Source organism: Typopeltis vanoorti, chromosome 11, assembly GCF_054136105.1.
Source record: "Typopeltis vanoorti isolate ZY-2024b chromosome 11, IOZ_Tvanoo_1.0, whole genome shotgun sequence".
NCBI classification, from domain to species: Eukaryota; Metazoa; Arthropoda; class Arachnida; order Uropygi; family Thelyphonidae; genus Typopeltis; species Typopeltis vanoorti.
Window position 1 is genome coordinate 26,175,679 of NC_143559.1, and position 72,089 is coordinate 26,247,767.

Here is a 72,089-nt window from a genome sequence, read left to right on the forward strand (position 1 = left end):
ATTAAGTATTTCCAGGACAGGGCAACTCTTAAAAAAAAAAAAAAAAAAAAAAAAAAGGAAGCTAATGACTTCATGTCACTTAATGCAAAGTGCCATGTCCAAAGTCCATCTGCCATGGAACTAACACTCAAGACTTCCCTGCAAAAAAAAAGCATTTTTTGTAAAGTTAGCAGCTAGCTGTGTGCAAGTCACCTGCCCCTAACCTTGGAATACTGCTCTGTTCCAGATGAACACCTAAGAATTCTTACCATTCAGAAGAAAGGAAGCTGGTTAAGCAACCCCCCCCCCCTACACTCCACGCAAACCTGCTGGAATCCATCTCAGTTCTGTGGAACAGCCTTCTACCAGTGATCACATGAGAAGCAACTGCAGTGATGCTGCCAGATTTAGATAAAAAAAAAAAATCTAAATTATCTACACTATTACCTTATACATTCTCAGAATAATGCATGTATCACAATTTTCCATTCATAAGAGTGCCATTAATCCCAATTCTGCACACCTTTAAAGCAACTATAAAAAAAATAGCTTAACCCACATGAAAACACTCGGCTTTTTTCCTTGTGTGCCTAATATATGTGAACTTAAATGTTTATTCAAAAGGTATTCTCATATGAATACAACAGTTGTATAAATTCAAATTCTTGCTACTATTACCAAGAAAGCACATCAATATTTAAGATTAACTACATTTTATTACTCAGTACCAAAATTTCACATTTATATATGTATATATACATAACTCTGGCTATTAAAATAACATTAATACATGCAAATATTGAAGTATGGGATTATGAATTAGTGACTGTATATCCCCTTCACTATCAACTAAACTGAGGGTGGGGGGGGGGGGGGTTTCATAACAAATGACAAGATACGTTATCAAAAGAAATTAGGTGGGTTAAAATGACAGCATATGGTGGAACAATTTTCACTCATTCTACATGTGCTAATTTAAACAGAATAAGATTCCAATCAAAATAGTTCATTAATCATACTTTTTGTTATCAGCAATAGTAAATGTTTATATCTCCCATTCACACAGCAATAAGTATACTGATATTCTTTTCAGACATTTTCCCTACAGAAATATTTAAGAGGGGAAAGACATGTAGTCAATTTTTATCTTAATAAGCTGAGCAAATATATCTGCTGCAGAGGAATGTAATACAATTTAAAGCAACATAATGTTTACAGCACTTATGTACACACACACACACACCTTTCAGAAGTGATCTACTTAAATCATGAAAATAAGCTAAATGCACACAGAGAAGGTAACAGGCATTATCAATCCAAGATAAAACAGTGAGGACTATTTGGTGAAATGAATGGTTATGATAGTTTTTTTTTATTTTTATTATATTAATCTTGGTCATCTACTTTTTCAAAACTACTTTCTTCCTTTTCAGGTGATTTTGAAGGTGATTTAGACTTCCTAGGCGAGTTTTCAGGTGTTGCACTACGACTCTTGCTGCGAGACTTCACAGGGCTCCGAGAGGCAGACCTAGAACGAGACGACTTGGAACGCGATTCAGACCGAGAACGTGATCTGGACCTACTAGGTGTTTTGCTGCGACTACGGCTCCGGCTCCTACTGCGACTTCGAGATCTGGAATTGCTTCTGGAATGAGACCTTGAGGGCGACCTGAAAAATAAAGTTACGTGCTGATTCATTGCATATCATGCCAATCATTTAATTTCTAAAGAATGACAGAAAAAAATAGGAATTTAGCAACTGGAAAATGATGTTTAATCAACTTTAAAACAGTTAATCAAATATGATATTAATGGTAGTGCTCACTTTGCCAGATGGCTAGGTTTGCAGCAAGAGAGACGATCACAAACAGCTATATGTGTGTTTATACATAGTTCAACTTAAACCCTCCTCAACTAAATAAATTTACTATACTCCTTTTCAGGTTATCTTGGAACTATTGGAATAAACTACATTTCTGGCTTCCTTACCATTCGTACTATAGGCTTACACTGCTGTTGAGCTTACATTGTTCCTTAAAGTTTTTACACTATTGCATTATGTGGTACTTCGTACATAATTATTTTACTACTTCCTTACTTGCTGATGCTAGAATTATGTTTCCATTAAATAGTTACAGGGAACTTATTTTTGGAAAATGCAATTATCTATCATGTGGTCTCCAATAACTGCTGCCGTAGTAACAGCGAACTAACTGCCACCGCCGGAAGCAGTATGGCCTGTAGTATATTTGTTTACTTCCATCAGTTTTCCAAGGACTATGACGACAACCTCCAACTACTACCGATACTTGTTTATGAAAGAAGTCAGCCACAAAATAATCAAATATAACAATCTTATATATTACATATTTGACATACCTGCGCCGACGTGATTTGTCTTCTATAAGCTTTATCCTCCTACCATTCAGTTCTGTATTATCCAGCTTTTCAATAGCATTTTTCATATCTGTATAAGAAGCCAATTCCACAATCCTGAAATAAAGTTTCTTTAAATTATTTAAGTTTCATAACAATTGAATTAAACAAAATTTCTTCAATGTAAAATTAAAATTTCCCAAATATAATATTCCAGTTTGCGAGTTACATAAACACCTTCACAGAAGGCAATTCAATGACCAAGCAACAGGTAATGCGATGAAAATTATTTAAGCCTTCCACCAGGAGATGAAATCCATCTCCTGGTGGAAGGAGATGGATTTCATCATTCACTCACTTAAGTGTTACAAGATAAGATTGATATTTGAAGAGGGAGTTGGGCACTGCAGAATCCCTTCTACTTTCTTGCAAATGTAGCTTGCTAAATCTTTTCAGTTAATGTTGATATGGGTATACTCAGTGGGGTGGGGAGCATACCCCCACTCCCAATCACAGAATATATCCAACATCATATGCATTTTGCCTATCTGCATGAACTCTGCTTTAGCAAGATAACTCAGTGCAAATCCTAAATGCTATTCACCAGGATTTGTTATGCAATTCATCTCTTTTGAATTAAGGCCACTTTCTAACTGTTTTTAATCTTCACCCCCCCATTTCTTTTTATGTCCAGGTAATTTCACGGGTGCTACTCCAAACTGGCAACCAACACCACTGATTTCCTATAATCATGTAACTGCTTCACACCAAGAAATCTGTTTTCTCCATGAAACAGCCCTAGCACTTCTAAGGGGAAAAAAAATCTACTGTGTAATCACCCCCCCACAGAACCATAGGTTTTGCAACATCTTGCATTAAGGACCAATAATAATACACAGCAATATCATACATATATTCATTGAGACATTAAAAAAAAAAAAAAAAATCAAGTCCCTCTGTGGCTTATTCGACTTTGATAATGACCTTTGGCTGGAAGGACTGACATCGAAACCCATTTAAGGATGCAAAGAATCTTTACTGGGGTTTTTCAAATGAAGGTGTTATTGGTCTCATAAAGTGGAAGGGTCTTTTCTCCTGTAAACTGGTTTTTCACCTGGCTAAACAACAAAGCCAGAACACATGCAATTGCAAGACAGAATATTAATCAGGCTTCAAAGAAGCTAAGTTATTTAGCTGTTAGAGGCCTTTGAACACAATACATAAGGAGAAAAGGAAATGAGAAGCTACATTTTCTCAAGTAAATTTGGTAAATAAAGTGCATGAAAGTGTTAGCAAAGCAAACATTAAAATATACTTGGAGAACAGAATCCACCGTGTTTGAAATAAATCTTCAAAGAAGAGCCATAACCAAGTTCATGACGTACACAACACCACTGCTCACTTCTTTAAATCAACCATACTATCCTTTTCTGAACAGCATTAAGAATTGTTATGGAGGTCTTAGGTGCACCATTCCATACATAATAGTATTCCAATGTTGGTCAGATTTGGGCTGTTCAGCAAAGTATCATCTTAACTGGAAAAGAATGCTTTTTTTTTTTTTTTGAAAGCTGCTGATATAGAAGTAATATTTCCAAGAAGAGAGAGATATGGTCTTGATCATTCAGCTCAGCATTATCAGAATCAACGTTGATGTAGAAACTCTAGTCTGAATTATGAAACTTTAGTATCTAGTTTGGATATTTCTTCCTTCAAAATGGCACTGAATGTCACAAGTATAGAATAGTTGCAAGAATAAGTGTGATTACAGCAAATGGTGAAGCTAGTATATCAATTATATGCATTACATAATCCATTGTGCATATTTTATAGAATGAAAAATTGAGTTTAAGGAAAAGTAAGGAGTAAGATGCTTTTATACTCACAACAAACTCACCTGAGTGCAGGTAGGGTTAGACAAAGGTTACACCCAGAATCTTTATTAAGAGATTGGAATGTTTCACTATCATTTGATCATAAGTTTCGTACATTTTGCACCTTTCAAAATGTGCTGCGACAATTTCAGAGGCTAGGTAGACAGAGAAGCTAGAAATTTGATGAAGTCAATGCAGCTTGGCTAGTTTCCCTGTTGAACGACTTCAGTATACTTCTTAAGAAACTAGCTTAGATGAGAAGTGAGAAATTAAATCTGAAAGGGGTGGTCAACAATGAGATCAAAAGCTAAGGAAAATGAAATCCAGACGTAGCTGTGTATATTAAAAATTTCAATGGTTAGTTTCTTATTAGGATTCGAGAAGATATATAAACAAGATCAATAATGTGCCTAAATCAGAAAGATAGAAACACTTTTTATCAGGTATTACTTACTATGTTTGAAAATTCCAGTTGAGAGGTGTACTTTTGAAGGCTGAAAGCCAAGCCTGTTAGGAAAAAATGTGTCCTCCCCACTATAGCTATCATTATAACAAAACTAGAGGTAAAATGCATATTAAAAGAAATCTACTACAGGAACCCATTATTGTGATTACTATATTTGTTATAGGCAGGTTATACTGTAGTATAGTTCTGGTGTGATCTGCTTTTGGTAACTGCACAGCAGATGAATTTTGACCAATTTATCTGCAAACTGTGGTCTTAGTAATGCATCCTAAGAATGCTGGTCCTCATGACACACTTGAAGTAGAAATTATTGATAATTGACTAAGGAAGGTCTTCAGATCAACTGTTTTATAGCAATGCCAGTTTTGTTGCATGCTAGAAGAAATGAAAATTTAAACAAAAAGAATTTGTTTTTACTTATAGTTACCAATGTACTACAAAGAACCCATGCATGCATTTTCTCCTACTTTCCTCCTATCTGATGGTTGTGCCTATAGGCAGGTTATACTAGTTGAGGAATGGGGAGATATCCAACAGATCCATCAAAAAGATACAGTGGTGAATTTTTAAGTTTCAGCAATACTAAGAATGATGGAAGATTGAGGTGGAGATTGCAAAGGAACAATTTGGCTTCATGCATGGTAGATCAATAACAGATGCTATCTTTGGGTTACGGCAGATGATGGAAAAGTTTCGAGAGAAACAACAGGAGCTACATCTGGCATTTATTGATCTGGGGAAAGCATACGATAGAGTGCCAAGGCAATAAGTCTGGAGGTGTCTGAGGGAGAAGAAGGTTCCAGAGAAATATGTCAGGTTGGTGCAGGAGATGTACAGAAATGTGAAGACAAAGTTTTCAAGTAACAGTTGGCTTGCATCAAGGGTCAGCATTAAGTCTGTTTCTGTTTAATATTGTGACGGAGGAGGTGAGAGAAGATGCGCCTTGGACAATGTTGTATGCAGATGACATCTTGCTGTGTGCAGATTCAAGAGAAGAAGCAGGAACTAAACTGGAAAGATGAAGAAAAGTACTGGAAGAGAGAGGTGAGACTGAGCAGAAGTAAGACAGAGTATGTGTTGCACAGTGGGTGGCAGCCAGGAAACAGATCTGGAGCTGGAAGGAAATGTCATCAGGAAGGTGAGGGACTTTAGATACTTAAGTTCAACAGCGGAAGAAGATGGAGGAGCTGAGAAGGAAGCGGGATGCAGAATACAAATGGGTTGGAGGAACTGGCTGGAGTGTTATGCGATAAGCGGGTGCAGATCAATCTGGAAGGCAAAATCTATTAGAAACTGTGGCCCTGTGGAAAAATAACATCAGCAGGATGGAAGCAGCAGAGATGAGAATGCTTAGGTGGATGTGTGGTGTGACCAGAAAGGATAGTCTGAGAAGCGAAGATACAGGAGGCAAGGTTGAGATGGTTTGGTCATGTGATGAGGAGGGAGGACGAATATGTGGGAAGAAAGGTTATGCAGATGGATGTGCAAGGAAGGAGGAAGCATGGATGGCCAAAGAAGAGATGGAGGGAGCGTAGAAGAGGACTTGAGGATGAAGAACTTGGATGTGGTGACAGCCCAAGACAGGAGGATGTGGAGGAGACTCATCACCAACAGTGACCCCACTTAAGTGGGAGAAGCTGCAGAAGAAGAAGAAGCAATACTAAGAATGGAATAGTCTGAATGTAATTTTATCTGATGAAATGATATTAAGCCTCATTTGATAGGTAATTTCATATTAGCAAAACCAATTTACATCACTAAAAAGCCTGCAATGAGATTTTTTTAAATAAAAAAATTCAATCATTTAATAATAAAACTAGAAATTATATAATTTCTAATTATACTAACCCCTCATTATGACGTTGTTTATGAGCATCAGCATATGTCACCTCTCCCGCTTGCCTTATGTAATCTTTTAAGTCCTTTAAGAATAATGATAAATATATATTAAGAATGGTTCCAACTAACATGAAGTAGATTTAAACATTTCAAAAAAATTTTTAATTTAAAATAACAACCTACATATTTGTGCATTTGAATAATAGCCAAAGAACGGCCTAAAGATTTGCACATTTCTACCCAAGAACAAATCGAATGCTAATGAATAAAAAATATTTCCATTAAGTAGCATTAATAGAATTAGCATATAAATATAACGTATATACTTTTTAAAATCACTTGCCAAGAAGTATGAAATGCCACAATGCAGAACTTCTAGGCATATATATAATACCACACTTTTTCTTTAAATAATTGCTCACCAAGAAGTATGAAGTGCCATATGGCAGAACTTCAAGACATTAATTTATGAAACAATATTACTTGAACAAGGGCTACAAAATTTCATTAAAAATACTGATAACTAATTAGATACTTGTTAGGCAGCAATATTTCACCTAAATAATCTTATTTTAAGCCCTGATATTTTATCATGCATGTTTAACATGCAAATACCTAAAAACAGTGTAATTTTGGAGAACTATATGCAAACTAAATCGTTAATGATACCTAAAGTATTTACCTTGCCATGTTTAACCACTTCCCCCCAACGAAAGAGGGTTCACTGTCCATATGGGGACCACACATCGCAATAATGGGAGAAGAGCCAGGGATGATGTTACCTAGAACCAGCACCCAGGTGACAGGGATGGCCCTGTGTCCAAGCCTTGGATGCAATACTCGTCCTGCTTAAGGGCGTCCAGTGGGCATCCGAATCAGTCACCACTCAAACAGATCAGATCCCCTAGCTTCATAAAAGATGTAGAGCCCCGATACATCTACGACTCATGTGTGCAAGCACCCTCAAATGAATGGGAAGTTGTTTCGATCGCCATGACACGTGGCACTCCATTGAGTAGGCGACAGTGGATTAGCCAACCCATCGACAACCTCAACGAATCTCATAACGTTTAAGGGACATCAGGCTGTGTTTAGGAACTTGCGAGAGAAAATTTATATCAGTTGAAAGAATAACGTGGCAAGACGTCAGTTCAAATACAATTTGCCACAAGTCAAATACCTAAATCTTTAAAGCCGTTCAAAATAGATTTACCTATGAACTAAATACTTTAAATATTGAAAATTCTGCAAATTGATATACTATATAATATTATATTTTTGTGACTTTATAATACACATTACAAAATTCTAAATGCTTAAGTTAAGCACACTGATGCCAGACTGCATGCCTTAAAATTTTTTTTTTTTGTTTTAAATAATGAAATGTCATTTTACAGCTAATTAAGGGTTAATGGACTTCAGGATAACCAATTATAATCTCAGGTCAACAAAGATAAATCAATACTTATTTGACAAAAAAATAAATTGCTTGGTATTACTGGAGGATTGCACACGCACCGTGTTTCAGGGGAGGGGGTCAGAAAGCAAAAGCTAACCAAGTAAACCTCCAAATTTCAAGACAGGTGAAATGTTTCTGCAAGTTTGCCTACTTCTGATATGCTACCAATAGATAGAAGGCAAATGGCATTATAGCTTGTTACAAAATCCAAAGCTACACCTATTTCTACACAGAAGGTATCTTTTTCTGTATGTTCAGTTTCAGTAAATTTATAACAGTATCAATGCACATTCAAGACACTGTTCATTAATATACCTTGTGGAACAGAAAAGAACTTTTAAGAGCTTGTTAGGAAAACTTTGATATCTTGATGGCCATGGATTTAATTAAAGTAATTATATATATATACACTTGTTTCTTTTTCGTATACTGTTATTATAAGTCTATAAAAAAAGAAGTGAAATAATGGGATTTGAAATCATCCAACTATCTGGCTTGTCAAGTTACCAAAATTTTACCATTTGAACTGCATAAAGCTAACATGTAATACATAATCTGAAATTTGTTTCAAGACTAAAAACAAGTAATAAGAGTAATTTGAAAAGGGCACAACTATATATACATCAATAACACATTTTCAAGCAATATTTAGAATGCTGAATAAAAGCAGTAGATGAGAACTTCTCCAACTGTATATAATGAACACATTTCTGCTTGCTTGATTAAATATGAGGAGCCCAAGTACTGAAAAACTGTCAAGATAAGGCAACATAATATTAGGTATAAATGTTACTATACCTTCTATTCTGATTACTAATTTGCTTTTGAAAATTTTCTAATCCACAACTTTTCAAAAACTTTTTGTAGTGTACATAGTGTCAATAAATGTTGGAAATTAAACATCACTTGTATTTTTGTTGGACTTAAAATAATTTACTTTTATACCCTTAAATTTTAATTTATTTTGCAACATTTCTTGCCCAGGGTCTTCCTCCAAGACACTAGTTTTTACTTAAGTTAAAATGTGGCTAATGAAATGTGCTAACCAAGTAATGTTGCCAACACGAGAATACAAGTTATGCTAACTTGCAAATATTTCTGCCAATTTTTTCTATACTCTCTCTCACACACGCACAAAAGGATGCAAATCCTGTAATACATCACTACCATGGACGAAATAAGAAATCAATCAATGATTTATTTCTTGAAGAGAATGGAGATCATTCCCATGCAAGAAAGGTTGCAAAATCCCAGGACATACCACTAATGCTGCTATGAAAAAAATCTACTGATGTATTTCTTGAATAGATTAGACCTACCAATGAAAATATCCAAATATGTGAAAAACTAATATACACAATAGTGTTTAAAAAAAGTTCAATTGTTTCAAAAATGCCTTTCCTTTTATGAACCAGGAAGGAGACTTAAGTTTTAGGAATAACCTTACTGTTTAACATAAAGCAGTCTTGATATATGGACCACACTGTTAATTTTTGTTTATAATACCTGCTTGCCTGTAAATATTCCAAAACAATGCTTAACCTTTCCTAAGCAATCTGTAGTTTTTGAAATACTAAATTCAGAGCACTTTGCACTGTACTATAATATAATATAATGAATGGTAAACAGAAAACAAGATAGATAATGGTGTTAGAAATAGAGTAGATAATTTAATTTAACACAATATGGAGCATATACCAAGACTTCACTTTATTTAATAATTCAATTTTCCTAGATTATGCAATTTTTAAATTTAATTCTTCCAAGGCTTAATGAACAAGAAAATTATTACTGAAACTGAATTTACAGGCAAAGATTTTAGATTATTTGCGAGGGGAAAAAACTTAACATCGTTTAAAACATATAGCTTCTTCGACATGAGATGTTCTGCTGTATTGCAGAACTGCTTAGCTTTTCAAAATGAGTCAAATGCAACAGTGCAAAAGAATTTGCTATTTACTAAAATATATTCAATACCCAGACTCCTACAAAAATAAATAAAAGTAAAGATTTTTAGTTAATTCAGAAATGGAACACAATACTGATGACAACTGGGTATTATTTCCCAAACTATTCATGGCTGCTACTGAATTTTTTTTTTTTACTTTCAAAGCATGCTGATGGCATTGTTAACTAGTAACTGAAAATATATATCATAACATTACTAATAACTATACCATATTTTACCAGTCAAAAGATGCAATTCATAATATTAACACATTGAACAGATATCCACACAATGCTCTGATAGCTAATTTCAACAGAACTGCTAACACACTCATGATTTACCACTGTTTCATCTACATAACACTAAATATTTAATTCAATGATCAACATGTACTTATCCAAAAAACATCAACTTTCTAAAAAAAAAAAAAAAAAAATGATAATCATTAAGAAAAACACCTGCAGTTAGCATTTGTCAAACAAGATTAAAATAAGTGGTTTTTTTTTTTTCAAATAACTGTTTGCAGTTTCTCTAAATTGTATTTTTTTAAAGCAGTTTACATATACAAAAGGTTAAGAACGTGATTACATTAAATATGAAGATTAAACATAAGCACCAGATATTCCACACTTAAAACAATATTAGTGATTAAAAGCGTAAAACACTTCAAGGGGTTTCATATAACTGAATCAGAGGAATTAATTACATTTGAGGATGATTTTCAGACATGGATGTTTAAAACTACTTTAAATGAAGTATCCTTCCAGAGGACTATGTTGAAACCATGTGCAATCGTGACTATTCAGATGTACTGATTCACTCAATTTTATCACAGAGTGGCCAGTTTTTTCCTCAATGCGACAATTACACAAACCTTCTTTCAAAGAAACCTGAAGCTCTATCATGCCATCCTAATTTAAATCCGAATGCTAAAGTGCTATAATATGAGATATTCTCATCCTAAATAACTTGCTTTTATCCAAGTGTTGTATTATGCTTTGGTTGAAACAATGAGAACTTATTTTGTAGTATAAAATAAGTGTTGTTTATATTCAATACATTTTCTTATATCTACTATGTTTTATGCATTCTTAACCTCTGGTGGATAGTAATTCTGAAAGTTATCAAGCATGTTGACTTGAGTACACAGAAAAAAATCATTCTTCCTATACATTGTTCTGTCCTGGATCTCTAAATATGCAAATTTGTTAATATAGTGTTTCTCCCCCTCATGATCCCTTTACTGGTCATTTTGCATACAATCTTCATTATAATGAAATTGTTCCTCAGAAGCTTAAATTCTCCTGCTCCAAGCATGTTTCCTTCAAGCCAAAGCTTCCCCAAGCATGCAATTTGTAATAATAAGATTCTCCAGAAAAACACAACAGTAACTATTCAAGTGCTACAAAGCTCTGCATCATCATCTGAATCTCAACTGGAATGACTTTTACTATTTAACCTTTCACGAGATTGTAAACAGTGCCTGATGTAACATCTAGACTGTTCTGCCAGAATAGCATATTACATAAGTTCATACTCTGTCATGTCACCCACCTTATTGAATATACACATATATTCATATGTGAAATATAAGTAGAGTATGAACAGAAGCCATGCCCCAAAATACTGCAAATAAAAATTTTCAAATGCAGAAGCTGAGAGATTAATTTCTAGAGAAATAAGAACTGAATAGCTGTTCCAGTTGAAATGTATCATTTTAATGCAGGCCAACAGACAGTATTAATAAAATCACTAATATTTTCCAATTAGTATGTGTGTGTGTATGTATGTATACATATATGAGGGTTGTTTGAAAGGTTTGGTAAATCTCCAATAGACGGCAACACAATTTGTTTGTTCATACCGATGTCAGCAGATATCTTTTTCAAGGACTCCCTAGCAAAAGTTTAGCCACGTGCGATGCATAGTTCTTGTTTGGCAAACATTTAAAATGACCGTGTTCGCATTGTTCCTAAAAATGGAGAAAAACGAGTTTTGTGCAGTGATAAAACACTTATTTGAAGTGGACTGCCATGCAGATCCAAGTTAGATGCAGTTCATGAGGACACTGCACCAGCATTAAAGGTATTTATTTTTGGATAAATAAATTTAAATGCGATCGTAAGTCTATAAAATATGAAGTGCGCTCCGAAAACCTGACTGAGATCACTACGAAGGAAATGATTGACAAAATCCATGGTATCTCTATGGAAGACCGCAGAGTGAAAGTGCGTGAGATTGTAGGAATCTCAACTGAATGGGTGTATAATATCACACACGAAAAAGCTGTGTGCGTGATGGGTGCCACCCATCGCGCGCACACAGCTTTGTTGACTGTCGATCAAAAACGCATGCAAAAAAAAAAAAAAAAAAAGACATTTCAACACTATGTTTGACGATATTTAAATCATAATTCGCAGAATTTTTGTGTCAATCCATGACTGTAGACAAAACTTGGATCCACCACTACACACCTGAGTCTAAGCAGCAGTCAAAACAGTGGACAATGCCCGGTGAAAAAGCGAAGACTGTCAGCTGGGAAGGTGATGGCCACTATTTTTTTGGGATTCCCAAGGAATTATAATACTTTGGAAACGGCCAAGACAATAACAGGAGTCTATTAAGTGTCATTGTTGGAGCATTTAAAAGAACTGAAAAAAAAAAACCCCAGATTGTCACACAAAAATGTGCTCTTTCATCAAGGCAATGACACCATCCCACACATCGGCCATTGCAATGGCAAAATTGCACGAAGTGAGGTTTGAATTGGTTCCACATCCACCGTATTCTCCAGACTTAGACCTGCGTTACTTCTTGTTCCAAACTTAAAAATTTGGCTTGGTGGGAAAAAATTTTCTTCAAACAAGGATGCCATGACTATTTTGCACAATTGGACAAATCCTACTTATTAGACGGGATGAAAAAATTGGAAACTCGCTAGACCCTATATTGAGAAAAAGGAGATTTTTTCAAAAAACACATTTTTACCAAAATTTTCAAACAACCCTCTTACACAAGACCAAAATCTAGGTGAACTGATGCAGAAGTGTTCTAGAAGGCTAAACATACACATCCCAAAATACAGATTATATGTCCGATAACTCAGAATCAAGATGCAAAGCATCTCATAAACGAGGATTCGTTGGCAACAATTTTAACCCACATTAAGTATTAGTAACAATGAGGCTTATTCTAATTAGCTTTGAACTAATACTTTAGTTTCTTAAATCACAACATAAGAATGCAAATAATCCTACAACTTATTGATCCGAACAAGCAAATGCACCCTGACAAGATAGCAGAAATATCACTGGATTATACATTAAACCTTTTCTTTTCCACAATACTTGTCATAGCAACATCAGCTGAAATAACTAAAATATCAAAATCAATATACTTTTTTCTGTTTGTATGTGAGAAAGGGAAGTTAAACCAGAATAGTAACTGAATGCCTCAGTGACTTTTTTTTTAAAAATAAATAAAGCAACTACAAGCCATTACACAAAATATATGCTTAAGAAGAAATGAAGGAACTTTTACAGCAACCTAAAAGCATATAGCTTATGCTAAAGTTAATTCAGATGTTCTATAAATGCAACAAAGTGAAAATTTGAGAGCTCATACTACCTTTCATTTATGGTGACAAATGAATTCCATTGTATCTTGCTTCAATGTGTGAGCACACAGAAATGAGAGGATGTGCTATTTAGACAATTAGTGATAGTCACTATTACAATGTCAGAAGCATGTAAGTAAAATATGACTATTAAGCAAGTCACAAGACTTGACCAAGATAATATATAAACAAAATATAAATCTGTTTTCAAATTCAACCTGTTTTGTATACATTTAAAATTATGTTACACCCATTGTTGCATAAGCATTACACAACAGATTTTGGAATTTAATTTAAAAAAATAATATAAATTAAGGCAATAAATTTGCTGTATTTCCTAACAAGACACTTATCAAAGGCATTCCTTCAAATCAACCTAAACAGTATGTCCCAAGGTATGACTATTTCCATTTGTATAAATACAGTCAAGTCCCAACTGAAGCCCTAAAGGTACAATATCCTAAAGAAAATTCACTATAGCAAACTATTTTTGTGGCTCCTCTGAGTTTGCTGAAGTGAAACTTGACCATACTCGCAAGATAGAGATAAGAAAAACCGAGTCTTCTATCATAAATGACAACTGGGAAGTATTATTGCCTCAAACCAAACATATCCTTGAAATATAGGGAATGTTACAAAGCATTTTATGAAATGCTAGTTAGGCATGCAGAAGAGGATGTCAAACAAGTTGCACCAAAATGTCCAAGACTATTCAAAGCATAAGAAATGAAATTTTTTCAAAAAGCACTGCTATTGGTAGTCCTAGATAGACATACCAATTTTTTTTTACCAATCAACTAAAGTTGTAACTTGTCATGGACAAATGGATGAGTGCATTTTTCAAGCCTTGTATATAACCACTATACTAAGAGGGATTTTGTACATCAACATCACCAGCTTTTATTCCTTTAATATATCCAAAAAATCACAATAAAGCTATTTGCTTTCTGATTCTAGGTCATTGGGCCAATATAAAAACAACCAATCAAAGCATAAACAATATTTTTGTAAATTTTGCATAAATTCAATATTTGTACCATTGAATTCCATTCAAGGAATATTCTTTTCTAAAATCTGAGTATCTTATTGCGTTAGGAAATATACAAAATAATTTATCTGTACTAAAAATACCTTCTACTTGATCATAATAAATTCCAGCTTGAAACTTAAACACTCTTAACAGTATAAGTTTTTAATAGAGTCCACTCTATAACCTTGTGCTAGCATTCATTACTGTCACATAAGCTAAACAGAGCATTTTGGAATTCTGTTCAATTTCTACAAAAATAAAAAATACAATTTTCTCATGTCATGATTAGAGAACTGGAGTTTTAATTCTGTGCACATTTTACAATGCTTTTTCTGACAAATTTCTGAAACAACATTGAACTTGTGAAAAAAGTACTACACACAATACATTAGAACAAATTTAAGTTTTTTTTTTTTTTTTACTAGCCAATGGAAAAAATCTTCACATGCTTATGGTAGTGTCAGTCTGTGTTCAAGAATTTCATAATACAAAAATTCTTTAAATTAAGGCGATTGCAAAAGTATCAATTTTCTCATAGTGACAACTAATCTCTAAGTCTTGTCTGACAATCTGAATGTGCTGCATGATATAGCTATCTCACTTGTCTTCCAATAAACTATATCTTGTGGTCAGCTATATCCTGGGTTGAATAAATCATACTTCCTTCTGATGAAGAAATCAATTTCAAATTGATCTCTTTGTAAGTTTGTATGTTAAGATATTTCAAGGCTGTTAAAAATATGAAACACTTCTCTACATATAGAACAGCCAACATTCAGAGATTACGGATCCACATATTTTCATCAACTTTCATCAGAGAATGGATTTTCATCATGAAAAGCTCAATGTCATTTCTTCACAAATGCTACAATGTTTTAAAGGTTCAGTAAAGATTTCATTGCTATCTATGTGTTAAGGCTTAATGAAGGGAAAACAGCATTGAGAATCCTATTACAATGATCATTCTGTAAAGATTACTTGCAAAAACAACTTTTATAAATATATACGAAACTTTTACAATATATTTTTATTATTAATATGAATCCTATATGTGAGATGCGAACCTGACAGTATTTGGGATGATGAGACTTGTTTTTCAATCTTCCAAAATGCAAGATGAAATGCACAGAATTGTATACGAAGTAATTGTTCAAGAGAGAAGAAACATCAGGAGGGAAAGCAAATTATGCTTCTCAAAACCTAAAACAAAGTTGTATAAATATTTCCCCTTGATCAAAAATTTGGTATTACATGCAGAGATAGTGGAATATTGAATCTTCTTTGCAAGAAACACAACAGATGCATTAACTGTCACTATCAGGAGGAGCTATGGTATGCCAATGAGCAATTAAGACAGTGATATTTAATATCCCCCAAGAATGAATCAGGACTGGACAAAAGTAAGACAGCAGAGAATGCTGCTGTTAGTAAAATTATTTTTAAGATTTGAAGAGACGAACATGTGCACGAAATAAAGGATAGAAGATAGTCACAAATGCAGTGCCTACACCAGTTGAAATGTTGTAGACATAAGTCATCCATACAGCTGCAATGAGTTTTCTGATACAGGGGACAAAAACCAATGACACAAGCTTGCGCAGATTCAGAATGAATTACATGTGCCCTAAAAACAAAGGGCAATAATAATAATAATAAAAAAAACAACAAAATTTCAAGAATTAACCCTTTCTTAAAATACTGAAATTAAACACTTGGAAGAGACATTCTGGAAACATTTCAAAATACTTGCAGTATTTTGAAATGTTTTAAAACTCAAGAGAGAGAAGCTAGTTCACCAAACCCATTCTATTATAAAGGAGATGAGATAAATTTGCCAATGAGCCAGTTCACGAATTCTTAAAGAAATGACTAAAAAACCAAAATGGGTCCTTTATCCTAGTTTGTGCTCTATAGCTCAATATGGTTTGAAACTTCCACCAGCACATACCTACAATTATCTCCCGCCATACTTTTTTAAATATAATTCCCAGCCACAAGTTGGTATTGTTACAGTAGTACAATGGATGGATTAAACACCTAGAAACTTTATAAAGATCTCACAAACTTATTTCAAAGCACTGCTGCAATCATCAAAACAAGCAAGATGGTAATCTCATACCAGGTAACAAAATTCACCTACCACTGAGAGATATTCAAACATCAAGCCTAAAGCAGAACTCATACCTACCCACAGCCTGATTGACCAAGTCAAAAATTCTTCCCTTTCAAATTTCCTGTTATGCTCCTCAATTCTGCTCAAAAGAAATAACAGCATTTCCCCCTTCTCAATATTACGGTACAACAAAGCAAAAGCCAAGGCAAGAAAGCATTGCAAAATATAGTATGCACTCTTAGCTTTACTCAAAATTAAAACTAGTTTCAGGTTATCTGATAATTACCATCTGGAACAAAGTGATAAAATAAATTTTCCAATGCTATTAAATCTCTTGAAGCATCCAGATTTTTTTTAAAACCTTTATCAAGCTGTTAGGTCCCTAGTAAGTTTTCATGTACTGATGAGAGCATTTGTTTAAAAATGATAATGATGATACCAGAAATGTGTTCTATTTAGTAAATAGTAAATTCCATACATTACAAGAAAAATGAGTTTTTGCAAGTAAAACACAGGGACAAAGAACAAAAAGGAAAGTCCATCAGCACTCTATTAAGTTAGTACCGAAAGCTACCAAAAAATACACATGACATAAATGGACACCAATCGGTGATACAGTAGTAATCTCACTGAAGGTATTACATAAATTAGTTTGTATTATTTGTTAAATGGATAAGCAAAACTTACTTGGCACTATTGCTTTTTAAAAAATATATTTTTTTTATTTGGTGCACTTGAGCTGAAAAAGAAGATAAATACCCATCCTTGGTTATGACTTCGCATCACAGCAGACACCCATCTCGAAAAAGAACTTTACTTCGAATTCTTCACGACTGATTTATTACATCACAGCAGTATTCTGATTCAGACGGTCATTGCTGTTCAAGCCTATTATGATGCTGAAAGAATGGTTTCTTAAACTATGCCTCTCTTTTGCTCTTACATATTTTGATCCAGCTCTTTCAAAGCACTAACTCATCAGAATCATATCTTTTCACTCATGTCCAGTATGCTATTTCTGGAAATTTTTACAAGTGCAACTTTTGTTCTGCTGCAAGTTGAATCAAGTGAATAGTGCAGGAAGAGCTCTGATATGGTTTCAATATCTTTGCTATTCACAATACAACTGAAAGCATTAATTTTTAAAGTTATTTCAAGTACTCTATATCAATGATTAACAAAAAATTAACAGCCATATTTTAAATGATATAACTTCTTAAGTCAATATTTTTAAGTTTACAATTAGACTAGTACTAGTTATATCCAGTATAACAAATCAGTCTTTATAACTAACATATTATCAGTCCAATATTCCTAAATGAAATAAGATCAGCTATTTAATAAAGCAATGTGGACATGACAAATAACATTTACCAGTTTATTATTATTATGATTTACTGAAATCTGATTAGACAATTTAACATTCCTTTTAAAATGGAAGAAAAGCAGATTTCAAGTTGCTCTTTCATGCTCTATGGTGATATATGGTCTCAATATATCATCGAAAACCAGACATTATACCTTTTCTTGAATTCATACTACCTGTAATCATCACCTCCAATCACATGCTTCAAGTTATCTACCCTTGCTTGACTGCATTAATTCTCAACTTCCAGACACCCTCTCATCATCATCCTTCTGGTATGACTCAAAATTTTGTAAGTCGCAATCACATGTCTCCTGTTTGCTAGTATCTGCAGCCCACAAAATTCCAATCTCATCTTATCTACATTCTGCAATTTTGATACAACTTACTTGCATCCACCCCTAAATTGTATCTGCACCACCTCAGAAACTAAGGGCCAGTTCTGTGCACAATAATCCAGATAAGGCATTAAAACCTCATAAAGAGACAAAATGACTTTCTTATGTGCCAATGTTCATTTCAACACTGTAATTATTTGCTGATGTGTACTGCCAATTTTTACTATGACTTATGAATGTCAACTTAAATCAACTAAGTTCAAGCCTGATCTTTTTTTTTTCTAACACAATCCTAACAATAATTGCCATCAGATATCACAAATTGCATGCATTTGCCAACATCGAAATGAGTCATTTTCAAAAGTACAATTTCAGCCCATTCAAGTGTTGCATGTCGACACCCTTTACATCATCAGCAAACAGTTGTATCTATTTCTCCTGTCAAATTCCTCCTAATATGCAGATTGAATACCAATGACTGATCCTGGAGGCACATCACTGATTACCTTTTTTTTGACACCTGAATTCATTCATACTTTCAACACTTCCCACTTCTAAAGGCAAGCCATACCACTATGAATGAAAAATAATTTAACTCTTTCAACCTCTCCCTACCTTTCATAAAATGAAAAATTCCACCTATTATTATCCCACATTTCCAATATAAATCAATCCGTCATTATTATCCAAGCTAATAGTTTATAATCCAATTCCATCTACGTAAGTAACAGCCTTGACTACTACACATTGTCAAAAGCCTTAACACAAACTCAACCATTACATCGTAAAATGTGAGGTTACTCAAACATGATCTTCCCTTAGTAAATTCATGCAGTTCACTGCAAAGTATAAAATTCTCTATTAATCTATTTCCATATGCAAACTCTTATCAACTCTGCCAAATCTTCACCACCATTACAGAGGACGATAGACCATTTGTGTCACAAGCTTTTCATCCATTCTTTTTTCCTTTCTTGTGCTAAGGTTCAATTTGTACAGACAAGTGAAAGATGTAGCTGGTTCATAGCACCCAATCAGTGTTCGTTTTTTTTTTTTAAACAGTTACTACTGCTTTGTGTAGAAAAATTTTACATGGTACAATGACTGTGCAGCTACCTTTACATACTCTTCAGCATTCCAACATTATGTATATCTTATCCAGACTTTTTATATTTTTTTTCTTTACATGGACTGTTTAATTTGCACTGTATCCAGCAGTGGATATAAGCTTACTTTGCTATCTCTAGACAAATTCGTTCCTCACCTCATCACCACTCTCAGATTCTTGTTTTCACTCACTTCTTCCAATATTTTCAAGGGTCTGCACTCCACACTGAATTTTTCAGCTTTGCTTCTTTTCAAAACTTTAGTATACAATATTCACTACTTTACTAATTGCTATTTTGTATAGAACCTTTTTCTTTCTGCTCCTTGACGCAATTCATTATCATTCTACATTGAATCGCATGCACCTTACACAGTTGCATGAAACTTAATGATTTTCAGCTACCATATTACACTTCATGTGGCTGCAAAATCTTTTGAATAAACTGCTTCTGTGAATGAGAACTGAGAACTGTCCTCCAATAAATGATGACTAAAATGTCTAATTCATTCCACATAATTATACTTAAGTGAAACTAGATTAAAACATGGAGTCTCGCACAGACGTTTTATCATGTATAAACATGCACTTCTGTGGCAAAGTTTGTTTCTGATTGCCATAAAGCTGTAATGCACAACAAGAGTAATCAGTAAACACAATACGGCTGGATATTACCTAGTACTTTCTAAGTAGAACCATTTAAACAGATGCAATAAAAAAATGTCACATTAAAAACTAGAACATTCTCAGAAACATAAAGTTCTATTTTTCCAGATACTTCATGATTCACTGAGCTGATTATTTATAATTATCGGTGTGCCATTTATCCATGTGTTTGGTATGACTTCTTTATAAACAAAGTCTAGCATCACACTTGTTCTATTGTTAGAAGATAGCAGACAAGTCTGAAACTCATTGCCATTTTTTAATATCAAAGTAACATCTGAATATTAAACTCTGGTTACTATATGAGCTGATGGTGAATTTTCTGTTAACTCATTTTGCAATATTTACTGTCATCTTCTGTTTCACCAAATTTTAAATAGGAACAGTGCATTTAATCTGTCATTTCATTATTTTCTTAACTAGATACCTTGGATTTTTATTTTTTTATACTGATCAAATACACAAATGAAGTTGAAGGACCTATAAGCACTTCAGTGGAGTGCAAGTATTTCAAAAGTAGCCCTTTCCCCCACAGAATCATTAAGTACAAAACTGTATGACATGAAAAGATGATATGATACTGAGCCTTCTATATGCAGTATAACTGTTGCCAATAAAAATAACTGAGAACAGACAGCTGACACTTCAAGGTTCAACTTTTCTTGACTAGCTGAAGTTTTGATACAGGTAATAAGTTGACTATTTTAAAAATGCAGTCAGCTTCACTGCAATACATGAATACTACTCAGTTATGAATTTCTGTATATGAAGTTAAATCACTTTAGACCTGTTTCAATTTGTAAAATCTCTACTTAAATGCTGTATCTCCAAAATGATATATCAAGCGAATGATTCTTGTCAGATGAGACACCATGAATTAAGGATAAATACCAGTGAAGTCTGAAGTAATTCCAATAATAAAAATGGAAGGTTCTTCAAGTTATCACTGTTGTTAAGTTCAAGAAAACGAAACAAGGACCATTATCTTTGTACTAATTAGATATAAAAGATACTTAACTGGTAATTTGAAATCAAATTTCCTACTAGTTTATTACTGCCTATCAAATTTTAAGAAGTTAAAATTGAATAATTCTGGCAGTTCCACATATTAAATTCTGGATTCTGTTTCACTTACCTTTAAGCATCATCTTTTATAAAGTTAAAAAGCAAGCAAGCAGGCAGCGTTTACTCTCCAGCATACACTGAAAAATTTAGTAGTAAGTTCCTTGGCTAGGATGCTTCAAACGAAATTTCCACTAGAAATAACATTCAGAGTGGACAACATTCATTGGTGTAATAAACAGGAAATTCATTGTAAGGATGAATTATCTTCCTTCCAGTTAGTTTGCTGGACCTTTCCAGAGAAAGATAGTTATACGCTGGATGTTTTGAAATCTGAATAACCAAACTGGATATTGACCGGACTGCCAACCAGCCAAGAATTCTGGCTCTTCCATATTTCTCAGTCATTCTTCTTTACTTTCCTGTTTCTTAGCAGTACTGTTCATGAAGGCCCTAACTTTTTCTAATGAAAACGTTTTACAGGCAATGCAGATGCAATGACAGTTCATTACTTACGAGTCATAAATAAACTGAACATTTTTATTTTACTGAAGAACATAAATGAATAGTGGTCAGCCAGTTAAAAAAAAATATGCTCTTGTAGATAAAATGCTGCAGTTTTATATATGCTAACAGCACAAAAATTCTATAAAGGTGTAGCAATAGAACCAAGGGAAATTCAGCCAACTAATCACATTAACACCTTTCACCACTTAAGGTACTCATTCTAGTCACTCATCTGAAGAAAAGGAACACATACACACCTTGATGTGTACAACATGTGTATCAATAGCAATCAAAAATGCAATAAGACACAATATCGTTGTTATTCTGGAACAATGCTTGTTAAATTACAAGTGCAATTTAACCATTTTCATAAAATAGCATAAAAAGGAAATTTCCTACACAGAAAGGGCAAACAAAGTGTGTGAAATTGGCCACAAAAAACTAATTAAACACTGAATTATGTAATTCAAACCTTAAAAAGAAATTTTGGTCGACTTCAAATATGTGGCATAATATTTCATAAAGAGATGACAGGAAATAGTCTTCCTAAAGGATGAATGATTAATTATTTGTTTTAAATTACACTTACACCATGAGATGACCACAGTGAACCTTCTGTGTCAAAATCAAATCCATTTGTATGAACAAGAATAAACAAAAGCATCTCTTCTAGGAGCAGTCTATGAAACCAGAATTGTCCACTGACCATGCAATTTAAAGTCATATTCATGCACTCCAAATTCTTATTCCTCGTCATTCTAGGAAGAGGTCATCACATGCAAGCATAATGTTGATAGCAACTACTAGAATGGTGCACTGCTACATCATCCTTGCCTCATCAGGTAGAAGAACAAGTCGTATAGATAAAGTAGAAAATGCCCCAAATGAGAGTGGCACTAAACAAAAAATAAAAAACCATTCAATTCTCATTGATGCAATGTTCACTAACCATCACAAAATGGGAGAAAAAAAATTAGTTTGCAAATTTAAAATATCATAAATGCCAAAGTTAAGATTCAAACCATTTCTTTCAACTTACCTGCCAGCTAACACGGCTACTTAAATTTTCTACAATCACCCTGTATTCTGTTCTAGTTGGTGGCCCATACCTAAAACAATCAACACTTTAAGTTAATTCAAAAAACAGCATGTCCTACCACTCTTGCACTTGTTATATATAATAGTTATCTATAAATAATGATGCAATAGGTGCTTGCTTACCTATCTCTTCCTCTTCTTCTCCTCAGAGGAGCTCTTCGACCTCTGGGACCTCTCATATCACCCCCTCGAGGAGAACCACGTGCATGTTCAACAGAGACCCTGGCAAAGAATAAAATACAATGCAATTAATATTGCATATATTAGTATATTTTTGAAAAATGGTTCTATGAACACATGACCACAGCTTGCAGTGTAATGTTTCAATATAAAGATACATAAATTCAAAGCAGAGCATGGAATAAATAAATCTTTCACATTACTGCCAATATTGGTATTTTCATTCTGGTTCAGGATACAAGGGTATACAGATTTAAAACAGATCAGCATATAGCTGAGCAAAATAAAAATTATCAAAAACAACCAACCATACTGCAATTGGGTTTCAACAAACTTCCATTTTCTTCTTTTAGTTCAGAGCAATAAAGTAGTTTAGAGTTACAAGCAAGGTATCAGCATATTGAAAACTGATTGTGAAAGGATAAAAGCAGGAAACTTACATGCATAGTACTGCCGTGAAACTCTGTCTCCAAGCCTGCCTTTTGCTGTTCTGCACTTAATATTTGTTACACATTTGTAGACTTAGTGGAATAAAAGAGAAGGTCTTCTACAATGTTATTACCATCTATAAACCGTACATAGCAAATCAAGTGAGCATCATTATTATCATCTATGGCCTCATCCAGCTGCAACCCAAATTCCTTCTCTTTTATTTTTTCAATTAATTGATCATTGAGGTCCTCCACTATGTGCTGTATTCTGCAACTGGTGTCATTGGACAAAGGCACTTTTAAAAGAAGCTTCCCAGCAGACTCACTGATCATAATGTTTACCATATCTACAGCAGCCAGTAGAATGAGTTCTTTTGTGACGATGCGAGGCTTCTTATATTTTGCAATTCTATGTGCCACCCTGTAAGATGCTAACAAAGCATTGCTTAGTATTGATGCCTGCTTATAAAAACTACCTTTTTGTTGATTTAACTCTTTTAACTTTCTGGTAAAGTAGTTACGAGATTACTAACCATGCTGGGATAATTGGTTTCTAAATGGCGTTTCAACTTACTCGGTAGCATGCACTCAGGTGCCAAAACTGTCATACACAGTACACACTGCTGCAGCCTCCCTACACCATCGACTTCTGTCGACGCAAAACCAAACTCCAAATAACTGTCACCATATTTTTGATATTTATGCATCTTCACACTCTTGCCACTATTTGACAGTGTGCCCTCTTTATGTTCTCTCTCACAACGCTTATTACTGTTTAGTAAAACAGATCCATTTTTAAAAATACATACTAGAAGAAATACTTCAAAAACTTCACTTGACTAAATCACAACAATATTCAGTTGATACAATCTCTGAAAACCAGCTCAACACTAAGACCATGTGAAACCGACAGATATTTATATACAAACACAAAGTACTGAGAAACTTAATTATTGTAGAGCACCATCTAATAACCATTTGTAGAGGCTTCTGCAAATAGTTATTACTAAGTGAGTTACTGGATTGCACCAGGTCAGCTAGATGTCGCATCCTATCACTCTGATTGAAAATGAAATTATGAAAATTTTGTAATCACAGTGCCCCTGTGAGGAAGCCACGGCTCCCCGGGGAGCACACTTTGGGAACCAATGTACTAAGTGATATCACATATTTAGTGTAAACAAATGAGAGTGCACAAGGATAGAATGAAAGAAAAAGCAGAATAACAGTATATGGAGATTCTACTGTCAGAGATTTGGTAAACGAGTCCATAAGGTGTTTTTCCAGGAAGGAGAATGAGCTAGATAATTCATGCTTTGGATATTAAGATTAAATAAGCAAGGTGGTTGTGGAAACAAACAGACATAAGGAGAACACAAAGATGAATATCAGAAGGTTGATGAGAGTGAAAGCTGGCAGAGCTGTGTGAGAAGGGAATGCAATTTGTAGATGTGACATGTATTTGTATAAAAGTAATGGATTATTACATTTGAATGACTTTGGAGTGAGCAAAATGGAAAAACTTGACAGGATAATGGAATGGATGTGATAGAAGTGCTTGGTAATGGAAATATTAATGTGATAGATAAAGAAAGAACAGAAATGCCAGAGGATGGGGAAATAGCAGGGAATGTGCATATGGGAATGATCAACATAAAAATGGAATAAATTGGGACATGGTAGGAGTAGTCGAGATGGAGGAGATATAGTGGGGAAATCACAACCAATAGGTGCTATAGGTAGGGCTAGTTAGACCAAAAGTCAATTATAAGTGCAGTCACTGATTGAGAGAAACATGCTTTGTGTGTAACAATGTAATTTCCATGAGTCTAACCCCATGGAGGTCTGATGCTAATAATATTTTACCCATAGTAAAAAGGGATCCCTAGCTAACACTTCAAATTTCTTGCTTTGCAAATTTTCATAAATTATGTCCTACCACTCCAGACATACATTCGATACCTCTCATCGCCTAGAGGCAGAAGAAAGTACATAAATACAGTCCAAAATCCAGCCAGCCAACAAATATCAGGAAATTTTGTATAAAGATTCTTATATATGCCTAGAGGTAAAAAAATCAAAAGAAATTCATAGAAACAACAATATTTAGGATGGCAGGAAATAACTTAAAAAAAAAAAAAGTTTCATTATAGCACACACCATCACAATAAGCAACTTTTCTTTCTTCCTTAGTGCTGTTATTTGGTATGTCATAATAATTTTGCTATTTTAATTTGCACTTTTGAAATAAAATTAGATAATTATTTGCTATTAAATTCTATCAAAATAGGCAGGAACACCTGTCACAGCCAAGTAACTCATCCAGTTCGAAAATTAATGCTGATTCCATCGACATAATCTGTGTCAATTTGTATGTTCTGGCCAATTTGCCTGTTTTGCAGAATGGAAACCCTGCACTTCTGTATGATACCAGCCAACCCACCTTCATCCTAGTCTTTTTAGCCAACAGCACATAGTCAAGATCAACTGACCCACAGAGGCTGTTTCTACCCTTTAGCTATTAATGGCAATGAATCAAGACTAAGAAATTAGAGCAGTTACCACCTTGTAGCACCAAACTCTAACAAGACAGTGAGTTCTACCAGACAATTCCTGAGTCATGGGGTTAAACTGGTTTCAGGGAAGAAACCCTACATGCCTAAAAAGATCAAGGAACCAGCCAAAGGAATAGAATGAACCTATAAATGGCATTTCTTTGAACAGTATGCTATAGAAGCGAATGCCATTTCCACAGGGCTATGGAAATTGCACTTACTTAGATAGGCACATTGGTTAGTAACAGAAATGTTAGAAAAATTTAGAGTGGAATCAACAATACTGCTTTTGACTCAATGACCAACACTGTTTTGGCTTCTACTCATTATTTCTAATCATCATAAAAAAAAAAAAAAAAAAAAAAAAAGAGCTAAGACTTTTACTATGCTCATTTCAACAATGAAAAGTTCCAACAAATTTATACCTCCAATGAATTAAAGTAATTTGGAGAAGAGATTTATCCTTACAAAACTGACACACACACACAAAAAAAAAACCTTACCTTTCTCCCATAAGCTGCTTCCCATTTAGTTCATATACAGCATCATCTGCATCCCTGTAGTCATCAAATTCCTGAAATCAAAACAGATACAATTAATACCAAAAATGAAATGCTCTAATCAAGCAAAAGATCTACAGAGTAATATGCATTTTTATGCACTATAAACCAATTCTTCACACCAGATCACTAATTTCAGTGCAATGTTTAACAATTCATGCAAGGCAAGTGCAACTTTCAATGATACAACCAAATGTTGCATTAGGAGCATGATAAATTATCTGGAAAAGAGATTTTGTCCAGAATGTACCAGTTGCTGATTTTACACATTTCAACCACTTGCTGATTATACTTCATTGCAACATACAACTGCTTATATCATGATTCTCTCCAAGTCCTGAATTTCAATTCACAGAATACATTACATTTTTGGAGTGAAGATGTTATTAAAGCATCAACCAGAGCTGGAGCCATCTGTGCAGACTACCAATTTCACCACCAAAAACACCAGTCACACTTTCTTAGACAATAGCAAAGAAACTAAAACTCCATTTTATCCCAAACTTAAACCACAAAAACACAATGCTATGCTTTGTCCACGGCACCTTAGAAAAGGTAACAGAGGTTCTGATAACAGTACAATTCTAAAATCCACCAAGCCATACCACACCTAGAGATACCAAAATTTTTATTCTGGTATCTCAATACACCCACCAAAAGATGCTCATTATTTCAGTTGCTGTGGCACCTACACAATCTCCTGCACTGCAAATTGGAAAAACTGGAATAATGCCAATAAAAGCATTAAACACAAATACCTAACATCCATTGGGGGGGGGGGGGGGGCAGACCATGTAAGAGATTTGGATCACTATTCTGTAAACACATTAACTCTGAGACTGTCCTTGAAGATGCCCAGAACTCTACAATACTCCATGTGTAGATAAATGTTGCTTTCTTTCAACATCAAATCTGTACCAGACATGAGAATGCAATCCCGATAAAGATATCACCATGTTCATAGCAAGTATGAATTAGGACTAAAATTATATCATTCAATACTCATATCTTTATGCCTATGAAGATACCTTAATGACCACTGGCTTATTAAATAAAATTTAATTATCCTTAGACATGTCTATTTTCTTTCATTAAAAAAGTGACAATCTTAAATATTGCTTATATTTTTCACTTGTTAGAGCAAACAATTTTAGATGCACATTCACTAATACAAAATTATGATGCCAAACAAAGGAATAGTGCATGCACTGACAATCAAGAGAAAACAAGTCTGCATGTGAATTACCTTGACAAACTCTCAGTATCCCACAATACTTTTCAGACATGCTGGTATGCATTATAGGAAGGGTCACTACTCAGACTGCTTCTAATGATTTAAGTCTTATCTGCAGGAGTTTAGAATATGGAAAATTTGACTTATGCACTAATTTAGCACATCTCCACAGGTCTAGCCTCCACTCATGAGACCTATGTAGGAATCGTTTTTATAATGCATAACAGCTTCAGAGGAGGATGGTGCATTATATGGCTTAAACCTTAAGTCCACAACTTCAGACTGGCTTTCGTAACCATAATTTTAGAATAAAAAGGTTTATGTGTAAAGATAATATATTATTTTTTTTTTTTTTATGTAAAATGTTTTAATGGTCAGTTTACATGGTTGGAAGATGACAATTCCAAATTCCCTTGCCACCTCACCATTTTTTTTTTTTTTTTTGCTGAATGCTTAGCGAGTCCATACACGAGAGGTTGGTTGATCAACCTATAATACATTAATACCATATATGGGTAGTGGGTTGAGAAAGGAGAAACTGGCTTACATTTGATTTAAAAGCTTGTATATTGTATTCTTTGGGAAATTACTAACAGAAGAGTTGGAAATAAAAAACAGATGGAAAGAATACTGTGAGGAACTGTACAGCAGAGTGGATAAAGAAAATTTTGATTTGGAACATGAAGTTGAAAGAGTAGTTAAGCAGCTCAACAGCAATAAGACGCTGGGGGATGGAGGGATAAGAGTGTTTCATAGATTGATTACAAGGATATGGGACACAGGATCATGGCCTAGAGACTGGAAGAAGTCAGTTTTCATACCACTACACAAGAAAGGTGATATGAAGGCATGCAAGAATTATAGAACTATTAGTTTGATATCTCATGCAAGCAAAATTTTATTAAAGATCTGCTAAATAGGATTGAGGCCAAAGTTGAGGCAGAGATGCCCGAGGAACAAGCAGGTTTTAGGAAAGGTAGGGGCACCAGAGATCAGCCTTTGCCTTAGACAGATCATAGAAAAATATAAAGAATTCAGACTCCCTCTGGTAATGTGTTTCTTAGACTACTCTAAAGCTTTTGACTGTGTTGAGCATGTGAAACTGTGGGAAGTAATGAAAAGAATGGGTTTTCCTCAACACACTATCAGGTTGATAGCCAACTTGTATAAGGAGCAAGAAGTCACAATAAGAACAGGTGTTGGATTGACTGACTGGCTTCAAGTTGGAAAAGGAGTCAGACAAGGACGTTTACTTTCTCCTCACTTGTTTAGTATATATGCAGAGGACATCATGCGTGAAGCATTGGATGAGCTCAGGACAGGAATTACGATAGGAGGTAGACTGATCAGTAATCTGAGGTACGCTGATGATACAGTACTCCTTTGTAATGACATGAAAGAACTAGGACTAATTCTTGACAAAGTTAACAAGATCAGTAATAACAAAGGACTTCAACTCAATTTTAGCAAGACAAAGATCATGGTTCTCAAAGGAAAAACAAACAGAGAAGCTCCTGAGAAACAAATGTATCTTAATGGAGAAAGAATTGAGGAAGTCAGCAAGTTTGAGTACCTGGGATCCATTATTAATGTGAAGAATTGCTGTTCAGAAGATGCCAGAAAAAGATTAGGAATGGCTAAAACAAGACAGAGACCTGTCTAAAATCTGGAAGGATGGATCTATCTCCATGGGAACAAAGTTGAGGTTTTTAGATGCAGTTGTTTTTCTAACAGTGACTTATGGATGCGAGTCTTGGAACCTAAAGAAGTCAGATAAGAAACGGATATCTGTTTTTGAGATGTGGTGTTACAGAAGGCTGTTGAGGATATCATACACTGAAAGGCATACAAATGAATGGGTGTTAGAAAAGATTAGTAGAACTTTAAGTCTCCTTAAGGATATTGACAGAAGAAAGTTAAAATATTTTGGACACATAGAAAGGATGGAAGGAGGACTTCTCAGAACAGTAATAGAAGGTAAAGTTCCTGGAAAAAGAGGCAGGGGTAGACCATCAATGAGATGGATGGATGGCCTGTGTGGAGTGACTGATCTTGAGGCTGCCAGAAGGGCAAACAACAGGACTACATGGTGAGGCCTAGTGTGGAACATCATCGAGCATCGGAGTGACCATACGGCATCTGTAGATGCCCAGTGAACACAGACAGGGAAATACACCAGGGAGAAGACTATTCCACAGTACAGTAGTAGCAGGGATGAAGGAGGAGAAAAAAAACTTGTTCTGTGGGTTTCAAGGAGTACTGTGAAAGGATGTTGGGCAGCAGCTGTACGTGTTCCGATGGATTTAGTACTGAGTAGGAGAATTACTGATGCTATTTCGGATGAACATTTGCTGGGGAAATATTTATAGAATACACAAATTGCAGAGACCAAAGATCTATATGAAAGTGGGAGGAGAGTTGGTAAGAGATGGATCATTCATCAGTCTAATTGCTCGCCTCTGTATTGAGTAAAGCATTTTGAAGGAGCCCCATGTTCCAAATGTGAGCAGTATTTGGTAGCTGAGTAGATTTGTATAAGGTTAACAGCTGTTCAGAGGTAAAGTAACCTCTGAACAGCTGTTAACCTTATTTACTTCACCTGAACTCCTTCAGTGAAAGAGAAATTAATTTTTCTAGGATAGAATGGTTGCAATGTGTTTATGCTAGGAGAGGCTTGATGTCAGGGTGATTCCAAGAAGAGAAACCTCCTCGTCTGGAAACTTGAGTGTTATCAAAAATAATACTGTGAGAAAATGGTTCTTTTCTGTGAGAAATAGGACAGAACTGGGTTTTACTAGCATTGAAATTGATAGGTTATCTGGGCCCCACTGGAGGATGACTTTGAGATCACAATAGAGGACACTGGTAGCTGATGTTCTGTAGGGTGAGGTTGGTCAAATGAAAGGGAGCAGTACAATGTGCTGTCATCTGCAAAGATGTGTATTGGGTTGGAGGTCAACTGAAGTAGGTCATTGATATGTAGCAGGACGAGGGTCGGTGAGAGGATAAGGAACAACCTACCATCACAGTGTGGTTCAGACAGAAAGCTGACAATCCTAATGATGGGAATTTGCTTAGCAAACCTGTGTGCCATACCTGGTCAAAAGCTCGCTCACTCACTCACACACACACCAATCAACTGGAGAATAGATCTCCAGTTGCTTGGCAGTGACAGAATCTGTACTAGTGGTCGCTCGTAATAGCTGGGTGCCTTCAAGGCAGCACAGGAGTCAGGAATTGATGGTTTTCTCCCTCACTTTAGATAGGACTCAGGTGAGTGAGAGGGTGGTAGTTAGACGGCAGTAATTTATCACCTTTTTAAAGAATGGGTTGAATATAGGCTAATTATCAGGCTGTGGGATAGATACCAGTGGAGTAAGTTCAGAAACCTATTGTCTAGATTGGACACAAAAAAGTAGACTCTTTCTGGCAAAAGGATATAGGGGCAATGTATGTTAGGCAGCATTTACCACTGTCACTTATGCACGCATTGAAGACAAAGTGTGCAGCCAAGAGATTAGCCTTTCCTGTGGGTTTTGATACAATAGAGACATCTGGGTATGATAGGGGTGAGAAAAGTGTTGGGCAAAAGTGACAACAACTGCTTTGGCAAGAGACCAAAAAGGCACAGCTGTCATTTGGGCAGGCTGCAAGTTTCCTGCTTTATGCCTTTTCAAACTCTGGTTCGGAAGCACTGATAGTTTTCTTGCATCTATTTGAGGCTTCAGTATAAGCATTGGAGGATGGAGTTCTTGATGTAAGCCAGTTGTGAAATGCTTGATTTTTCATTTGTAAGGCAATGGCATATCTTTTGGAGAACTAGGATTTAATTGGGGGGATGGCAGTTCAAGGGCTCACTTTAGTGAGTACGGGCATGGCAAACCCGAGGTACCTGATGCTGGACCATGCCTTACTTCATGCAATATACATCTGTTATATTATCTGTAGACTGGAACCCCCCCCTTTTTTTCTTTCCTTCTTTCTTTTCTTCTTGCTACCTTCCTCCCAATGCTATTAGAGTATTCGAGGGCTAGGGGTGAATCTTTCCTATTTTGCTATTTCATCTTGTGTGGAAAGGGCCTCTGCAACCCTACCACTTTCTTCTTGCAGTGACTTCACTCCAAAATGCTACTATGATTGCGCCTAATAACGCATCTCATGCTGCATCGGCTGTCGTGCAGAATAATCAGAGCCGCGTTCAGGGCTTAGACAGAGGGTCCTGTTCGAGAAGTATATTACAATCTCCATCAAAAGTCAGTGATACCATGAATGAGCAACACAGAATGTCCGGGGTTTACAGATGGGTACTCTTGAGATTGTCTGTAAAGAGATGGATAGGTATAAAATTAACATCTTGGGAATTACAGAGACCAGATGGAATGGAGAAGGTCACTTCAAAAGACAGAATGGTAAGCTAGTTATTTACACAGGTGGTGACCCAAAACATCATGGGGTAGCTGTGATACTGAAGAAAACTCAGGCAAGAAGCCTTCTTGGTTATAACCCCATTAATGATAGGATACTCTCCATTAGACTTAAGGCTCAGCCTACTAACGTATCAATTGTGGTAGTTTATGCACCCCACAAGGATAGGCCTGAAGAAGAGAGTGAAGAATTCTATGAAAACTTACAAACTGTTTTGGACTGCCTACCAAGGAGAGACATACTGTACATCTTAGGAGACTTAAATGCAAAAGTGGGAAAGCGTATGAGAGTCAGTCTGGAGTGTGGCATGTTTGGGCTGGGTGAACGTAACACCCATGGTGAAAGATTGTTGGAATTTGCCCGTGCTAACAGATTACTTATTACCAATACCTGCTTCCAGAAACATCCACGACGGACCTATACTTGGACATCCAACAATGATAGGTCAAGGCACCAGATTGATTACATCCTGGCTCTCCAGCAGTGGAAGACAAGCATCTCTGATGTGCATACTTGTCCTGGAGCAGATTGTGGTACAGACCATCAGCTGGTAAGAGCCAAAGTAAGACTAAGACTCCGAAAACTTCCAGGTCAGGCACAATCCACTAGATTGGATGTTAGAGTAATTCCTAGTGGATTCACAGAAGAAACATCAACTCAGCTGGATGATTTTTTGGAGACCAATGAGGAAATTTCACCAGAAATGCTTTGCGAAGGAGTCAAGATGATAATACAGGATACAGCGAAGACGTATCTCGGCCCAATAAGAAAACCAAGAGACCCATGGATATCAGATTCAACATGGGAACTAATCAAAAGAAGGCAGTTGGAAAAACAAAGAAACACGGGGACCGAAGAATACAACAGATTACATAGAGAAATCAGAAGCGCCATCAAGCAGGATAAGGAAAAGTTCTATACTAATAAATGTGAAGAAATAGAGTTCCAGATGAGAAGGCATAATTATAAAAGGATGTTTTATTTAGTTCGTGACTTAAAGCACAAGTTCAAGCCTAAATTGAATGTCATCAAAGACAGAAATGGATCATTACTAACAGAAGAGTTGGAAATCAAAACAGATGGAAAGAATACTGTGAGGAACTGTACAGCAGAGTGGATAAAGAAAATGCGGAGTCCTCTCACCAAGAAAATTTTGATTTGGAACCTCCTCCACTTAGGCATGAAGTTGAAAGAGCAGTTAAGCAGCTCAACAGCAATAAGGCTCCAGGTGCAGATGAAATCCCATCAGAGTTAATTAAGGCCACAGGAGATGGAGGGATAAGAGTGTTTCGTAGATTGATTACAAGGATATGGGAGACAGGATCATGGCCTAGAGAATGGAAGAAGTCAGTTTTCATACCACTACACAAGAAAGGTGATATGAAGGCATGCAAGAATTATAGAACTATTAGTTTGATATCTCACGCAAGCAAAATTTTATTAAAGATCATGCTAAATAGGATTGAGGCCAAAGTTGAGGCAGAGATGCCCGAGGAACAAGCAGGTTTTAGGAAAGGTAGGGGCACCAGAGATCATCCTTTGCCTTAGACAGATCATAGAAAAATATAAAGAATTCAGACTCCCTCTGGTAATGTGTTTCTTAGACTACTCTAAAGCTTTTGACTGTGTTGAGCATGTGAAACTGTGGGAAGTAATGAAAAGAATGGGTTTTCCTCAACACACTATCAGGTTGATAGCCAACTTGTATAAGGAGCAAGAAGCCACAGTAAGAACAGGTGTTGGATTGACTGACTGGCTAAGTTGGAAAAGGAGTCAGACAAGGATGTTTACTTTCTTCTCACTTGTTTAGTATATATGCAGAGGACATCATGCGTGAAGCACTGGATGAGCTCAGGACAGGAATTACGATAGGAGGTAGATTGATCAGTAATCTGAGGTACGCTGATGATACAGACATGGAAGAACTAGGACTAATTCTTGACAAAATTAACAAGATCAGTAATAACAGAGGACTTCAACTCAATTCTAGCAAGACAAAGATCATGGTTCTCAAAGGAAAAACAAACAGAAGATCTTGAGAAACAAATGTATCTTAATGGAGAAAGAATTGAGGAAGTCAGCAAGTTTGAGTACCTGGGATCCATTATTAATGTGAATTATTAATTGCTGTTCAGAAGATGTCAGAAAAAGGTTAGGAATGGCTAAAACAACAGTCAGAGACCTGTCTAAAATCTGGAAGGATGGATCTATCTCCATGGGAACAAAGTTGAGAATTTTGGATGCAGATGTTTTTCCAACAGCAACTTATGGATGCGAGACTTGGAACCTAAAGAAGTCAGATAAGAAACGGATATCTGCTTTTGAGATGTGGTGTTACAGACGGCTGTTGAGGATATCATACACTGAACGCGTACAAATGATTGGGTGTTAGAAAAGATTAGTAGAACTTTAAGTCTCCTTAAGGATATTGACAGAAGAAAGTTAAAATATTTTGGACACATAGAAAGGATAGGAGGAGGACTTCTCAGAACATTAATAGAAGGTAGAGTTCCTGGAAAAAGAGGCAGGGGTAGACCATCAATGAGATGGATGGATGGCGTGTGCGGAGTGATTGATCTTCAAAGTTGAGGCTGCCAGAAGGGCAAACAGGACTACATAGCGAGGATTAGTGTGGAACATCATCAAGCATTGGAGTACCATACGGCATCTGTAGATGCCAGTGAACACAGACAGACATATCAGTTCAGAGAAATGTGGGGAACATGTTTTCATGCCAGTGAGGATTACTTTGGTGATACATTCAGTGCATGTTTGGATTGGAAGACCAGAAACAATAGTCCAACCATTGGAATGAGGCATACAAGTCACTGAAGCTGTCCCACTTGGCACTGTTATAATGCCAAACTACTCTTGTGTAGTAGTTTCACTATTCACTACATTCACTGTGCATTTGGAAGGGTCATTGGTGAGGAAGAGATGTAGGTTGTTTAGAGAGAGAGAGTGGTTCAGGTTATCTGGCATTCTGGTTGGCATGTGAACAATTTGTGTCATGTTGTTAGCGATGGCAAATATTTGAGCATTTTTGCCTGCAAGATCCGTACAACTGGAGGAGGAAAGACAGTTGATGTTATGGATATTAAAATCTCCCGGCAGGATGATTTCACTATTAGGAGAGCGGGAGAAAATCACTAAGGAAAGGAAATTACAGAGCTCAGTGGTTAGTGGCATTAGGAGAGTCTGAGTGGAGAAGAGATATTTTCAACCCAAGGTCAAAGCTGGGCAATTCTAGGTAGGTGCTCTCTAGCAGGGGTTACGACGGTGTTTCCTAAAGTGTGATCTGCAACACTTAAACTATCTTTTTACTTTTATATTTTAGTCACTGTATTCTCAGATAAGAGCAGGTCTATTCTACACTAAGTTTAAATTCAAATAGTTTGAACTATGCAGATTGGAACTTGGATAAAATATCATCTCCCTTTTGTATAAATAAAAATACATTTAATAATTAAAAAAAAAAAAAAAGCTTCACAGTTTATAATTCATTATAATGAAAATGTTAAAAAAAAATTTTAAAAAATGCCTAAAAGGGGGGTACATGTGGATACTGATTGAACTCAATGTGAAGATACACCCACAGTCGAATAACGAAATTAAACAACTTAATTTCTGATCAAGTAAAATTTACTTTCTAATCACACAAAAATACTTGCTACAATTATTTTTCATCTAGAGCAGGGGTTGGCAAACTTTTTAGACAATTGACCCCTTATTGGAATCCTAAACCATTCACCGATTCCCCCATCATATTAAATAAATCTTTGTTTTTCTCATCAGACTGAACCCTTTCGGGATGGTCTTTCATCTTTGCAGGCTTCATGGCATCATTACTGAAAGTCTTTTCACATAAGCATTGTTTCATTGATAAATGATGGTATAACTCCAAATTTTAAATACTCTTGTGAATACTGTCAGCAGTTCTTATTATCAGGGACCACGAGGGCACTATAACTTATAAAAAAAAAAAAAAAAAAAAAAACTTATCAGATCGCCAGACACCACATTGATAGCTATGGGTGATAAATGCACACTAGCCCTGATTCTGTTTCTGTTCATGATGCCATCAGCAGGGAGAGCATGCACTTCTCCCTCTTTGGCTCAGCCGATCAACCAGTTGGCGTTGCCTGTTTACTAGATGTTCAATCCCTAGGGGCCAATATCAACTACTTTGGCAACCCCCCTGATCTAGGGTATTTCAGTAATACTGTTAATACACCCAAATTAAAGCATTTTTTTTTGCAATTTAAATTAATTTTTAAGTACAAAAAAACTATAACTATAATGCAATGGCTCTGGTTAATGACTTCTTATAATGTATGAAAATATTATGCCTGTGCAGTGTAAATATGAAATATGCAAGCAATTTAACAAATGTATAACAAAGTAAAAAAAAAAAAAAAAAAAAACTTAACTATAATTCAATGGGCTCGTTAGCGACTTCTTATAATGCATGAAAATATGCCTGTGCTGCAAGCGATTTAACAAAATAATTTAAATCACAGAAAAATTACTGTTTTTTGAAAACAGTAAAAGTTTAATGAGGCAACTATTCTATAGCCTTTTTTTAAAATGCAAATCCTACCCACAATCAAATTCCTGATATGCAAAGTTTACAGGATACTATTATAATAGCAATATATCAAAGTTTACTTCCTATAACAATTTTTTGCCAAATTAGTCATATATGAGAACTTCAAATAAGGAGAGGAAATTAACGGTTAACGGGATTAATTAATTCCTCGACGTTACCGCGTATATCAAAATCGCATTAATCAAATCTAATAATCAATGGTAAAAATTACAATTCGTCCATAATCGATTACTGTATTAATAATTCATTTTATATGGTACTCTTTTATGAAAGACAAAAAATGAATGTAAAGTAAATGTTTAATAAATACTTGTATCTACATTATTTATTGCAATTTTTTTTATCAAAAGAAGTTATCAAGAGTCGTTTGAACAGTTTTAGTTTTTTTCTTATCAGCATAAATTCTACGATAACAAGCAAAATGACTCTCCAGACATCGGCAAACAAGCAATAAAATATAAAGAAAAAACACTGCAAATATAATACACGATGATACCAATTAAGTGGATATTGAATCCAACATTATTTCATAGCAGAATATATAGAAACTAAAAATTTCGGCGGATTCAAGCATAAGCAACATTATGGGCAACTCATAGTAAAGGTGGAGTAAGCTCCAGATCACTTTTCTTAGTATTTTCCATAATGTAAAGCACATCTCCTAGAGGAGAGATGTATGATAAATAAACCTTTGGCTCTCTATTTCAATAATACATGAAGGTTTATTTATTTTCAGTCACAATCTAGAAATTATTGAACAAAGAATAAAAAACAACAACACCATACTATACTGACATCGGAGGTCGCGGTATCTCTCAGATACAATTTACTGTCAAATATCACAAACCTTTACATAACATGTGTTAAACCAAACTGACAGCAAAAAACAGTGCGAAATATAACTCGTAACATACATACGTGCAGCTATTCATGGCCTTCATTCTTACAAATTCACTACACTGAATTTGTAAGAATATTTATATTAAACAATTTGCATGTATCTGTCAGATCAGCTGCAAGCTCCGCAGGATTAAAGGCGCGTTAATCAAAACTTGGCGCATACATCAAGGGACCGCTGCAATTAGTTTCGCAGCGTTAATCAAATCATGCATTAAGCAAGGGATACCTGTACTCTAATTTGTAAACCAATGTTAATTTTTACAAATTAATTTGCACTTCCTATTACCACACAAATGTATATATACATAAATTCATATCAAGTGTGACCAGCATGAAGACAAATTCTTCAATCTCCTCTTAAGGGGATTGAATAAATCACTGCAGAAATGAGAATTCATAATTAATAATATTATAGAAAGAGCTGAACTCACCACAAATCCAAAACCATTCTTTATAACAATCTCTCTTATTTTTCCATATCCCTTAAAAAATTTCTCCAGATCTCTCTCACGTACATCATAACTGAGTCGTCCAATGAAAAGTCTGGTTCCCATCCTAAAAAACAAAATATAGAAGTTATTACCAAATTCCAAAATTTTTTTATAAGAAATATTTTACGTAATACTGCTTTTGCATGCTTCAAACACATGATTTTAACAAAGAATTTGTTTCCCACTACAAGGCTGTAGAAACATTGTTGTGCTACACATGGGATGTCAAGATCAGATTTTTTTTTTTATTTCATACAAATAATTGAGAAATCAAATATAATTTAGCTTTTTGCAAATCATTGTAATCATTATTATAATTATCTGAGATCTGCAGGGAGTCGAGGACTCATCAAGGGAGGCTATAAATCTCCCAAACCAGATGCCATACCTTCCCTTAAATTCATTCACACTAGAAGTATTCACTGCTCTCTGGGAGAAAAACTCTTACCCTTTTCTTGACTGCAAACAAATTTAACTTCCATGAATGGCCCTATGTTTTCTCCCTACCTTTCATATTATGAAAAATTTCATCAATGATATCCTATAACACACATTCAAAAGTTTATAGACTTCTATCGTATCACCCCTTTCTCCTGTTACCCAGTCTGCAATCCACATAGAATCTGTCCTCAATCTAAATCCCATACTTTTAACAAAGATAAAAGTGCAAAATCAGAAATACAGCAACCGATATTAGACTGGAGTGTTCTGAAAAAGCAAAAATATCACACAATGACATCTAAACAACAGACTTATTGCAGTATTGTAGTTCTTTTGCCCAATCAAAATAGGAGACAAGTCAACAAAAATGCAAAACAGCAAGAAAAACTCCAACTACAGACAGGTTCCACAATGAAGACTTTTCTTTCAGAAAATGGTTTTCCCTTATGAAGTGACCAAGAGAATACATATCACAAGACAAATGTGTTGGTGGTGGATTGTGCAGTGGAAGCAGTTACCCACAAGTCCTCAAGGAGATGAATGAAATGCAATTTTAATGGATATTTATGAGTATATTACATAGACGTTAATTAAATTTGCTCAAATTTCATTATATACTCAGTTTATATTATTATTAAGACCTCCAGAGTCAGAGACTCACTGAGGGAGGCCAAATACTACACACACACACACACACACCAGCTATCATATTTATTATTGAATTTGTTCACATTGCTTGCACACACATCCAATTGAAATCCATTTAAATTACGCACCACCCTATGAGAGAAAAATCTAGCCCTCACTCCCTTCTTAGCATTCAACGATGTCCTCTTGTCCTTTTCTCACCCTCCATGCACTGAAAAATTCCATCAACTGAAATCCTGTTGACCTTTCATAAGTTTGAGCCACAATCATCCCTCCTGTTTGTTAGTATCTGCAGTCTACAAATTCTCAATCTGTCTTCTTAATCAGTATTCCACAATCCTGATATCATTTTTAACATTCATATAATCAGCTTGTTCATTTATAGGCACTATTAACATTAAAAATTCCAGGGTGATTCCAAGTGATAACTGCAAGAAGTACTCTGCATTATGGTAATATTAGGCAACACTCTGGATAGAAAAACAATCACTTAAGACTGCTACTTATTCCAGAGGCTTGATGGAGTGAAACAGCATTGGGAAAGAATTAAAACAAGCATTGAATGTTTCCAACATTTCATCTCAGCTGAAGACACCTTCAGGAGGTACAATATAAAACTAAAACACAAAAGCAACAAAAAGTAAAACTCAGTAAACAAGTCTATAGTCTAAAGAGGGCACACGATGAGTGAGCACTAACCAGAAGCTTTGGTTATATTGGAGATCCCTAAAAATTAAGTCTGTCCATTCCACTAAGAACAAAAATGCCTTCTTTTAATGTTACTGATATTTGTTCCTGATATCTGCATAAAAGAAATACAACAGGTCCTTGATTTAATGGACAAAAAAATATGCACTGAAGGAAAAATTCAGAACTACCCCCTCCCTTTCTTGGATAGAGCACGCTAAATGGTTGAGTCAATGAATCAGCATTATCTTATCATGCACTGTGTTCTGCTTGGGGTATTACATCATCTAGGTCAGTGCTTCCCGAAGAGTGTTCCGCGGAAAGTGAAAAACTGTTCCGTGAAAAATTATGAAAATTAATATGAGCCTGGAATGGTTTAAATGCTGCAACAAATTCAAACATGTTTGAAAATCAGACGCTCCTCAGTTTGTGTGTGGATTGTGCTATTAAGGCCAGCACGCGCTGGCCTTAATAACACAGCGATAGTGCACTTAGCTTTATGAATACGAGACTGATGATACTCGACTCTAACCAAGGTGTTCAGTTAAAATTTCAAGATTTTAGTCTTGAAAGTTTCAAGTGTTTCGTCGCAAAAAAAATTTGAGAAATGCTGATCTAGGTGATGATTTGATAGTTGAAGTAATTCCTTTTTAACTTCTCAATATCAGCTAAATCAAATCAATGGCAGCCAGACCCAGAAGTGATACCAAGGCAGAAGTCATTTCCATATATAAAATAATCAAAAGTTGTCACACCTTGTTATTAAAATACTCCGGATTAGATCTAATAGATAAGCTTAGGTGTTGATGGTTATTCATGACTTATTTTTCACGGTATTAACAACGCCACAAACACTTTTATGAACAAAGATGTTTTATTAAAGGTTATATTTTGCTGATTTTCAACCCAGCATCATCAGAGCACAACACACTTGGAAACGCGACAGTGAGTGAGCAAAACAATATAATTGCAAAAGACAAAAGATCTAAAGTCCTATTTTTTAGTGCCCTCTAACAGGAAAAAAAAAAAAAAAAAAAAAAAAAAAAAAAAAAGCAGTTATCCAGGAGTTTTTCTTAGGATAACCGTCTCTCAAATTTTTGGCAAATTAATGCAACCATATTTGTTAAGGTTGGGAGAATTCTTCAAAGCCATTGCTGACTCAAAAAATAATCTTTCAGATCTATAACGACTCCTAAATAGCACATTCGTTTTCCTCCATCTAATCCTGTGTAGAGGGTCCAAAGCGTGGTCTGCCAGTCCCGACTTTCCATAGTAATAGTAGCGAATGTATCTTTCATGTTCTTCCAGGCAGATGTTCACTGATCTTCCTGTTTTCCCATAAGAGGCCAAGTCACAGCCACACGGAACTTCACACACTCCTGGGTGTGCTAAAGGGTGAAGTTTATCCTTAGGCGAGCGGATCAGAGTTGCCAGCTTGACATGAAGTTTGAAAGTGGTGCGAAGGCCAAGTTTGGGAGACTGTTATCCTAAGAAAAACTCATGGATAACTGCTGTTTTTTTTTTTCCCGTTAGAGGGCGCCAAAAAATAGGACTTTAGATCTCTTGTCTTTTGCAATTATATTGTTTCACTCACTCACTGCTGCGTTTACAAGTGTTGTGCTCTGATAATGATGAGTTGAAAATCAGCGAAATATAAGCGTTAATAAAACATCTTTGTTCATAAAAGTGTTTGTGGTGTTGTTAATACCGTGAAAAATAAGTCATGGACTCTGGATTAGAGATAGATGTTGAAATTTTTTTCACTTGGCTATACTGTAAATTAAAAGATACCAAGGATTACAGTAGCAAACAAATTAATCTGAACAAGCTGAATTTGTCAAGTTTCTGGTTTTGGCTTTAGTTCACTATTTTGGTTGAATGCTGCATGTTTTAATTGTCTGTGCAATGTTTTTTAATAGGGTTGTGCATTTTTATTAGCGTAAAGGAGTTGCCATTCAGTGTTTTATTCATTTTGTGTAGCAATAAAATGGATACATCTCCAAGAACTCATTCAAAAATATGTATTCTTTCTCTGCACACAACCGTGACTCAAAGACAAATTTTCAGTACTGTTAATACAATTTTAAAAATTGTTCAGGGAGACAGGTACCTTTCTTCTGACAGAAAACAAAAATGTGGGTGAAAAAGGAAAACTACACTTCCTCAGGAAATACAAAATGAATCCAAGATTATCTGCTGTAGCAGCCAGTGGGATTAATGTTTCTGACATTACAGTCCATCAAAGATTGTTAGAAGTAGTAAGAGCTGCCTACAGTTAAAAAAAAAAAAAAAAGTTGAAGACTGCAGAAAGAAGCTCCAGTGGGCAAAAGTATACAAAGATTGGACTGTTGTAAAGTGGAAGGAGGTCATTTTCTCAGATGAGTACCTTTTCACTGTCCAAGGAGAGGAGGGCAATTACCATATGTTCGCAAATCAGTGGCTGAGAAGACTTATCTCATCCACATTCAACAAGCCTCCTAAACAGATCTGGGGTTATTTTACATATGACTGTCCAGGATCACTTGTGCCTGTTGATGGTATCATGAAAAGTGAAAAATACATAAAAACACTATTACTTACTATTATAATAACGGAATAACTCATAAAATATTCTTTATTCGTAGAATTTTCACCTGAGTATCACAGGCATCATCAGTACAGGTACAAAGGCTAATTAAACAATAACTGTTATATTCACAAAGCACCACCTGAGTAGCTAAGGTTAAATTTCCTAAATTTATTAAAAATATATTTTTTTATATATGGACTGAAAAATCAGTCACTATCTGCATAAAACAAATACAATAGGTCCTTGATTTAATGGACAAAAAAAATATGTACTAAAGGAAAAATTCCGAACTACCCCATCCCCTTCTTGGATAGAGTACACTAAAAGGTTGAGTCAATGAATCAGCATTATCTTATCATGCATTGGTGTTCTGCTTGGGGTATTACTGCTTGTTTTTTTTTTTTTTTTATTTTTTTTTTTTTATAAACACGTGTGTGTATACAATCAATTCCACGTTAGGAAAGATTTGCTGATTTATAGAGTACTATCACTCACAACGGGGAAAGACTTAGACCATCGGATCTGTTTAGGTTAGGGGAGTGAAGTACGTTTCACATGTTTCTTTGTAAAGCCATTCCACTAGGAATCGACTTTTGTCTTGTTCCACTGAACTGTGTCTAGTGTTGATGCATGCTCTGCAAGTCCACTGTTCAGGTTCAAGGTACTGGATATACGACTTGTGTTCTTGCAACCAGATCAGAGCAATCTTCCTGTTTGTCCGAAATATGATAACCCACAAGAGCAGGGAATCTGATAGACACCTGGATGGCCGAGATGTGAGAGCTTGTCCTTTGGAGACACCAGGAATGTGGAGATTTTTCTGACGGGTCAAAAGGCCACATAAATATTTAGTGGTTTTAACACTTCAGCTATGCGTTTGCTAATGCCTTGCACATAGGAGATAGGTAGACACGACTACTTAAAGCCCTTTTTATGAAGGAATTAATATATTTTAATGCTCTTTGTAAGTTCTTCTGAAGAACAAAAGGAGAGGGCTCTATGAACCAGTTTTTATAGTACCTGCCTTTTGACTGGGATGGTGATGCAATTCAGCATGGATGTACTGGCCTGTATGACTCTCCTTCCTATAAACCAGTGGCGGCAAACCTTTTTATGTGCAAGTGCCAAAAAATCCACAAATCGAGTTGCTGACGTGCTGAGCAGTTTTTAATAGAGGAAAAATTAATAATATTTTATAATTATTTATAATATTATTCAGTGTAAAACTGATTACTGTATTATTAAATTGATTTTTATTATGTTGGTTTGAAAAAAATGCATTGTAATTCACCACCAGTTAGCTGAGCAAGGGAAGCAGCAGAAGGATGTCAAGTTGACAGTGAAACGCTTATCATATTTACTCGCCCGCGCGTATAACCGGCACCCCTGATTTTACTTTACGAAAAAAGACATTAATATGCCTCGTACACGAAAAATGTTTAACACGTTCACGTCAAAGCAACTCGTCCCTGTGGTTAACAACATGCCCTCCCCAACAGCCATTATACTGCAGATGCAAGAGAAACAAGTAGTTTTATTGTATCCTTGAAATAGTGCAATCAGAGACAATGGAATAGAAATGACGCTAACTAATGAATCACATGTCCCCTCTCACAGAAACTACACTGTACAGACTCAAGCAAAACCATATGTTGCACTGGAAGCACAGTATCTAACTAAAAACTATTGTCCAATTTTTCAATTACATGAAATAAGTGTTTTGTTTTATTGCATTTGAAATTGATTTCATTATAACAGATCACAAAGGCTAACTTCAAATAAAATTCTACCACGAATTGAAATATGCCATATAATGCATGTGTGACTTACTGTGCCAGCTTAAACACAAACAACCAGCAATAAAATTCAACCAAAGGTTGAAACTTTGTGCGAGTTGATCACACCGATAAAGAGAAGTTCCATCAGAATGATAAACGACACCCCTTCGTGAATGTGTTAAAACTAAGAAATATATAGTGAATGTTGTTATGACAGTTTCACATGTTAGAATTTGGTTGAAGAGAATTAGCATTTTAACTCAACAATTGTAGGTTGTGCTATTTTGAGGATACTTGTGACATAGGAAGACTAAATGATATATGCACATAAACACAAGATATTTAATTAACCAAATATTTCTGTCTGGAAATAGCAGACCATCCTCAGTGGTATTACAAGAGCAGTTTTAAAAAATACAAGCTAGAATACTAACAATAGATCGTTAAAAATAGAACACCGTGTGATGTTATATCACTAAGTATGAAACGGAATATTTTGAAGTAGACATGATTGAAAAAATAAATAAAAAATACAGAGTAATCTTGATTAGACTTTACCAGATTTTTAATATAGATATACAGTCATTATGATTCAGGTTGGGACGATGGAGCAAGACTTCCACGCTTTCCTTGAATAAACGTTCAAACATATAATGGGATCTATGGAAGAGGCGAGTCCTGGACCAAAAGATGCTGTGGTCAGTTTCAATCCCATGTTGAGTCAATCCAGACTTTTCAGGTTTGTTGTGAAGAATAGGAGAATTGATGTTCTTGGATTCTTTTTTCAAGAGAACGTCCAGTCTGTCCAAAATAGGAGAGATCATGGCTGCAAGGAATTTGATAAACTCCGGGAAGAGATAAAGTTGAGCGTTTGTCTTTAGAAAAAGGAAAATAAGAAGACAATGCATTATGTCTGTATGCATATGAACATCACATTATGAGATACTAATGCACTGATGTGGTCATTAGCCTCTATAAATGAGTTGCCCTGTCCTAGAAATACTTCAGACACAAGCTTTATTTGCTTACACTTGCATAAAGGATTAAACCAAGAATATAATTTCTTGGCATCTTTAGTTTATAGTATAACCAGGTGAAAAAAAAAAAAAAAAAAACTTCACAGCATTAAACACTCCATTTAATTCTTTCCCAATGTTATATTTTTTTTTACTTTATTACACTTAACATAGTCATACCCAGCACATAAGCCTAAGCATGAAATTTTGGGTAATAATGTAATTTCCCTGGGAAAAATTTTGGGGCGTCGCCCGGTTAAACAAGCCCCCGCTGTTTCTGCCAGGGAACTGGGGCAAACAGCGAAAAGTCAGCTACTGGAACAAATCTGAAAGCACACCCCAACTCAACATCACCAGAGTTAAAGATCGGTACTATCAACATAAGAAGCCTGAATGGCAAAGAAATGGAGCTAGCTGAGGAATTAGATAAGTACTAGATCGACATAATTGGGGTGACTGAAACAAAAAAGACAAAAACTGGTGAGATCTTTCTGAGCAATAAATACAAAATGTTATATTCATGAAATGACAATAAAGGAAAAGAAGGAGTAGCCATAGTATTCAACACAAAATACGAGGCTAATCTTGAATGGCAGGCAGTCTCAAGTAGAGTGATGTAGGCAAATATCAGAATGGGGAATTGGACAATGAGACTTATTTGTGCCTATGGTCCCACAGAAGGTTCTAAGGTAGAAGTATAGGAATTTTTTGATGCTTTAGAAAAAGCAACTGACACAATGAAAAAGTTTGTCCTTGTTGGGGATGTAAATAGCAGAGTAGGAAATGATTGTCAGATATACAAAAATATTTTGGGAAAATTTGGAGAAAAGAGCAAAGCTAATAATAACGGCAAATACCTGTTGGACTTCTGCTCAGGCCATGGACTGGTTATTACTAACACCATGTTCCAACATAAAAATGTGCACAAATTCACATGGAGAGAAGATGCAAGGAATAAGAAAAGTCTGTTATTGTTGTTAGTGATGTTTTCTCACTGGTGCAGGACATCAGAGTGTACAGAAGATTTGAAATTGGAAGCAATCACTATTTAGTCTTGAGAGATAAAATTGAATTTCATACTGAAAAGAATAACATGTAAGAAAGTTTTAAAGTGAATAAAAGTTGAGCAACTCTCAGATGTGAACTGCAGACAAAAATACACAGAGATTATTGAAGAATAAATGAAAGAGTTTTTTCTCAAACTGAAAAAACCCTGATTGATTCAGCTAGAGAGGCATGTGGTGAGGTTGTCTGGAGGATAGAAAAATCAGAACTCCATGGTTGACACAGGAAGTTAAAGAGGCAGTGAAGGAAAAGAAGAAGAAAGCATATCAAAAGTCCTGGCAAATAAGTCATCTTTTGCTCTTAAAGAATACAGAGACAAATGTAAGAAAGCAAAACACCGTGTGAAACTAGCTGAACAAAAGTCATGGGAGGATTTTGACAAGAACATAAAAAATAAATATCAAGAAGGTGGTAAGATATTCTGGAGGTTGCTGAAGAAGCTTAGAAATGAAGGAAAGAGTGCCGTAAAAGAAGTTAGAGATGATAAAGGTGACATGAAAACAGGAGAAGTAATTACTTCAAAAAATTGCTAAATGAAGTAAGCAGTGATAGCACAGTGGTAAAAAACACTCAACAGGTATACAGTCAGGAATACATATGTATACTTGAAGTACAAAAAGCCACCAAAGGCTTGAAATGTGAAAAGGCAGCAGGAGTAGATGATATTCGACCAGAAATGCTGAAGTATGGTGGTATAAATGTCTTACACTGGCTGCACTGCATAGTTCAGAAGGCCTGGACAGAGGGACGAATTCCCGATGATTGAAGTAGAGCTCTAATAGTGCCCATATATAAAAAGGGAAATAAGGTTGAATGTGAAAATTACAGAGGTATTTCCCTACTGAGTGTTCCTGGCAAGATCTATGCAAGTATACCTGATTAACGGTTGAGAAGAATTGTGGAAAAAAAGCTTGGTAAAGAACAAGCTGGATTCAGGCCAAATAGAGGCTGTCAGGATCAGATCTTCACTTTACGACAAATAGTTGAGAAAGCATGGGAATATAACAAAGATCTGTATTTAAGTTTTGTTGATCTGGAAAAGGCATATGACAAGGTGCCAAGAGAGAAGCTATTCAATATGCTACAGTTATATGGTGTCAATGGGACATTATATCAAGCAATACTTAGTCTGTATTCATTATCTATATGGATCACATTATGAAGACAAGTGGTATTAAACATGATATCAGAATTGGAGATGTTAATGTCAGCTCTTTGCTTTATGCGGACGATGTTATACTTTTAAATAAATCTGCTACAAGTTTGCAAGATTCCCTGACTAAACTGAATAACTGTTGTAATAGATATGGTATGAAGGTCAGCATTAAAAAGACAATGACAATGAAAATAGGTAGAATTGTTGAAAATGTCAACTGTGTTGTGAACGGGGAACCTGTGGAACAAGTAAAACATTCCAGCTACTTAGGCACGATTCTTAGTGAAAATGGTAAATTAAATATGGAAATAGACAACAGAATCAACAAAGCTGGTATGGTGGGAATTCAATTGAATAAATTCATATGGAATAAGAGAGGAATTAGTCGGAACACTAAATTCACTGTATACTGTTCTCAAATATACTGTGTTCAAACCAGTTTTAACTTATATGGATCTGAGAGCTGGGTCAGAAGTAAAACACTTGACCAAAGACTAGAGACTGCAGATATGGGAGTCCTGAGAAAGATTACGGCACGAACAGGTGGCATCAATGGCAATATCATTAAAAATGAGGATATTAGGAAAGTTCTTGACATTGTCGGCATCCAGGAATGCGTTAGCAGAGCTAATTTCAGGTGGTATATGGTCACTTAAACTGAATGGGCAAGGAAAGATTAGCAAAACAAGTGTTCTCTGCTAGGTTGGCAGAAAAACAACCCAGAGGAAGACCAAGATATAGGTGGAATAATACGGTACAATGTGCCTTAGACGATAGAAATATAAGATCTGATAATGATAATATCGGAGTCTTGACAAGTAAGTAACAGACTGATTTGGAGGAAAACTGTAGATAGGAAGTTAGTAATGATGTAAATTTTTCATGTAGTACTATCATATCCTGTACACCCCTTGAGGGTACATGTCAGGGATTTGATGATGTAATTTCACCTGAACTTCACTACAAAAACAAAGTGCATTCATAGGAGTAGAAAGAATGTATGATAATCCCATTGCACAAGGGTAGTGCAAAAACTTGCATATCCAACTATCGATCAGTATCTCAGGAGTGGTAGTAGTGATGATTTTGGAAAAGTTGGTTAGGGCTTGCATTCAGAAATATGTTGACAGTGAATCTACTTTGAAATAAATAACATGGGTTTACTAAGGGAAGGAAGGTAATGTTTTAGCAACTTGTTTACATTCAATAATAATGTTACCACTGAGTTAAACAAAGAAAATGGATACACTATGATACATTTGGATTTTGACAGAATGCATGGAAGATTGTTGTAGAAATTGGTGAACATGGGAATGGATTATAAACTATTGGTGTAGATAAGAGGATGGCTGACTGACATCAAAAAGTTGTATATGGGGGGGGGGGGGGAATCTGAAAGATTCAAGGTAACCAACAGTGTGCCTCAAAGATCAGTCCTTGTTCCACTGTTATTGAATCTGTAGATTGCCACTGGGAAGGATTTGACATGCAACATAAGAGATATTTGCTGATGTTATGTTATTGGAAATCTACTGATTTGCAGTACTTACAGAATGATTTGATCAGGCTGGAAAATGGCTGTCATTTCAATGTTAATAAATGTAGGGTCATGCACTTTGGTGTGATCAGCTATCCAACAATGTCATATTATATTGGTGGGATTATGCTTGAAGAAATAAATGAGGATAGGGATCTGAGATTTTAGTAGACAGAAAGTTGAAGTAGAGGGAGTGCAAAGGTGAGTGTCATAAATGATATCAGAATTGTTGAATGCTGATTAGAAAGATAGATGAAAATTTGTAAGCTGTAGACACTAGCTAACAGAAGAAAGAGAGGTGATGTGATTGAGACTTAGAAACTTCTGAAAGGGTTATACAGAATTTCAGTGTAAAAGCTGCTCACCTTTAATTATTTTTAAAACTTTATTGCAAACAATTCTTTTCAATGTGATATTCATTTTTATCCTACTTCAAAATGTCATGATCTCTTCTATATTGATGGAAGTTGAGAATGAATGCTATCAAGTAGTGTGATTGGAATGGATTGCCATTGAATGTTGTGTGTACGAACAGCATGATGAATTCAAAAATAGATACGACAGCTGGTGCGCGAATAATATGGCCTCCATAATAATTATATCATTAATACGGTGTATGTAGATAAATAGCTGCAGTAAAAGTGGTTGACTATTAAACCTGTCAGTGTATAACAAATTTAGTTTAATCCTTTATCCAAGTGTGAGCAAACAAAGTTTGCGCCTGAAAGTATCTTCAGGACTGGGGTAAGGTGGTACAACACCAAGGCAACTCGTTGCAAAGGTGGAGCAAGCTACCAACACTCCTATCTCAATATCTCCTATAATGCAAAACACATCTCCTTGCGGATATGTCTAATGTTATGCATTAAGGGAAGGGCCACTACCCAGACTAGTTTCGACCTTTATTGAGGTCTCTTCAGTGGGAGCCAGGCAGAAGCATTAGCAGGTCATCTCTACCTATAGGAGTTGCCAAATGCTGTGCCACCCTTTTTTAATAAATTACTCTGGATTTAGAGAAAGATGTTGAAAGTTTATTTTTCACTTGGTTAGAGTATAATAAATTTAGTTTAATCCTTTATCCAAGTGTGAGCAAACAAAGTGTGCGCCTGAAAGTATCTTCAGGACTGGGGTAAAGTGGTAACCTTACCCCAGTCCTGAAGATACTTTCAGGCGCACACTTTGTTTGCTCACACTTGGATAAAGGATTAAACTAAATTTATTATACTCTAACCAAGTGAAAAATAAACTTTCAACACCTGTCTGTGTATATTGCAAAATCAATGTAAAATGTGATAACAGGATATAGCAGAAGAAAGGGAATGGTGCTTGCAATAAGAAACTTAAGTGTTTAAAAAAAAAAAAAAAAAAAAATGTTTATCTGCTGGTAAAGTGGATACTAGCAATGCTAATGATGCGAGTAACATTCAAGAGCGCACCGGTTCAAGAGAGTTGCATAGATGAGATGTGCCTTGCTGAGGCACTTTTTTTGCTGGCCTAGTGGTTAGCGTATCTGCTCTCCAGCCAAAAGGCCGCAGGTTCGAATCCTGCTGTGGGCATGGATGTTTGTGATTGTGAAAATACTAGTGATGGCGGTGGATGGCATTGGTGGTTCGAGTAGTGGAGGATGTTGTAGAGTAGGTACCCTCCCTCGATGAGTCTTTGACCTCCCTGGAAATGTGATGTAATAATTAGCTAAGCATCTGAGGTTATTTTGAAGTTTTTTTTTTTATATGGTTTTATCATGGGGGGGGGGGGGGCTGTCCAGAGGAAAACAGCTGCTTATAACATTAGTTAGCTCAACCTTCAGCTGAAAAATGCTTTTTATTGCCCTCCCTTAACTAAATGGGTTATATCATCCATCTAACTGTATTATGGATTTTCTTAGCAATAATATATAATTTATAACAAATGTATGTAAACAGCTGGAAATGAACTGAGTCACTTGTGACAGTAGTATCCGTTTTCCACTTAAGGTAGGAAGTATATGACAAATTTCAGGTTTTGACTGGTTCATAGTCTTTCACAGGATATGAGTAGGATTTAATGATGTATAGTGAAGCTCACCTTTAAAAAATCGATTGGTGTGATTAGCAAATAATGAGCCCCCTCCCAAATCTAGTACAATAACAGTGACCAATAAATCTGAAGCCTCCATGTGAATTAATAATAAATACAGCTTCATTTGGAGGATGCACATCAGAATTCATACCTAAGGACCTGGTTCCTATGGTTCATACAAGAGGGCTTTATTCATGTATTTACATACACCGCGCATGTACTTTAGTAATCAGAAATATACTTTCTTCCGTATCCTTGTTAAACAAGTACATGGGCGTAAGTGATTTTCAATATTTTAGTGATTTACTATATCACTGTCGCTTTTTATGTTTTGGTATTAGTTCAAAATAGACCATTGCACTGGAAATTTCAAAAAAAAATTTACTAATACAAACAAGCATCATATAAATATTATACGTAATAATTTTTCGCAGAAACTTTTGGAATTGGTGGGTAAACTTAGAATTAAGATATCACATAATTTTAAAAGCGCAATATATATATATATAATATTATATATATATATATATACAGTATATATCAGAAGAAACATAAGACAAATGTATATAATTTTACAAGAAACGCCAATATAAAAAAAACTGCTAAATAAACGAATCTGAAAGCAAAAATTCATGCAGAACAATAGTACTAATATGTACTTCTTGCCATTTACGCTAATGCAGATAATGGCGAACCACTCGCAAAGCATAGCACAAGGCGCAAACAATTACCTCAACATTTTTAACTGATATTATAAAGCATAACATCCATAAATAATTAAAAGAAATCATGCAGAAAATTTACTAAACCGTATTTACTTCGATAACAAGGGAAAAAAAACAAAAATAACATACCTTATAAACTGAAACAATATACAAAGTCAGGCAACAACGTAAAACGCCAACAACGATATTTCTTCCTTTCTCGAACTAAGAGTATCCCCAAATTTCTACGGGGTTACAAAACGGGATCCACGGTTATGTTATGTCGAGATTTTCCACTAGGAGACACTACCGTCAAAATATAAGAAAATATTATTTAACTTTTCTTGAAAATTAAATACAGAAGTGAAAGCACAAGTTAGATACAGCTTAATAATTGTAAGGCAAAAATAATGACTTCATATAAAATAAATAAACAGTTAATTACTAATTATTAATTGATTAATGTTAATTTATTCACAAATGGGTAAATTATAAATCTTGACATTAGTAACCTTTAAAGACAACATTAATATAGTTCCGATAATAATAATGATTATTATTACTAATCATTAGGAGCCTGTGTAGCTCAGTGGGAATATTTTATTTTCACAATAACGTCTATGTACATTCGGACAAACTATTTACAGGTATATACAATATGTACATAGCATGCTTATTTAAGTTAACATTTTCATTGACATTTCATTTTCATTTACAACTAGATAACATGTTCAATATCGGTTTCTACCTAGAAACCTTTACAACATTTTAGCAGTTATTTTAGGCCATATATTATAAGTTACATATTGAATTAATGCGATGTTATTACCTCATAGTAAGATATAAGTTGTTGGTTACTTATATAGAATTAGATGTACATATATTTTTGGCAGTATATCATACGTTACATTTTGGTTTAGTCAAAAAAAAATCAGCTAAAGCCTTTTATTCCCTTACTGGGAGTAGGCGAGGCCTTTATACCCTATCTAGCTTTTGGAGACTGAGTGGGCAGCTCAATCTCCACCGGTAGCCAATCAGATAAAGCTGGCCCATGTCATTCACTAATTATAGCAGCCACCGATGAAGAGGCTGGGAAACAAGTGCTGCCATCTCTTGGTAATTAACCCTAACAAGATATGTTACTATCTGAAATAATGTGGGCACTAGGGTCGATTTTCTTGAGTTTACGGGATAAAAAATCTGAGTTTCCGGGAGAAAAAACCCCTTGCCCAGAGATCGACTAACTCGGGAATCGGTCGAAAAAAGGTTTAGAAAAAGTTCCTCCAGTCGGCGACCAGACTTGAACTTAAGTCTGACTTCAAGCAACCAAGTGCAGAGGACGCAAGCGCCACTTCTACTGAGCTTCACAGGCTTTCTATGTTAGTAATTTTTCTTAACAGATAAATTACTGTTGACATATTTACAATTGCTGATTTTCATATATACATGCATTATTCAATATTGTTAGATGCCTCCCTAGCCCAATTGGAAGAACGACGGTACGTTGCGCTCTTCGATTGGAAAAGGCCTAAATTCGATTCTCGTCAAGACGGGAGAAATCTTTATATGGACGATTTTTAATCGAAGGTGAGTTAGCCGATCTTATACGGAGGGAGCAGGATTTTTTCTCGTGGAAACTCGGGTTTTTCATCCTGCATACAGACAAACGGGCCCTTCAGAACACACGCAATTTACAGACAAAAAAAATACTAGCCGTGGTGGGCAGTAGCTGGCGCTGAAGGTAATGATTGGTAGTAGAGGTTCGGCGAAGTGGTGGAGACAGAGAGTTGTACAATAATTAACACAGTAAATGTATCTGTGTTAATAATACTGTTGTTTAACTTCCATAGCGGTAGTTTCTGTTGGTGGACGTGTTGCTGTCGTTAGCCTCAAGGAAATGTTTGCCCTTCACCATATAGTGGCCACAAAAAGCTAATGGCAAGGGACAAACTTTTTTTACGGTTAATTCCATATATCGGCTTATGTAGATTCTGTCTAGTCGAAAGGTATTGGTGGGGGAATGATGGGTGTACTCTTTACATGTTGAATGTAATATGCAGAGTATGTCTTTGGGTTGACATCGCTGTATAATGTTTGAATAATTGTTTTTTGTTAAGGTACTTTTCACCTCTTTGTCTAGCATGCTGTTTTCTATAAAATTCATGTATCCGGCCGCAATTATATTTCCTGTGTTTGCTATTTTAGTTTCTGGGGTTTCCCAAAAGTGTTTTTTACTGTTGTGTTCACCTGGGCCATAAATGATAATTTATGATCCAGCCATAACGCTTCATCCAGTGGATGTGGCGTTTGCACACCATGGCGCTTGACCGCATGAAGGAAGACTGGCTTTCGAATCTAGTCGGTGACCAGAGGGGTCACCGACTAGATTCGAATTAGTCGATCTCTGGTACGAGAAAGCCGTTTTTTTTCTGTCGAAAACTTAGAGTTTTCATCACATAAACTCAAGAAAATCGACCAAGAACCCACTCTATTTCAGACATTAAAAATATTGTGTTAGGGTTACGGATCACGAGATGGCGGCACTTGTTGAGCAGCCTCTTCACTGCGTACCGCTTAACATGTTCATTGCCAATCAAGCGATATCGCGTGATGCGAGTTCTCACCAAACGGCCGATCACGTGTTATCGCGTGGGCGTCGCTAACTAAATAAAAAAATTAAAAAAAATTGGCCACCACACTAAATTCCAATTTTCAGCTTGGCAATGAAAGTGTTAATTAGTGATAGCCTTGGGCCAACTATCTCTGATTGGCTACCAGTGGAGATTGGACTAACCACTCAGTCTCCAAAAGTTAGCTATGCTAAAATTGCCTCGCTTATTCCCTATACGGGAAGAAAAAGGCGTTAGCTGATTTTTTTTTATCATTAAAAATAAATAATAATAATAATACAGTGAGCTTTTGTAGCTCAGTTGGTTTCGACGATATCGTCTGGTTGAAAAGTGCTGGGTTCTGACACTGGTGTAGATGATGGAGATGAAGAGTTGTAGAGTAGGTGCCTTCCCTGGATGAGTCTTTAGACTTCTTGGAGGTGTCACGAAATAATAATAATAATAATAATAATAATAATAATAATATATAATATTAATTTCTTTCTTGATCTCTCAAATATTTACATATACACAATTATCATCTTGAGTAATATTCAGTATATTATTTTACAATGTTCAGCACTAAGTGAAATTTCAATATAATGTAATTTCAATATAATTCAATATAATGAAATTTCAATAATAATGATGATAACATAGTTTTTTTGCTATCTTTTAAAATAACAATCACAGCAATAATTTACAATTATATAGTTCAGAGTTACACAAGTTATATAATATTACATGAGTTTACTATTTTTTTTTTTTTCAAAGTTTGAGAAAGAGTGATTATACAACACTATTTACACATGTGCAATTAAAATATTATATTTCCTATTTCTCACAAACATACAATGTAAACTCATTATTTACATATTTTTTAATAATAAAAAAAATCAGCTAACGCCTTTTTATTCCCGTATATACAAGAAGTAGGCGAGGCCGTTTTTAACCCTATCTAACTTTTTGGAGACTGAATGGGCAGTTCAATCTCCACTGGTACCAATCAGAGATAGCTGGCTCAAGGCTATCACTAATTAAGTGGCACGCAGGGAAGAGAGACTGCTCTACAGGTGCCGCCATCACGTGGTCCCTAACCATAACACTCGAATTTAATGTCTGAAATAATGTCTACGGTCGATTATCTTGAGTTTAGAGGACGAAAAACCCGAGTTTCCAGAAGAAAAAACCCTCTTGCCCGTGCCAGAGATCGACTAACTCGGGAACCGAGTTCCCGAGCTAGTCGCCGACTAGACTCGAAACCCAGTCTTCCTTGGTGCGGCCAAGCGTCGTGGTATGCAAACGCCACATCCACTGAGCTACACAGGCTCTTTTTTAATAATAAGAATAATTTATTACATTATTTTTTTTCATGTTACATAGTAATATTATATTAATGATATTATCACATAATAATCAGTATCTTCTTTATTGGTATGTAATTTACTGACTGCTTTGTTACCTTTCTGCATTTGATTATAAGGATTACGTGTAGATGGGTGTGGCAAGTTAATCCCACCTACTGCGAAGCTTGGGTTAGCTTTTATGAAGAGAGTGGGATTTAGCCTTCACTATTTACGTTGTTGTTACTGTTTATGCATGGGCTGTAGGCATTGGATGCTGGTGATTTGTGATCTGTGTATTAGTGTTAATGGTGTATTAACTCTGTTAGTATATTTTCCAGAGTTCGTTTTATTAATGCTCTGTAGTTATCTATGTTTTAAATTGAGTTGCGTTGATATATGATGTGATCTCACAGAAGAACTGTTTGAGTTGTTGAAAGGTGTAGGGATGTAGAGAGTTGTAGTAGGTCGTGTTATACGATATGTGTCTCTGTTGTTTCGATAGGTGATGTTGATGTAATTCTATATGTCACCATGCAGTGGCGCACTCAGGATTTAACCTTTGGGGGGGGGGGAAGTTGAGTATACGATTTGCGAATACACACTACGCATCGCATACGACCTATGACTGAGCATCTGCAGTGATCGCTAATTCATAAGTAGTATAGAAATAGAAGACACGACACAACATAAATAAAAAAAATGAATTTTAATTAGGAAAAGATTTTTGGAAAATTTTCTAGTGATTTTTCCATTTCTTTGGGGGGTGCTCAGGCCCCTTGGCCCCACCTCTGGATGTGCCACTGTCGCCATGTGTTGGTCAGATATTGGTTGTTGCGTGTAAGGTGTCCAAATCACTGTTGACACAATTTTCCTATGTAATGTTTCTAATTTTGTTAGGTGGCTGTTTGATGTGTTTGCATAGACTGTTATACCGTATCTGGGAAAGGATTCGCAGATACCGTGATATAGGAGTTTTTTTATGTTGGATGGAATAATGTCTTTTACTTGGAAGAGTTTTGCTGCGATGATCCGGAGTTTGGTATGTAGGTATTCTATATGTTTTTTCCATTTAAGGTGGCAATCTATATAGAGACTAAGCTACTTTGCGTGTATTACAGGTTTGATTTCGGAACATTGGCAGGTATTTTTGTTGTTAATGCAGCGGTATGTGTGACAATGTATCGATAGTGATGCGGGGCGTATGATTCTTGGGTTGTATATTATCAACATCTGTGTTTTGGCGCCGTTGATTAGAATTGCCTTTTGGTGGAAGTATGTTGTGATTTCATTTAGGTCTTGTTGTGCTTTGCAGAGAGCCGTGTTGATGTCTGCGTGGATTGCTAGTACTGCGGTGTCATCTGCGTACTAAAATATTTGACTTCTTATGGCCATGTTATGAACATCATTAATGTATATGTTGGATAGTGTGGGTGATAATATGGCACCTTGAGGAACACCGTGTTTTATTTGTATACCTCGGCTGTGACATGTACCTGTTTTTGTTACTTGTATTCTGTTTGAGAGGTAGTTCCTTAACCATGTATGCAGTGTTCCTTTTATACCTACTGAGTATAGTTTGGTGAGTAGTATGTCATGTTCAAGTATATCAAATGCTTTGGTTATATCAAGCAGTATAAGGACGGCATACTTGTTTTTGTTGAGAGCTTTGTTTATTGTGTCGGCGATGTCTTCTAATAAAGTGATAGTGCTTTTTGTTTTCTGAAAGCTGTATTGGTTTCGTGAGATGATGTTGTACTTCTGTAAATAGTTTTGTAGTCTGGTGTGCGTTATTTTTTTTAGAATTTTTGAGATGACTGGTAGGGTAGCTATTGGTCTGTAGTTCTGAGTATCGTTTCTTTTACCGTGTTTGTATATTGGCGTAATTATTGCAGTTTTTAGTTATATTTGGAATAATGCCTGTGTCGAATATTATGTTCACGAGTTTCAAAAGTATTGGATTTATTTGTTCAAAGTGTGTTATAAGGTCTGTGAGTCTTATTTTGTCTATTCCTGGACTTTGGTTTTAGTTTTAGGAGTGCTTCTTTCAGTTCCTGTTTTGTTATGGGTAGAAAATACATCGTTTGTTGTTGACTTTGTGTTGATAGTTTTTTGTTGATCGTTGGTAGTTTGTCTTTTTTGAGTTGTGTGATGTTGTTTGTGAAAGATGGTTGAATGAGTCTGCTAGTTCCTCTTGGTTTGTGTCCTGACCGAAGCGTTTTGCAATAAAATCTTGTGCTGAAGTTTTCTTTTTTCGGGTTACTAATTCGTTGAGTGTAGCCCATGTTTGCTTAATGTTGTCGTTATATTCCATGAATTTTTGGAAGTAGTAGCGTCTTTTTGCCCTACGAATTTTTATTTCGTAGGGCAAAAAGTGTGTTGTTAGTTTATTTCTTGTGTTTTTGTATAAGGTTTGTAAATGTGTGTTACTGGGTGACTTTTTAAGTTTTTTCCATAAATTTTCTCTTTTTAGTAATAGTATTTAGTATGTTGTCATTTATCCACGGATTATTGTCTGTTTGTCGCCTCGTTTGTGTAGGTTTTGTTGCTTTTTTGTATATTTCTATGAACTTTAGTTGAAAATTCTCGTATAATGTTACAGGATCGTTTATTTTAAGTAGGGAATTCCAGTCTGTATTTTTTACTTGGTTATCGACAATGCTCTTTAGTATGATCGAGTTTTGTCGACTTTTGTGGTGGTAGGAGGGGGGGATAGGAAACGTAATAAAACGAAGTTGAGATAAAGTAGTGATCGGCAATTTTTACGTTAATTACTGATGATGTATATGTATGGATGGGAGCCCGTATATTGATATAATCAATGCATGATTGTGTTAGTGAGTTATTGAGTATTTCTTCTCTTGTTGGGGAATTAATGGTAGGGTTTATGGTACTGACTTAGTATATCAAGATATGTGTTAGTGGTTGAAGAAGCGTAGTCAAGAGTATTTATGTTAATGTCTCCTCTTAGGATGAGCCTGTGTGTTGTACGCGGTTCGATGCCGCTTAGCCATGTTTCTAACTCGTGAAGAAAACTGAGTGGATTATTATCTGGGGGTCTGTATATTGTGTTTATTGTGTATTTGATACTATTGTGGCTATTTGTGAGTTCCAAAATTAGTGTTTCCGCATGTTCGAAGTGAGTTTGTTTTTCTGTCACATTGTATTTTTCTTTGATAAATGCCATAAAGCCACCTCCTCTTTTGTTTGGTCTGCATAAGTTGTAGGCTTGATAATTATTTATGTTCTTTGCGTAAATTTCTGTGTCGTTTATTGCAACTTCGGTCAGTATTAGCGCATCTATGTTTATCATGGTATAATTGAACTGTGTTATCAATGTAAGCCAGTGTTTTTTTTATACTTCTTATGTTTGTGTGTATGATTGTGAAGTTGGTGTAGGTGGAAATGTTGTCTGACCATTTCTTCAAAAAGTCAAAGACCTTGAAGTTTATGTTGTCTGACTAGATATGTTCGCCTATGTTTGAGATCTCCATTATATAGTTTTTAGATGAGTTCTAATCTTATTCTTAAGGATGTAAAGAGTTAGTGTTTCATATTGGTAGGCTGTGTAAGTCGGATTCACTTGTAATTATGTATACTCGAGTGTTTTCATTCTTTCTCAAAAATATCTGGGAATTCTTTGTCCACATGAACTTGTAGTTTTTTCTCTTTTTGTCTTCCTTGCTTGGTATTATATATATAAATAATAATAATAATTTCATAGCTTCCCAACACAGCAAATATACCAATAAATAATAACTGGTGTCATCCTCAGATAAGCTCACAAATAAGCTTCGAGAATGAAAGCTAAGAAAATACATCTTATCTCATCGAAGATAAAAAATTTAAAAAAAAAAAAAATAAATACACAAATGTATCATATCTAATCAAATGTATGTATCACATGTAAACAAATGTATGTAATGTTGTATCATAAAATGATAAGTATGTAATGTTGAATCATATGTAATGATAAATATGTAATGTATGTATCATGTGTTATAAATTATTATAATTATTATTGCGAAAAAAATTATTATTATTATTATCAGAATACATGAATGTATTATTATTATTATTATTATTATTATTATTCCTGACACCTCCAAGGAGTCCGAAGACTCATCGCGGGTGGACACCTACAACTGTCTCAACCACTACACCGAACCACTACTACGAATCATCTCCATCAACGCCATCTACCGCCCACCTCCACCACTTCCACAACTAGTATGTTTTGTCTGTAAATTGCGTGTGTTCTGAAGGGCCGATTTGTCTGTATGCGGGATGAAAAACCCTGCTACCTCCGTATGAGATCGACTAAATCACCTTCGATTGAAATCGACCAGACAAAGATTCCTCCCGTCGCGACGAGAATCGAACTTAGACCTATTCCAATCGAAGGACGCAATGTACCGTCGTTCTTCCAATTGCGCTACGGAGGCATATTGAATGTATCAAATGTAAAGAAATGTATGTAATGTTGTATTATACGTAAACAAATGTATGTAATAGTGATTTTCTATTACTTACTTTTTTTGAATGTTAGTCAAGTGGGTTTTTAATTTATTGTCCTACATGTTTCGCCAATTTTTGCTATCGGCATCTTCAGGGAATACAATTGGTAAGCTATATGAAAGTAACAGACTAGGTTTTAACTGACAGTTCTAATTCATACAAAAAAATAGTATTGTGCGAGAATGCGCGTGTCTCGGGAACATGATTTATTTGTTACGAGACATAATGTAATTGGCGTGAAAGTTCATTCCTTTGATGTTTATTGATCTGATTAAAGCTTTCCAAATTTCCGGTAGCATTAGACATTGATTCTTATTTAGGTTTCCTGTTGAACGGGCGACCGTAGCAGCCTTCTTGAAGGTTCTGGAATGGTAGTTCTCTTCAATATCGGGCATATGACTCCTATCCCATTCAATGAGATGGTTGGTAGAAGCAAAGTGGCAAGAAAGGCCTGAAATATCTTGTCTGTTGTTTCTTACATATCCTATGTGTTCTTTCTGTCTCGTATCGAAGCCTCTAGAGGTCTGACCAACGTAACTAACACCACAGGAGCAAGGTATATTATATACTCCAGAGTACTTGTAGAATGGATGAGGGTCTTTCGGTGATCTTAAAATTTTTCTAATAGTATTGACTGGCTTCAATGCTACTCTAATATTGTGTGGTTTTAGAAGGTTAGCCAATTTTTTTGAAATACTGCTGGCAAATGAAATAGTTATAGTGCTGATGTATTGGGTGTCATCACGTTGTCTTTGTGGTATATTCGAAAAGAGAATCTTGTTGCAGAGTCTTTTAGGATAACTATTTAAGGATAGTTCTCTGGATATTGCAGTTAATTCTTTTTGTAAGTCATCTTGGTCTGTTGTGTAATAATGTATAGCTCTTTTCTTAAGCATATGGATAATGCTAAGTTTCTGGGATATATGATGCAACGAATTGAAATGGAGGTAACGTCCAGTATTCGTAGGTTTTCTATATACACACAGGTTGATACTGTTATTGGTTTGTTTTTTTATTAGGATGTCAAGAAATGAAAGTTTCTCATCTTTTTCAATTTCTAATGTGAATTTGATGGTATGGTGAAAACTATTGATTTGGTTGAGATAATCCATCAGTTCTTCTTTTGTATGATTCCAAATGATAAAGATGTCATAAACATATCTGTATCAAGTTTTCGGTTTTGGGGTAATTTTAAATTGGTTTAAAATTAGTTCAAGAGTAGTATTCACTTGATGGTACTCTGGTAAATATTAAGAGTTCAGTGTTTATTTACTCTAAGGGCACTTCCTCAAATGGTTACGTTTCTTTTCCTTTTTTATAGGAATAACTGGTAGACGCTAATTGTATCAGTAGGAGATCCCCGGTGGTGATTTACTTTAAACAGTATGATCTCTCTCACACTCATCTTAATTATATAATCATTCCGAAATATAAGACATAAGTTCAATTAAATATTTCTCTGTAAAATAGGCTACATATTATAAAAATATATTAGAGAGAAACAGGATTTTATTTTTAGATTATACAATAGCAAGGATGCAAATGATACGTGAGTGATAGAGAGTATTTGTCTTTTTAGTAAAAGAGTCACCATTAAGTTCAATATCATCCTCATCTTTCAGATGAAGTGTATCGTCGTCGGCAATCCAGAACAAGGAAAACCAGTTTTTTTATTTTATTTATTATTATTATTATTATTTTATATGTTGAGCCTATACACGAGAGGTTGGTTGGTTAACCTGTAGTACATTAGTACCATATATGCGTAGTGAGTTGGAAAAGGAGAAACTTGTTTATATTCTGTTTTGAAAGCATTGATGGTTTTTTTGCATCTATTTCGAGCTTCGTATAACCATTGAAGAAGGACGGAGTTCTTGATGTGAGCCACTTTTGGTATGCTTGATTTTTCATTTGTACAGCCTTGGTACATCTTTTGGAGAACCACTGTTTAGTTAAGGGACGGCAGTCAGAGAAGTGTAGGAAATGTATGTTTCCATGTCAGTGAGGATTACTTTTAGTGATACATTTGGTGCATAGATTGGAAGACCAGAAACAATAGTCCAACCATGGGAATGGGGCATACAAGTCACAGAGGGTCTCCCACTTGGCACTGTTATAATGCAAAAGTATTTTTGTGTAGGATTGGCTGTATAAGCGTTGTTGCACAGGGGGGGATGAGCACTAGATTGTGGGCGGAATTACCTAGGGAACTCGCTATATTCACTCTGCATTTGGAAGATTCATTGGTGAGGAAGAGGTGTTGGGTGTTTAGAGAGTGGTTCGGGTTATCTGGTATTCTGGTTGGCAAGTGAACAATTTGTGTAAGGTCGTAAATCTCTTCCTGAAAGATCTGTATAACTGGAGGAGAAAAGCCAGTTGGTGTTATGGACACTAAGTTTCTTAGGAGGATGATTTCATTGTTAGGAGAGTGGGACTAGAGAAAATCAGTTTTTAAGGAGGGGAAATTAAAGACCTCACAGTGGCTAGTGACGTTAGGAGAGCGATAGAGAATAAAATAAATTTTACTGAGTTGGGAAGCAATATTTTCAACCAATAAAGGTAAAAGTTGGCCATTCTAGGTGAGGTGCTCTCTGACAAGATATGTCAGAGTGGATATATGCACAGACGTCACCCTTGGGTCGAAATGAGTTAAACAGTATGTAGTTTGGAATGTTGAGATTGATTGTGCTGGGGGAGGTTAAATTTGATTTTCTGCTCAAAGAGTAGGTGGGGTTCGTTGGACTGAAGATGGTAGTGGACACCATCAAGATTGAAGTTGAGTCCACGGTTGTTAGTGAAGTTGGATTCCACTTCTCAATGAATTTGGTCACAGTTGTTGTTGTTTCTTTATAAGTAATCATATTCCAGCGAAAGTCTGTATTGTAGTTTCCTATATAGGTTCCACATAAGGATTTGTTCTGATCCGGTGTTCGATGGTGCTTATTTCTTGTGCTCTTGAGATAGAAGCTGTAGATGGCGGTCTTGGCGGCGCAGATGAAGAGACGTTTGCGTATTCTGTGTTTTCTTCGGTATAGACTAAACACCAATAGTATTCTTGTCTTACAGGTAGAGGCTGTATTCAGGGCATAGGTAATCTTCACTTTCTTTACAGAACAGGTGAGATATGTGTTCCAAGATACCTGGAACGTCCCAGAAGAGACACAGATACGATTCTCCAAGTTGGAATTTGTGGAGCATAGTAGGAGTTAGCAGGATGTTGTGGCATAGTCCCTACTATATGTCGGAATATGATTTGGTAACTGAGTTGTATGAGAGATTCCATTGGAAACTAGGTGTCATGTGCAGCTTTGTAACTGAGAGGGAAAATGATGAATATGCGAAGGGCGATGATGGAGGCACTTCCATGGGGAAGTGATATATTTTCTTGTAGTTAGAAAGAAGAATTGGAAGTGAAGCTTGAGATCATTCAAAATGAAAGATGGGCTCTCCAAACTTTGTAGAAGGATATAATAGCAACTTTCATCTGTTGATACTGTTTTTCGGTTTTGGAGTTTTTCAGTGGTAGGCATATGAATTCTTTCCATATTAATGTCTAGGTCAGGTAGTCCCCTATGATTCTTATTCCTGCCCAATTCCATATAGGGAAAAGAAACTGCTGGCTGGTGGTGAGACTTGTGATGTTTCTGCTTGAAAACGGTGATTCTGTAAGTACAGTTGACTCTGTTGATCCTGTCAGTGCTTGAACTTCTCAATTTTCTATCGCTGTAGTGCATCTCTGTAAAAATGATAGCTTACGAGGTGATGGCACAGAACTCGCCATTCGAAGGATTGTGGACAGTGTAAGTTCTCTGATGGATGATTTCATAATGTAATCAAGGTGGTAACATCATCATCATCATGTAGCCTCCTGAACGCGAGGGTGCAGCATCACATCCTTCCAGTCGTCTATGTTGGCAGCTCTTCTTTTTGTTTCAGCATAGTCACATGATCCTGCCCATGAGCTTATATCATCAAACTATGTCTTTCTTTTTTACATCTTGATCCTCTTCCCATAATCTTTCATTCTATAACTGTTAGTGTCCTTCTGATCCCCTTAACACTTTCATTGCCAAGCTGAAAATTGGAATTTCGTGTGGTGGCCAAATTTTTTTTATTTTTTTATTTAGTTAGCGACGTCCGCGCGATAACGCGTGATCGGCCGTTTGGTGAGAACTCGCATCGCGCGATATCGCGTGATTGGCAATGAACGTGTTAATACATGTTCTGTCAGTCTCATCTTTCTCTGGATCATTTCCTGCAATAAAGATGTCCGTGTGTTCATTTTCTGTATCACCTCTGCATTTGTCACGTGTTCATTCCATAAGATTTTCAGGATTCTTCTGTAGTACCACAATTTGGAAGGCCTCTATCTGCTGTCTTACTCTCTTCTTGAATACCCAGGTCTCACTTCCATATGTGAAAACTGGCTAAACTAATGTTCTTATCGTTCTCTTCTTTTTTTGTCTCTATATTCACAGTCCTGGATTCTGAGCAGATCTTTATTATTCCAGACGGCATCTTTAGCTATAGCAGTTCTTATTTTTATTTATTTCTTTATTCTGTTTTCCATCTGCAGCAAACTAGGCACCTAAATATTTGTATTCTGTTGTATGCTCAATTTTTATATTGTTTATGAATATTTCTGTTTCTGGCATATTCTCTTTTGAGATTCTCATAAATTTGGTTTTTTTTTTTTTTTTTGCATTTAAATGTAGTCCAAAATCCTTACTTTCTTCAATTAGTGGGTGCAGTAATTTGATTAATTTGTTTCTATTTTCTGCAATTAGAATGTTATCATCAGCATATCTAAGATTGTCGTATTTTATACCGTTGATAATGATTAACGTATTTTGTTTTTCAATCTTTTTCATCACTGTAAGATTTGGTGAAAGGATGCAGCCGTGTCTAACTCCTTTTTAATTTTCACTTCAGAAGTCTCAGAGTTAAACAGCTGCATTTTCTGTTTAGAGTAAATCATTTTTATAAGTTTATGTACATGATCTTCTATATCTAATTTTTCTAGAATATTAAACCGTTTATTGTGCTTTGCTTGATCGAAAGCTTTCTGAAAGTCTATGAAACATATGTATATGATCCCGTTCCTTTCAAGTGATCTTTCTAGTAATATTCGTAGTTCCAGGATAGCATTAATGGTTCCCCTTCCTCTTTTGAAGCCTTTCTGTTATTCACTTAGTTCACCAGTTAAGGCTCTTTTAATTTCTTTGTTAATAGTGGATAAAATGATTTAGATGCATGAGAGATTACACTCACAGTTCTATAATCGTCACAATTTTGGGCATTATTTTTCTTTGGAATTGGTATGCAACATCGCTCTGCATACCAATTCCAAAGAAAAATATTGCAAAAGAATCCTGTAATTCTATTGTTTTATAGATGTGCAGAATGATGTCCGCTATGTAGGTGTTATTGTAACCAGTCAAAGTTTTCAGAAGTTCTGCATGGATGTTATCACACCCAGGGGTTTATTATTAGGAAGATTCTTGATTATGTGTTGTATCTCATTTCTTGTAGGTAGAGCGGTATCTCTTGCCGCACATAATCAAGGGTATCGTAAATCGTCGCTCATGTTCTCATCATCATTATAGAGATTTGATAATATTCCACTCATCTCTCATTTAGCTTTTCATTATTAACGATTATGTTTCCCATCTTTGTCCATGATGTCGTTAGATTTGTGTTTGTTTTCCTTTTCCATTAAGGTATTTCACTTTTAGGAATGCTTCTCTGGTTTTGTTCTTTTTTTTTTTTTCGTAAAAACAAAATTTCATTGTTCTAGAGCAGTGATTTTCAACCTTTTTCATAATGACACACCTATACTAATCATTAATATTCTGCGGCACACTAAAAATATATTTTAATTTTTTTGACTATCTGGCAAAAAATAGACATAATTTTGATTGATTTACATACACAAGCTATTAATAATAGTAATTACTTATCGACATTATTTAAATTACGACATTATTTCTTTCAATTCATTTGTTTTCACAAATCTCGCGGCACACCTGAAGACCTCTCGCGGCACACCGGTTGAAAATCGTTGCTCTTGAGGAAACGTGTGACTGCCTTTTGAAAGTGATAGAGAATATCTTCAGGTGGTCCCCTATAATTCTAATTTCTGCCCAGGTCCATGTAGGGAAAAGAAACTGCTGGCCGTTGTAAGACTTGTCATGTTTCTGTTTGAAAACAGTGCTTCTGCCGTAACTCATTCGCAGCCATCTGGTTAGTGATTAAGAGTTGAAGAGAAGACTCTTCACTTAGAGGAAGAGAAGAGTCCTCTCTTCAACTCTTCCTCGTTGAACGTATGCTGTGACCACAAGCCAGTGGTTTTTGTAGAATTTGATTATGCCCCTGAGACCTGTGCACATTATCTGTGTACTTCATCGGTTATTTTCATTTCTTCTTCATTACGTATAATTATGATGATGTCATCAGTACATACTGATGAACTTATTTTTAGATGTGGTTCTGTTATGCTGGTTCGTTTGGAGATCTTGGTGCTGTGTACTTTTTTTTTAAGAAAGGTTCTATGGCTAGTGTGTATAGTTATCCAGAGAAAGGGCATCCTTGCTTGTCATATAGTATCCGTCGAGAATATGGCAAATTGCAGATATATATATATATATATATATATATATATATATAATAAGGGGGTGCTTAAGGATCCAAGCTATATAACTGAGAGGCGGCCTCCACATAGCCTTTAAAGGAATGCGGAGAACCGACCAGGGCTTCTGACCTAATGTCCAATCCTCACCTTCTCGTGGTGCACCCTGTTGGGTATCTTATTTCGTAAGTACAGTTTTGTACTTATGAAATACACTGAATGAACGAGGATGGGCTGGTAATTTGGGATTTAGCCGACCAAATTGTATTCTTATTAGCTTAAACCAATATACAAAATGATTGTACAACGTGACAAAATTTCATGCCGGCTGGGGCGTCGACCGGTTAAACAAGGTCCCCGTTGGTGTTTTTTTTTTTTTTCCAGGAAACCGGGGCGAACAGCGAAAAGTCAGCTACTGGAACAAATCTGAAAGCACACCCCAACTCAACATCACCATAGTTAAAGATCGGTACTATCAACATAAGAAGCCTGAATGGCAAAGAAATGGAGCTAGCTGAGGAATTAGATAAGAACCAGATCGACATAATAGGAGTGACCGAAACAAAAAAGACAAAAACTGGCGAGATCTTTCTGAGCAATAAATACAAAATGTTATATTCAGGCAATGACAATCAAGGAAAAGAAGGAGTAACAATATAGTATTCAACACAAAATATGAGGCTAATCTTCTTGAATGGCAGGCAGTCTCCAGTAGAATGATGTGGGCTAATATCAGAATGGGGAATTGGACAATGAGACTTATTTGTGCCTATGGTCCCACAGAAGGTTCTACTAAGGTAGAACTGGAGGAATTTTTTGATGCTTTAGAAAAAACAAATGACACAATGAAAAAGGAAAAGTTAGTTCTTGTTGGGGATCTAAATAGCAGAGTAGGAAATGATTGTCAGTCATACAAAAATATTTTGGGAAAAGGAATATAACAAAAATCGGTATTTGAGTTTTGTCGATCTGGAAAAGGCATATGACAAGGTACCAAGAGAGAAGCTATTCAATACGCTACAGTTATATGGTGTCAATGGGGCATTATATCAAGCAATACTTAGTCATTATTTGAGTTTTAAGTCAGCAGTTAGAATTGAAAGAAGTACAGGAAGATGGTTTAATGTTAAATCCGGTGTGAGACAATGATGAACATTACCCCTGTGTTATTCATTATCTATATCGATCACATTATGAAGGAAAGTGGTATTAAACATGATATCAGAATTGGAGATGTTAATGTCAGCTCTTTGCTTTATGCGGACGATGTTATACTTTTCATACCAATAAGAGTTATTATAACATGCTAAAACTTGCACAAAATTGACAGTTGCTATAAAACAGTATTATATATTTACTTGAAAGCAACAGATGATCATTATTCACACTGCTAAGCACAAAAATCTTTGTCTTCTTCCTTTTATTGGGAGGAGAAGCAATGATGTCACGGCTGTGTTGGAAAGTGGACTGTGATATGCTCACCCTGCTCAGTGGTCTAGGATTTTGTTCTGCTGTGGTGATGATGCTCTTGTAGGATATGACTTCTCACCTTTTGTTTGAAGACTGCAAGGAGATGGTTAGCTACCTCTTTCACTGAAACTGTTGTGCAATCTGATCTCGTATGTCGAAGTCAGAAATTGTGTATTACTGCTTTTGCAGTGATGAAGAGGTAGATGCATATCGAATGGTTTTTTGACTGCGTGCACAAGATTGAGATTTTCTGCTTCTGTATGAAGACTAACGCAGTTTAAGGCTGTCTTTTCCCCAGAAGACGATCCGATTAATATGGTGCTAACGGGGCATTCTCAGTAGATATAACAGGCTCTTCCTGCTCGTTAAGAGAACATGTAGTCATCCGAAAGATCTGGGTTGAATTTGCGTAATATAGCAGGTATGGGTAGGGCATTGTGCCACATTTTCTACTGAATATCGGCATCGGGTTTGGTAGCTCTTGTGCGATATCGTAGGACCCGGTGAAATGGTGTTTAGCGGAATGATAAGGAATTGTCCAATGAAGTGCTTCGGCTGGACTGTTGTATTAAAGTGAGTGTTGTATATATTATTTATAGTGGAAGGTGTGCGTTTCTCCAATGCATTTTTAGTTTTTATCACAAAGATTTGCACCAGATCTTCTGTTTCAGGAGGCCTGAGCCCTTCTTCCGTTTGAATTCACTTCCAGGCGTGAACGGCAGAATGCACTGTATGTATCTGCTCGGTCAGATTCCCGTATTCCAAATTTACGAGTGATTTAATAAATGCCAGGTAACGCTCGGAGAAATAATGTCATCCAAAACCCTCACACCTTGCCAGTTCCATGAACGAAGGAAAATCTCTTTCTTAGTGATGGGGTTCCTTGCCATCGTGTTGTGGAAAATGAGGTCCACGATGATTTCAGAAAGGGATGCTGTCTTCACTGTACTGGAGGTTTAACTCTTTCCATCTTCGATGGGCATATTTTTTAAAATATGGTAGACTCACTGGCATGTTTGCCCTTGTTATTCTTTAAGTTGTGGAGAAAGAGAGACCTCCAGTGGCAGAAACGAAAATATATTCAGTAGCGCGTTTGTGTAGCTCACGCACGCACACACACACACACACACACACACATACACAAATTATCCAAATCATGGAGAATATGATAAAAAAAAGAATCAGTCGTGAAGTTTCTCAAGCAAATATTATTCTATTCAAGTTGATTCAACACAAGATAATTCATCCATCAATGAGTTTAGCATTATTATTCGGTATGTGCTTAAAGGTGTTATCTGTGAGCGACTACTTTCGGTTGTGCCAAGTAATGGTGGTACAGCACAGGGACTTTTTGATCTATTGACTGAAACATTACAGCATTTTAAAATCGATCCCAAAAATGTTTATCTGATAGTACAAATAAACATCGTGTGTACTAAAAATTCTGGCATCTAACAGACTTCATGACAAGGCATATGATAACCTTCATTAACTTTATAAAGTTATCTGCACATTATTAGTTACTCAAGTTTAATGTGAGAGGACATTTTCAAAGCAAAAGATCATAAAGACAAGGCTAAGAAATTCACATATCTGTGGAGAACTTGGAATCATACATGTTGTTATTTATTGGAAAGGAATTGTTAGATGAATTGGATGCAGAAGCAATTATTGACAGATTCGCCAATCATCTAGTGAATTCAAACGATTGCTCTTAATATAGTGGACAGCATGAAATATACTTAAGAAATACTTGTTAATTTGTAAAATGTTCAGAACAAGCAAACTATTAAAAAATATCCACCATTTATTTAAAATAAAAAAAAAAATATTTTATAAATTCAATTATAACAATCTGTATTTACATTTAGTATTTACTGTATACTGTCAGTAATATGTACAATATATGTACTCTGTAATTACTAAAAATATACATTTATTTCGCAAGAATTTTAATTTTACCTTTTTTCTACTTATGTATTTTTTAATAATTTTATTTATTTCTTATATAAATGAAATGATAGCCTTATAGTTGTGAGTGGGCCCCCTTTGTCTCCTGGCAACCAATATTTTTAGACCTAATCCGCCTCTGTGATTGATCATTTTTGAATATACTTCTGGCACCAAGTAAGCAGAGTGATTGACCTGCTTGATTTGGAGAACACGAGTATTGCGGGCCCATCCCTCCAACATTAGAAAAGAGGACTGCGGTGGAGACAGTGATCTCATGTGAAGCGATATAATGATCAACGACTGCATCCTTTTGTTTTTGATAAGGATATCCTAAGTGTCATCGATACTGAGAAAAGATCCTAGAACCATTATGCAACATTATTGGTGTGAGGTTGGCCCAGATTTTCTTTTCGTACACAACAATTCCATTATCCCTCGAGATCAAGTGGTGTAAGAGTGATCGAATAGAGTAAAGATATTCAACGACTACCATGACCAGCATGATCACAAAAATTAATTTTACTATTATTATTATTTATACGGGTACTCCATGAAGTCAAAAGACTCATCGCGGAACACCCACACTATCTGTTATCACAATACCTATCACACATCTTAAACTTATTTACTGTTGACGCATTCACAACTACCTTTCGCAATCCATTCCACTCATTCACCACTCTTCACTTAAAGAATCTACTCTGAACGCCCTTACTAACAACAATATTAGACAACTTCCAAGTATGACCCTTATTTTCCCCTACTCCCTGTGTACTGAAACACTTTTTTTGTGTCATTCTTATGGAACCCCTATAGTAACTTGTAAGTTTTACCATACTCTCTCCTATCTCTGTTAGCTAAACTCTGCGATCCACACACCTTCAATCTATCCTCATAGGGTACAGTCCACAGACCATGACCTGTCATGAGCTTGATCACTCGTCTCTGAATCATCGCCACCAACTCTCAGTGCCTAGAAACGCAGTTGATCAAATCTGTGAAGAGTAGTCAATATGTAGCCTTATAAAGAAGGATAATAACCTCCCTATCTTTACTTATCAATGTGTTCTTCAACGTCCGAGTAATTCTCTGAGCTCTTTTGCCAACTCTTGCCATATGTCCTCTGAATTTCAAATCTTTATCCACCATCACTCCATATCCCTAGCCTCGTCAATTTCCTACAATCTAGTACCATCAATATGATACGAAGTATGTAATATTTAAATAACAAGGTTCATTACCTTACATTTTACAGCATTAAATTGATAATTGTCTTTTGCACACATTACGCATTTATTTAAATCATCCTGCCAAATGTCTATATTACCGTCATCAACTATTGCCTCTTCAGTTTTGCATCATCAAGAAACAGCAGAATATCCTCTCCTCAAATCTTCTTCTATATTATTAATGTAGAAATTAATGAAAAGCGGTCCTAGTACAGAGCACTCCACTAGCCATTGTCATTTTCCATAATTTTATCCCACCATACATCACCCTCTTTCCATGTCCTTGGAACCTTCCCGTTTTAGTCCTATCTAACTTTGGAGACTGAGTGGACAGTTGAATCTACACTGGCAACCAATGAGAAATAGGCTATCACTAAGTTAATCGCCTAGCAGTGAAGAGATGGCTAACAAGTGCCGCTATCTCGTATTCCCTAATATGAACACAATATTGTT

The 72,089-nt window shown here is 35.6% G+C and overlaps 1 protein-coding gene across 1 annotated transcript; it reads right to left on the reverse strand.

Moving 5' to 3' along the window:
• Positions 1-675: 675 nt before the first annotated feature.
• Positions 676-52,135, reverse strand: LOC150101394 (serine/arginine-rich splicing factor 4-like). Its single transcript, XM_090400927.1, has 8 exons — positions 52,037-52,135; positions 38,168-38,291; positions 26,512-26,582; positions 22,966-23,064; positions 22,784-22,853; positions 6,544-6,617; positions 2,359-2,472; positions 676-1,648 (listed from the first exon to the last, which is right to left on the reverse strand). Exons 2-8 carry the CDS (start codon positions 38,288-38,290, stop codon positions 1,366-1,368), a joined length of 834 nt encoding a protein of 277 aa, XP_090257053.1. The 5' UTR covers position 38,291; positions 52,037-52,135; the 3' UTR covers positions 676-1,365.
• Between the last annotated feature and the right edge of the window lie 19,954 nt (positions 52,136-72,089).

Coding starts and splice junctions, on each gene's coding strand:
- LOC150101394 (XM_090400927.1), bottom strand. CDS start 38,290: ATGGGAACCAGACTTTTCATTGGACGACTCAGTTATGATGTACGTGAG. Junction 2,473..6,543: donor AAACAACGTCATAATGAGGG/GTTAGTATAATT, acceptor ACTTTATTTCAG/GATTGTGGAATTGGCTTCTT. Junction 1,649..2,358: donor GACAAATCACGTCGGCGCAG/GTATGTCAAATA, acceptor TTTATTTTTCAG/GTCGCCCTCAAGGTCTCATT.